The sequence below is a fragment of the Brienomyrus brachyistius genome, unplaced genomic scaffold, assembly GCF_023856365.1.
Source record: "Brienomyrus brachyistius isolate T26 unplaced genomic scaffold, BBRACH_0.4 scaffold43, whole genome shotgun sequence".
In the NCBI taxonomy this organism is placed as follows: Eukaryota; Metazoa; Chordata; class Actinopteri; order Osteoglossiformes; family Mormyridae; genus Brienomyrus; species Brienomyrus brachyistius.
The window spans coordinates 955,516-1,027,604 of record NW_026042318.1 but is presented as its reverse complement, the minus strand read 5'-3'; the positions used below and the strand labels follow the sequence as shown (position 1 = coordinate 1,027,604).

Here is a 72,089-nt window from a genome sequence, read left to right as displayed (position 1 = left end):
CCGCCTGCCCGCCGGGACTTGACTTCTGGCAGCGTGCCCGCCGGGACTTGACTTGGGGCCGCCTGCCCGCCGGGACTTGACTTGGGGCCGCCTGCCCGCCGGGACGCGACTTGGGGCCGCCTGCCCGCCGGGACGCGACTTGGGGCCGCCTGCCCGCCGGGACGCGACTTGGGGCCGCCTGCCCGCCGGGACGCGACTTGGGGCCGCCTGCCCGCCGGGACGCGACTTGGGGCCGCCTGCCCGCCGGGACGCGACTTGGGGCCGCCTGCCCGCCGGGACGCGACTTCTGGCAGCGTGCCCGCCGGGACTTGACTTGGGGCCGCCTGTCTGCCGGGACTTGACTTCTGGCAGCGTGCCCGCCGGGTGGAGCCGCTTGCCCGCTGGGACTTGACTTGGGGCCGCCTGCCCGCCGGGACTTGACTTGGGGCCGCCTGCCCGCCGGGACTTGACTTGGGGCCGCCTGCCCGCCGGGACTTGACTTGGGGCCGCCTGCCCGCCGGGTGGAGCCGCTTGCCCGGCGGGACTTGACTTGGGGCCGCCTGCCCGGCGGGACTTGACTTCTGGCAGCCTGCCCGCCGGGACTTGACTTGAGGCCGCCTGCCCGCCGGGACTTGACTTGAGGCCGCCTGCCAGCCGGGACTTGACTTGAGGCCGCCTGCCCGCCGGGACTTGACTTGAGGCCGCCTGCCCGCCGGGACTTGACTTCTGGCAGCGTGCCCGCCGGGACTTGACTTGGGGCCGCCTGCCCGCCGGGACTTGACTTGGGGCCGCCTGCCCGCCGGGACTTGACTTGGGGCCGCCTGCCCGCCGGGACTTGACTTCTGGCAGCGTGCCCGCCGGGTGGAGCCGCTTGCCCGCCGGGACTTGACTTGGGGCCGCCTGCCCGCGGGGACTTGAATTGGGGCCGCCTGCCCGCCGGGACTTGACTTGGGGCCGCCTGCCCGCCGGGACTTGACTTCTGGCAGCGTGCCCGCCGGGACTTGACTTCTGGCAGCGTGCCCGCCGGGACTTGACTTCTGGCAGCGTGCCCGCTGGGTGGAGCCGCCTGCCCGCCGGGACTTGACTTGAGGCCTCCTGCCCGCCGGGACTTGACTTGAGGCCGCCTGCCCGCCGGGACTTGACTTGAGGCCGCCTGCCCGCCGGGACTTGACTTGAGGCCGCCTGCCCGCCGGGACTTGACTTGAGGCCGCCTGCCAGCCGGGACTTGACTTGAGGCCGCCTGCCCGCCGGGACTTGACTTGAGGCCGCCTGCCCGCCGGGACTTGACTTCTGGCAGCGTGCCCGCCGGGACTTGACTTCTGGCAGCGTGCCCGCTGGGTGGAGCCGCCTGCCCGCCGGGACTTGACTTCTGGCAGCGTGCCCGCCGGGACTTGACTTGGGGCCGCGTGCCCGCCGGGACGCGACTTGGGGCCGCCTGCCCGCCGGGACGCGACTTGGGGCCGCCTGCCCGCCGGGACGCGACTTGGGGCCGCCTGCCCGCCGGGACGCGACTTGGGGCCGCCTGCCCGCCGGGACGCGACTTGGGGCCGCCTGCCCGCCGGGACGCGACTTGGGGCCGCCTGCCCGCCGGGACGCGACTTGGGGCCGCCTGCCCGCCGGGACGCGACTTGGGGCCGCCTGCCCGCCGGGACGCGACTTCTGGCAGCGTGCCCGCCGGGACTTGACTTGGGGCCGCCTGTCTGCCGGGACATGACTTCTGGCAGCGTGCCCGCCGGGTGGAGCCGCTTGCCCGCTGGGACTTGACTTGGGGCCGCCTGCCCGCCGGGACTTGACTTGGGGCCGCCTGCCCGCCGGGACTTGACTTGGGGCCGCCTGCCCGCCGGGACTTGACTTGGGGCCGCCTGCCCGCCGGGTGGAGCCGCTTGCCCGGCGGGACTTGACTTGGGGCCGCCTGCCCGGCGGGACTTGACTTCTGGCAGCCTGCCCGCCGGGACTTGACTTGAGGCCGCCTGCCCGCCGGGACTTGACTTGAGGCCGCCTGCCAGCCGGGACTTGACTTGAGGCCGCCTGCCCGCCGGGACTTGACTTGAGGCCGCCTGCCCGCCGGGACTTGACTTCTGGCAGCGTGCCCGCCGGGACTTGACTTGGGGCCGCCTGCCCGCCGGGACTTGACTTGGGGCCGCCTGCCCGCCGGGACTTGACTTGGGGCCGCCTGCCCGCCGGGACTTGACTTCTGGCAGCGTGCCCGCCGGGTGGAGCCGCTTGCCCGCCGGGACTTGACTTGGGGCCGCCTGCCCGCGGGGACTTGAATTGGGGCCGCCTGCCCGCCGGGACTTGACTTGGGGCCGCCTGCCCGCCGGGACTTGACTTCTGGCAGCGTGCCCGCCGGGACTTGACTTCTGGCAGCGTGCCCGCCGGGACTTGACTTCTGGCAGCGTGCCCGCCGGGACTTGACTTCTGGCAGCGTGCCCGCTGGGTGGAGCCGCCTGCCCGCCGGGACTTGACTTGAGGCCTCCTGCCCGCCGGGACTTGACTTGAGGCCGCCTGCCCGCCGGGACTTGACTTGAGGCCGCCTGCCCGCCGGGACTTGACTTGAGGCCGCCTGCCAGCCGGGACTTGACTTGAGGCCGCCTGCCCGCCGGGACTTGACTTGAGGCCGCCTGCCCGCCGGGACTTGACTTCTGGCAGCGTGCCCGCCGGGACTTGACTTCTGGCAGCGTGCCCGCTGGGTGGAGCCGCCTGCCCGCCGGGACTTGACTTGAGGGCTCCTGCCCGCCGGGACTTGACTTGAGGCCGCCTGCCCGCCGGGACTTGACTTGAGGCCGCCTGCCCGCCGGGACTTGACTTGAGGCCGCCTGCCAGCCGGGACTTGACTTGAGGCCGCCTGCCCGCCGGGACTTGACTTGAGGCCGCCTGCCCGCCGGGACTTGACTTGGGGCCGCCTGCCCGCCGGGACTTGACTTGGGGCCGCCTGCCCGCCGGGACTTGACTTCTGGCAGCGTGCCCGCCGGGTGGAGCCGCTTGCCCGCCGGGACTTGACTTGAGGCCGCCTGCCCGCCGGGACTTGACTTTTGGCAGCGTGCCCGCCGGGACTAGACTTGGGGCCGCCTGCCCGCCGGGACTTGACTTGGGGCCGCCTGCCCGCCGGGACTTGACTTGGGGCCGCCTGCCCGCCGGGACTTGACTTCTGGCAGCGTGCCCGCCGGGTGGAGCCGCTTGCCCGCCGGGACTTGACTTGGGGCCGCCTGCCCGCCGGGACTTGACTTCTGGCAGCGTGCCCGCCGGGACGCGACTTGGGGCCGCCTGCCCGCCGGGACGCGACTTGGGGCCGCCTGCCCGCCGGGACGCGACTTGGGGCCGCCTGCCCGCCGGGACGCGACTTGGGGCCGCCTGCCCGCCGGGACGCGACTTCTGGCAGCGTGCCCGCCGGGACGCGACTTCTGGCAGCGTGCCCGCCGGGACGCGACTTCTGGCAGCGTGCCCGCCGGGACGCGACTTCTGGCAGCGTGCCCGCTGGGTGGAGCCGCCTGCCCGCCGGGACTTGACTTGAGGCCGCCTGCCCGCCGGGACTTGACTTGAGGCCGCCTGCCCGCCGGGACTTGACTTGAGGCCGCCTGCCCGCCGGGACTTGACTTCTGGCAGCGTGCCCGCCGGGACTTGACTTGGGGCCGCCTGCCCGCCGGGACTTGACTTGGGGCCGCGTGCCCGCCGGGACTTGACTTCTGGCAGCGTGCCCGCCGGGACGCGACTTGGGGCCGCCTGCCCGCCGGGACGCGACTTGGGGCCGCCTGCCCGCCGGGACGCGACTTGGGGCCGCCTGTCCGCCGGGACGCGACTTGGGGCCGCCTGCCCGCCGGGACGCGACTTTGGGCCGCCTGCCCGCCGGGACGCGACTTGGGGCTGCCTGCGAAGTAGAAGTCAGGGTTAGTAATTGGGCTTTTTCCACTAAGCCGAACTTACTGCAAACACCACACTATGTTACATATGTCTGCATTATGTTTGCCATTTAATATCCATAAACTTTTGCAGTTAGTGACAATGACTCATTCACTACCAAAGAGTACAGAGATTGAGTAGAGTGAGGGACTTGGGGAGTATTACAGAAGAATAAAAGCTCAATCACTAAGAACTAACCAAGACCAGCCTTAACTCTCTAAGCACTTTGGAGACTGATATAAATGGTAAATATGTGATGCGAGTACCAGGTACTCATTGAATACTCAGTCATGCAGAAATATAGTATAAAGTTATAATTATGGGGACACGGGGCCGTCTCCTTCAGATGACAATGCCCCAAACTCTTTCATACTTAAAGAATGCTTACAGTTATTACTTTGTAAGGACGCACAAAACTCCAGTTCAGCAAACGTATACAATATATACCGCAGCAACTACTATTTGGTCATTTATCAAGTAACTGACTAAATTGTAAATGTAACTCACAGTGTAAAAACGTGGAATGCAGTCATAAGCGCATGGGCCTCTTGCGTGGTGGAGGTGAGCTGGAGCCACTGTTGTCGTCGGGCTTGGCCTTACGCTTCCTCTGACTGGTGCCAGCGGGCCTGTGAGGAGGCCTCTCCTCCCGCCTCACATTCCATGTCCGCAGAGAACTGCGGACACGCACGCAGACATGCACGGACATGACCATGGTGTGATCATCAGCGTAGTCCGTGATGCTCCAAAATCCCTGAGGAAGGCTGAGCTCATCCAGCTTGCGCAGAAAGGTCTGGCCTTCAATCTCAACCTGCTGCCACGTGCTGTTAGGGCCCGCGGGGATCCAGAAGGTGGAGCTGGAGGATTCACCATGTTCTGGCTCAACCTCAGAAGCCACAGATAAGGGCTCATCTTCACCCCAGGCCAAGGGATGAGCCTCGAGGAGTCCATTAGCATCCTCAGTCGTGGATGCTGGAGCTGCAGGGGAAGCCTCCCTTGCAGAGCTGGGTGACGGCAGCCCCTGTCCGTAATGGGCATTCTCCTCAGCTGGTGACTCTCCATTCCCATGCTGGATACCAGTCTCTGCACCATGATGTACTACTTCCAGCCGTGCAGGTGCTATGCGCAACAGACTGGGATCCAACTGCTCCCCAGTGAGTCGCCAATAAAATGAAGGGACACTGAGGGCCAGAGACTGGAAGTTCTCCATTGTCAGTGAGCTGCTCTCGAAGTTCACGACCAGAATGGAGATGAACTTATCCTCCACAAACTCATGAACTGCGACAAAATGGAACACAGATATATATATATATATATATATATATATATATATATATATATATATATATATATATATATATATATATATATAAGAACATGGGCTCTGACAATAACGGGATAAACACTGTACTACAAAATAAGTTTAAAATGAGTCTACGGGCTTCCGATTGTCGGATAAATAAAATTGTGAGAATTACCCATAAAGCTAAAAAGACAACATCCATGAATACGCTTACTCTCACAAATATCCAAGTGAATTAATATTAAATGAAACACATTTATTCCTGCACTTTTGGCACTAATAGTCATCTTCCTTTTTATTTTCTTATTATTTAAACACGGTGAAGGGGAGTATACCGAACAGCATTTCCTATCGCATCGTTACATTTTCTCATATTAAAACTTCAGTGCATCCCTTTGCAGTACAAAATACATTGGTTTCTGTAGATAAAAGTTGAACTATTCAACCGGTCTGTGATTTTACCTCAAAACTCAAAGGTTTTACTTATCAGCTACTTATCAACTAACAAGTATTAGGCCAATGCAGACGTTCATTTGGTTTGTCACATACCGGTGGCTACAACTTTATTATCATTTAATTATTAATTACCTTCTGGATCCATGTTCTCCAGGTTCAATGAGCGATGGATTCGAAATGTCATCGCGTAACACTCCTTTACTTCAATTAGCTCTGCCATTTCGCCAAGTGCAAGTATTTGAGCATCCAGAAAGTTTAACGTTTTTGTTTTGTTTTATTTCAAACTGCCTTCGTTGGCCGGAAACCGTAAATATTCTAAACTCTGCGCTAAGCCACATTCGGACGGCGTTAGTTTTATAGATTCTGATGGGATAAGGAACGTGCGTAATTTCTCCAAATTACCACACAGTAGACAGTTCATGCCGACAGGATCTTATTGTCTACAAAGTAAGTTCAATGCAAGCATAACCTGCACAAGCAAGACGAAGCATGGCGACTGGGAAAAAATTGTTGCACAATTACTTCAAAATGAGTGTAGCAGGGGGATATTTTGGTGTTTATTTTGTCACTTCCATTCTCCTGCTGGTTAATTAGTTAGGCATTTGTCTGTTTTCCTGTTCTTCTCTCACGGATGTATATATATGTGTGTGTATATATATATGTGTGTACTACACTCGCGTTTGAAAGTAGCGAAGGCTGTTTTGATTGACCCTTATTCTTGACCAGCGTTCCGCGGTGTAGTGTGTTTGCTGACGGAGAGGGGGCGTAGATTACTGAAGCGGCGTCCACCGAACGCTGGCTACAGAAATCGCAACAGGTATGTTTACCTATGTAGGTTAAACTATTCCGTACTGACGCAACCAAAAACTAGTGAGCAAGTGATGTTATGTTTAGAGGTATGTGCCCATTGTTCACGGGGGGGAAGGTGAGGACTTTACATTGTCTTTTCTTTTTTTCCCGTGTTTCTTTAGTGTTTTGTGTCGTGCGCTAGCTGCTCTCTATAGTATATGTCTGCGTGATGTTTGCGGTTTGAAATTTTATAGTATCGTTGCATTTGTTTGGCCCTCCAGCCTGTGGGCTGTATGTTATAAGCACTAGGGTTGTTGTGAGCGACGGGTTGGGGGGTTTTCCTTTTTGTTTGTCTCTCTCCCCTCCCTCTCACTTAGCTAGTTGCGGTTGTGCTAAGCCTGTTTAACCGCAGGGTGTCTTCAACGCTAAATTCCCTGAATGGTGAGTTTGATGTGCGGTGAAGCTTGAGGCCAGTTTCTTTTTAATATTCACTATTGTGGTTATTATCGTATGAGGTTGCAGCGCATGGGGTTTTATTTATTTTAATTTTTTTTGCGTGGTGCGGTCTGAGCGCCTGCATTCGTTCACGTGCGGTATTGTTTCATCTTAGCGGTTGAACTGGCTTGGACCTGGTAGCTTGGCAAGTCCCTTGTATGTTTGTTTTGCTTAATGCATTTGATTTGCTGAATGACTAACCTGTCTGATCTTCTTTTAAATGTGTTTTATGAAGATTTGTAGTTTTATAAAATAAAACCTGTGTAATTCAATTTTAAGGGCCTAATTCCCCCTTGTTGTGATATACCACATTTAATTGTAGTTTAAGGGGTGGTGTGGCCGGCTGTACAAGAGGGTGCTACATTAGTAACACAAAATTGGACCTAATATGCTTTAGTTTGACATGGGATCAAAATTTAGAGTAAACTAATACATGTAATAGCGGGCATGCAAAAGATCAATGGCAGAACGGAGGCTCTGAACCCAGTCTAGATTAAAACGGAATTAACCATCTCACTCAATATAATATTGGGATGAGTTATTCTCTTCAGAGGCCTCCATGGAATAGTGCATCCGTCTCCTCACTCATGTTTAGACAGACGTATCATAAGGCACCAGGGCAACAACAGTCAGAACAACAGCATCAATTTCACAGCTAGTTTTAAATATTGCTTTAACTCGGAGTGATTACAGGAAATAAGTGAACTGCGTAATATTAATGAAATTATTAAAATGTGCAGAGTAATAGACATATATATCAGTCAGATATTGTGCTTTTTTAAAGAGCAGAAGGGATACATTAAATCACAATTATATTGCCCATACTGTATATATTTTAAAATTTTTCCCCTCAATGTTATAAATATTTGGCCCCCTGATATATAATCAGTGTAAGCACATGAACACGTTGGCTGGTTATCTTATTCATTCAGCATCAGCCCAACAAGTAGAGAATTCAGCACCACGGACAGTGACATGTGTTACTGTGACATTAGATCCCTTAATTGGCTATAAATATTTTTCAAGAAATAATTAAATGGTTCTTTTGTAGAAATTTCCAACCAGAGACTGGGTTCCTATATGAAGAGAATTTTATTTTTATTCAGACAAAGAAACTACAGAAAACTAGCTCTGCATGTGATCTCCCCTTTACTCTTTAAGCACTGTAACGTACTGTAAAGTGAAAAACAAGTTTTAAAACTAGCTGTGATAACTAGCTGTGATAACTAGCCTAATAAATATGACAATAAATCTTGAACCAGTTAGAATGACCTTTATTCAGCTGTTTTAGGTGAACCCCATGATGTCCTGTAATAAAGCTGTTCAAAGTAAAGGTTGTGATGAGATATTCCTCTTGTTTCTCCTTCTTATGCGTAAAAACATTCAGGAAGGAATCTGAATATCTGATTGATTACTTTTGCTATTGTTAATTTTTACAGTCTTCATAACTACATCAGCAACATCGTTTAATTTCACTGTTTGTACGTAGGAGCTGCACAGTGGTTAGGCCTGTTGCATGACACATCTGGGAGGAAGGTTCAAGTCACATTTGTCGATCTTGCATGTTCTCCAGGTGTCATGGGGTTTCTTCCGGTTTCCCCACACAGTCTAAAAATATTCCAAGGTTAACTGGAGTTGCCAAATTGCCCATGTCTGAGTGGTGTGTGTGCCCTGTAACAGGTTGGCACCCGGTCCTGGGTTATTCCCTGTTTTGTGCCCATATCATCCAGGATAGGCTCCAGATGCCCTGTGACCCTGCAAAGGAAGGTGGCCAGAGCTTTGTGGAAGTTACAGGATCCCTGTGGATCTTTGAAAAGTATCAAAAAGTCTGTCCCCCCCCCCCCTTTTTTTTTTTAACCAGCGCACGTCACTGCCTATAGCACAGGGGGCAGTGTGTACCCGATAGGCCTATATGCACGCCATAGAAATAGAAGAAATAGTGCTGCATGTGCGTAGCTGGTGTGTAGCAGGGTGACTGGTTTCCCTTAAAATGGTAGAATGGGTAAATGCAAATGATGAGAAGTACTGTGGCTGGTTGAAAAAGACGACTAATGTCTACAAAGCGCGATACAACCTTTGTAAAAAAGGTTAGGGTTAGGGTTAGCATATTTTAAAGATTTTATTGCTGCTTCATGGCTTTTCTTGCAAAAAAATAGTTCATTGAGGAAATAGAATGTTTAAGTGTTGTGTAGCAACATGTACAGCTGGTCCTGCATCACTCTGTCGGGGCTTATTCCACGAGAATGACCGCCTCACTGAACAATATCCCTTACATACGATTGTTTCATTAGCAAGTCTTCTGTACTAGTGTATGCTTATGTCCTTGCACTCCTTATGTTGCGTGAACTTAATATATGAAAACTATTTGACTGCAATATCTCAGTATAGTGCTATAAATATCTAACTGTTTTTACAAATTGTTTTTCTCCAGTAATTTCAGGAGTGTACAAAGGAGCTCAATGTAAAACATTTGCTCTCCTTGTCGGTGGATGGACCTGCGGTCATTTGGATGTTCGTAGAACTCTTGCAAAAAGACCATGGTGAGCAATTTGCTGGGACCCAGTTGGTAATTGTAGGAAGCTGTGGCCTACATACCCTTCACAACTCATTCAAGACTGGTTTTGAAGTGTGGATGGTGGAGAAAGTTCTCAAAGCCCTACATTTTATTTTCCACTCTGCACCAGCCAGAAGAGAGGACTTCACAGCTGCAACATCATCCTCAAGATTCCTTCTACCTTTCTGTGGGCAACGGTGGCTCGAACATTTGCCAGCTGTCGAACGAGCATTGGAAGTCTGGCCCTCTGTTGTGAAATATGTGGACCTTGTGAAGTCAGAAAAGGTGAAAAACCCAGGGACATCTTCTTTTGACTGCATTTCTGAAGCCCAAATGGATCCCCTTCTTCTGGCCAAACTACATCTGGTAGCTACACAAAGATTCTGGAAATTTGACAAACCATCTTTTTGTCAGAGACAGTCAGGAGCCAAAGGCAGTGGAAGTGACCTTGGTGTCCTTCAGATTAAAAAAAACTTGTTTTTTGAACCAGATTGTGCTCTTGAAAATCTGCAAAAAGGCCTTGGATAAATGCCCTCTGAAGTACTCGATTGTACATGAGATGACGTGCTTGGACCCAAACAAAATGCACACCAGCCAGATAACTGCCAGCAGAAAAGGAGAAATCTCATGCAGAAGTTTGCGCAGGAGAATCGGTTGGCAGGCAGGATATCTGCTGGTAAATCATAGGAATTAGAATTGGATAGTTCAGAATATTATTGTTAAATTATGCTTTTCTTTTTTCACATCTAACTGAATAGTGTTAACACGTAGATTTTAGCAGTATTTAGAAGACCGACTCTTGGTGTTTGAAAAGAAGCATCAGCCCAGTTAACATATTTTCTTTGAGCCTAGAGATATCTCAAGATTAAATTAAAATGATTGCACATTTATGGTATCATAGGAAAATTGGGTTATAAATCACTTTCCTATTCTACATGTGATTCTGTGTATTGACATTGTTGATCTGCATCTAATCTACTGTAATTACAGGTGATGCAATATCCCAGCAGTCTGATAATCACCTGCACAATGAGGCAAAAGGCTTGGATTTTATATCCTTCATTCCTTCAGCACCATCCAAAGTTGATGTCTTTTTCCATCAAAAAGTTAGTGGGCCTTATCCTGACCTCTGGATGTTCTGCAAGAACTTGCTGCTACTGTCCTATGGGCAAGCCGAAGTGGAACGAGGGTTTTCCACAAATAGAGGTGGAGACCTGCAACTTATCAGAGGAAACTGTTGTTGCACAGAGGCTTATATGCGACCATGTCAGAGTGTGTGGGGGAGCAACCAAAGCGCCTCTGACCAAAGGTGAAAGATGAGCAAAAAGCAAAAAAGAAAACTTGAGGAACTCAAGAGGAAGAGAGTCTCACTGGAAAGTGTATGTGAGAGTTTACAAAAGGATGCTGAGCACATGGCAGAGGAAGCAGAGAGTGCAGCTGGAACCAAAAGGGCAACATTACTTACCAAGTCCAATACTCTGAGGCGACGAGCGAAGGAGGAGAAAGAGCAGTTGGTGGTCTTAAAGGCAGATACTGAAGAGTGGGCTACTGCACTGCGACTCCTAACACATCAAGAGTGAATCGGTGGAAACAAAAATATTTTGGTTCTTTGCACTTTTGGAGTATTTTACTTTCTGTGCTTGTTTGTACATTGTTCACAGCCACAATATTTTATAATTACAAGGTAGTTTTATGTTAGAGCTCTTGCTCCAATAAATATGTACCTTGTAATCAAGTAAATTCTAGGCTATTCAGTTTTTTTTTGCCGTCGTGATGGTCGTGGGTTGTGAAAAAAGCGTTCTTCTTAGGGGTACCGCTTGGGCCAGCCGGGCGTATGTCGTGGCTTCAGTGAGTACTTATGTTTGTCATGCTGCCTGTGTACTTTATAGCGGCACAACATATTTCTGCAAATTGCATGCGTCAAATTGTCCGTCTCTCTTAAAAAATATGAAGTGTCACCAGAATTTTAAACGGGGAATCAATCTCAATGAAAAATATTCGTCAAGCTTTGTTGGTAACGTTTCTAAATAATAAAGACATACTAATAATTATATATTAATAAATCGGATGAACGATGCATCCCAAATTGTATCCGCTGCGCACTTCTTAATCAGGGCAATCGCATCGTGGACGTTTCTGCAGACGCCCAAAAAGACTTACTTAAGAAAACTGTTGCATGATAATTTGTACCATTTTCAAGGGTGGGGGGGCGTGCAGTAGATGCCCCCTTTATTTTTGTGCTTCTGCCGTTCAAACCGAGCAGCACTGAGTTTGTCACGACAGCTGACGCAAAATCTCCTGCTTAGCTGCTTCAGACAGAACTATCTTCAAATCACCACTAGGGGGTGTCAATGCTGCAGCTTCGTTCTATGGTTGATCTTTTTCAAAGACAGTTTTTTTTCTCTCTCTCCACATAATCAACTTAACTGATTAGCGTTCTTTCATAGTAATGGTTTTTAATCCGTGTTAATCTTCTGAACAATGACTAGTAAAGGTTCTATGAGGTTGTCCTACTTACTATGGATTTTAAGTTTTTTTATCAAGGTGTTAAAACGTACCACAGTTGCCAGTCCTGTGTTTTATGTCTAGCAATTTGTACAGTTTCTTCAGTATAAACACATGCCATCATCTGTGAGAATCTCCTCCAGAACTCTGCATTTCCTCAAGATCTTTTTGTAATATTGCATCATGGCACTGCTCAGAACAACACAGATGGTGCATAACAACACAAGGGATGATATGTGGTCAGTGGTGGATAAAGTGCAGAAACAGCTGTACAGTGCAGCTGCCGTGGAAATGACTGTTACAGGGGATGCAAAAGCTGCAGGTTTGAATTGTTTGGCGAATGAAGCTGTTCATGAATCTGCTAGTCAGTGTTTGTGGATGGTGGTCAGAGTCCTGGATTATAGACTGAACCTTGTTACTGTGGCAGTTAAAGTACAGCTGGTCAATGGAGGGCAGTTCAGTGCGAATGATGTTCTTAACAGACTTCACAATGTACTGCCTTCCTGTCATGTGGCTCCACCATACCATAGTACTACTGTAAGAACTATGGATGTAACGATACATTCAACTCACCATTTGATACGATTCACGATTCTGAGTTCACGATACGATTTTCTCATTTTTTGCAGAATGAGCTGCAGACAAATATATTCAAAAATATTCTTATATTTATCTTTCTGAACTGTTGACACTGTTGTGAACAGTGCAACTGAATTTGAATAAAATACTGTTGAAAAAATCCCAAATCAAAATAAGTAAATAAAAAAAATAAAAAATCAAATAAATAAGCTAAGGTTTGCATGGCAGCTTTTTAGCGTGCTTTGCCCTTTTAATAATCTTCACTCAGCTCACGGTGGTGCCAGTGGACCTGTTTGTGTATGTTATCAGTCTTTTACAATGTTTGCATGCAGTTTATGTCTTGTCTGTGCTTTTCTCACTGTTTCCTCCTCGTTTGTGATCACCGGAAAGCTAATATGCTGCCGGAGCCCCCGGCGAAAACGGGGAGAGCATGCGAACTCCACACAGAAAGGGCCCTGGACCGAAGCCAGGACCGAAGCCAGCACTAACCACTGTGCCGTCCTCCGTTTCAAATTCATTCGCCATCTCGCGCTTGGTCAAAACCAAAAACAGACGTACGATGTCGACGTGATACGCAGTGACATCTGACGTCAAACTCACATTGTGAAATCAAATGTAATATTACACCAGTTTTTCTGTGAAAGTACTGTGAAGTACTCCTACAATTCATTTTCTACATCAGCCGGTTTAAATCTTCATGCATTTGCACCGATTTTTAACTGATTCATCGTTACATGCCAGGGCCAGCAGCTCTGCATGGCTCGACCCTCATAAACATTCTCCACACATGCTGTTCAGGCAGTGGCCACAGAAATTCCCCCAGTGAACTTTATGCTTTCTGTCGGAGAGTATTCTGTTTTCTGGCCTTAAACCCTGCATACTACTTTGCAGACTTTGATCCTCTTAACAACAATTGGCATTTCTGGTGGCCGAATATCCATCCATCCATCATCCAACTGCATGCTTAAAAGCTGTGAATAACAGTTGCAATTTTAAGAATTATTACTATCTAGAATTTCAGCCTAGTTACTCAGCTAAATCACTATTTAAACCTAAAATTATTTCTATATGTGTGATAGAATCAAAAAATATTTTGTTTTACATATAAATCTTCACAAGATGTATTACACATGGTATTCCCCAGACACCGCCACCCCAACAGATGCTTTGTTTGTTCAGACAATAGCTCAGAAAGTGGTTGATCGATCTTTTGCAGCTTTTACCAAGGTTTGTACAAGCCAAAATTAAATTTTGAAACGGATCCCTGCCACACCCTGCCCTCCTGAACCTCCCGTTTCCTCCCTAGTGTGGTATAACGTGCCATGCCTGTTCCGCGTTTGTTTTACCTCTCCTTCCTGCCCTTGTGTTACTCATTTCAGGTGCCTCTAGTTTGCTCCCTGCTTAGCCTTGTATAAATGTGCTTCTCAGTCCTGCCATTAATGTTGCTGCTGCTGTTTGCCTGTGTGTTCTTCCCTGCTTATGATTCCCCCGTGATCCAGTTGTATTCATATAGATAATGTCACTCTACTGCCTCAGTCCAGTATTATCTCTGACCATCATCTTATTGCGTTCAATATTTCCCTTGCTCAAAATATTAGCCCCCGACTCGCTTCTATATGCCGAACGTACAATCACGTCAAATACAGCGAGTAACTTTATCGATAATCTCCCTGAGCTATCGTTTTCAACCAAACTAATGTCGAATCATGCTAAACTTGATAGCATTACGGATTATTTAGCATCTATGCTTAATTCCACTAGAGAAAATTGCTCTGTTAAAAATAAAAAAAAAAACAGAGTAAATAAAACTGCTCCTTGGTATAATGATCACTTGCGTACTTTAAAACTGGAGACACGGAAATTAGAACTGTAGGGAGCCGCCCACTGGCCCAATGGCGGAATCCAATGGCGCAGCCGAAGGCTGTGAATGCGTGTTGGTCCTTCCAAGCGCTCCTAGGAATTACTTACCCTTTTTAATATGCAAAATATTCTTTTAGACACATATCTGACTCCATTTTATTAAAGACCTTATTTCAGTATATTGTAGTCATGACATTTATGTTGTTCGGATTACTTCGAGACTTTAGATTACCAACTCTAGTTTACCCCTGACGAAGGAGTCCGCCAGATTCGCCTCGGCCGACAGGGCGACCCGTGGGCTTGTTCCACAGGGTTTGTCTTAAAGGTACGGAAATTGCCACCATTTAAGACAATGTCAGCCTCTGATTATTTGGGTCCCTCGACCTATATAATTTCCCAAAGGCTCAGTGTCTGCCAATTACTGAGCATGTGGGTGCCTCGGAGATTAAGCCGATGTTTACCCAAACCTCACGTACGTCCACCTCAGAGGCTCAGCCGGGGGCAGCCCATATAATAACGTGTGTCAACCTCAGCGGCTGTGAAGGCGCACCTTCTGTTGCGGTAGTTTGTACAAGGTTTACTTTTGGTTTGTCTCAGGGACTCCGCCGATGCCGCCCATTGTCTTACCATGTGAGCGTCTCAGGGACTATGCCCGGTGCCTAGGAACATAGTGTGTACGCCCCTCAGAGGGTAGACCTGTACCTTTCATCAGCATGTGTTGACCTCAGAGGTTACGTCGGCCCGTAACTGAGCGTGTGCGAACTCCAGAGGTGTAGTTTTGGTATCCACCTAACTTAACTTGGGCAGTCAAGTTTGGGACCCGGATAAATAAATGGGATTTAACCCAGAGGCTGCAAGATAGTATTTACCACCATAGTCCTAATAAGGATAGAAGTCCAATCTGGAAAGTTTATGAAGAAGTTAGCAAATCAGACAGTCATAAAGTAATCGAAACAACATTTATTAAACATACTACAATATACAATTATTGACATGTGGACACATACTTGTAAATACATTTGGACAAATACAATATTAAACAATCACATTCCTCAGCTGAGAGTGAACAAAGTTCTGTGGAAAGTATCTGACTACAGATGGACTTTCGCCCAGTTCTCTGCGGGAGCTCTGATTACAGAGTGACTCCCCGACTACTTCTGAAGCCCTTCCTTAAGTATCCAGACCAGGTGATGGCATGTCTCTGAAGACTGACCAATTTCGGTCAATGGTTAATTTTAGGGGCATTGCTGACCTTGGTTCTCAAGTCCCCAGCCAATCAGATCACTTTAGGGGGTGGTCGTAATTCCCTTGTTCTACCATGTGAGAGGCTCTCTCAGTTTGGTGGGTTGAGCCGAAGTTTCTGTATTTCTCTTAGGAAAAGCTATACTGCCTTAAATCTGAGAGTATAATACTCCTCGTCTCATGCCTATTCAAACGAGACCAAACATGCGTGTATTTGTCCCTAACATCTATGTGTGCTGAGTTATCCTGTTTATAGTGGAAAAGGTGTCTGTGTCTGGAGGCTGACAGCTGTTGTTGCTGTGGATTGATTGTGGAACTCTGGTCACTCCGGGGGTGAAAGGTCTTGCTTTTTCTGTGTTGCTCCAGTTATTCCTATCCAGTCTCTCAGGAGCCGGCAGGCCTTTGCCTTCCTTAAAAGGGGTGGTTTGACGAGTTGAGTCCAGTCTTGCCTGGGCCAGCGGAGCTCTGAAATAGACTGATGCAGGCTGATCAGAGTTGGGGCCTGCAGGACCTATAAGTTTTATGTCCTTACAGAACGTAAGTGGCATCATACTAAACTAGTGGTGTTCGAACTAGCATGGAAAGAGGCTATGGGTAGCTACAAAAAGGCTCTTAGTGCCGCCAAATCATCTAGTATCTATCAGAACTAATTGAAATAAACAAAAATAATCCTAGATTCCTATTTACTATGGTGTCCAAGCTGACTAATAACCACTGACCACTGGTTATTTTCCAGTGACGACTTTATGAAATTTTTTGACCAAAAATATGCTCAATTAGACAGAACATTTTGAATATTCCAATAGCTACATTCTCTGGCCTTGACACGGCATGTGCTAATGCTGCAATCACCCTATTTGAAGCATTTACCAGGGTTAACCAGTCAGAACTGATGTACTTAATTTTATCTTCAAATTCATCTACTTGTATGCTAGACCCTGTTCCATCAAAATTATTCAGAGATGCTCCCAGCATTGATTGAACCGCTACTAGCAATAGTTAAACTAAAACATATGATCATATTACCCCAATTTTATTTTCACTGCACTGGCTGCCAGTTAGATTTCGTGTTGACTACAAAACACTGCTCTTAACCTATAAAGCTGTAAATGGTCTTGCACCACAGTATGTGGGTGACCTCATTTGCGTTCCGAATCATACACTTAGATGACGAGATGGAGGTATTCTATCCATACCCAGAATAAAGAACATTACCTTTGGGGGAAGAGCATTTGCTCATAAAGCACCACAGCTATGGAATAAACTTCCTATTAGTGTTCGGAACTCAGACACAATCTCTGCTTTTAAGTCAAGGCTTAAGAAGTACCTCTTTAGCCAGTCTTTTGGATAGTTAAATCTTCTTTTCTAAGGTGAATGGGAAATCTGGAGGTTCATAGTTATTTGAGATTGAAGGGGAAAGGGGGGATTGGTGCTGTCGTCCTGCCACTCTCGCCGATCACTTAAGCTGTGGATAGGAGGTGGCTTGACGCCAAAACCCCTGTAAACCCTCATGCCTGTGCTTCCTTCCAGGTCTCTCTTTTAGCCAGGCTGTCATAGTTGCTTTAGTCCTGCCGGTTAGGTGTAGGGCAATAACTCTTCTCTATTTTCTCTTTTTCGAGCTGATACCGAGCCGACTACACCGTGTGAACCCGCACCTGGACTCCTGGATATAACTACATGAAACCAACTGGGACTTTATAACTATATGAACTCTAATGAATGTCAATGTAAATGCAGTTTCATGCTCCCTGGTCGCCCAGAGGAGGATGGGGTCCCCTTCTGAGTCTAGGTTCCACTCAAGGTTTCTTCCTGCTAGAGGGAGTTTCCTTGCCACTGTCGCCTCAGGCTTGCTTGGTGGGGTTCTGGCTGGTTAAATGTAAAGTGCTTTGTGACAATGCATGTTGTTAAAAGCGCTATATAAATAAAATTGAATTGAATTGAAGTGCTTCCTCAGATTCATTTTAAAATGTTCTCCAGCTAATTTCCACTACGGCCACAAGTTCTAGTTGGAACAATTGGCCTTTTTAATTACTTCCCCACACTGACGAGAGTGGAACATGAAAGCATCAACATACGCACCGAGGTCATTCTCATAATCAGCTAACTTAATTTCAGTGGAACCCATAAAATATCTGTACTTTATATTTCTGCTCCCTCCATGGATAGCCTTACATTTATCTACTTTAAATTTCGTCTGCCATGTATCAGCCCAGTTGCTAATTAAATCCCATTGTAGTCTCTCCGCTGATAGATCAGTATCTGCTACATCACTCACCTTGGTATCATCAGCAAATTTAACCATTTTACTGTATGTACTGATGTCAATATCATTGGCGCAAATTAGGAAGAATAGTGGTCCTAAAATTGAACCCTATGGTATCCCACAATGAACGCAGGTCCACTGTGACATTATGCCTCTAATAACTACCCACTGCTTCCTGTCTGTAAACCAGTTTTCAATCCAGGCTGATACAGTTTGTAAAAACCCTGTAGCTTTGAGCTTAAGGACTTCTGGAAATCTAATAATTCAATGAATCTACATGGTGCTGAGTTATTTGTGTTCTCTACTGTGAACACCCGTGTAAAATAATCATTAAATTCATTTACTATATCAATTTCATTTTCAATTATAAAGCCCTTACTATCCTGTAAATTAGTGATTTCAGCTTTTAGACTCTTTTGGAGATAAAACATTGGGAGAAACTTTTAATGTCATTCTTAGCTTCCAATTCAATCTTCCTCTCTACATTCCTCTTATTGAGTCTAATGTTATTTTTTAACTCAACCTGTAGACTCCTGCTTTATTTTGCCCTTCTCCTCCGGACTTTATTCTTAATTTCCTTAGTAAACCACCTTGGTTGTAGTTTCCTAGATTTAGTGTTGCTGGAAACAGGTATGAAGTCCTCTTGCACTTGCAACAATGTCCTTTTAAAAAATCCCCATGCCTCTTCAACCGTTTTGCTATTTAACTTGTTTACAGTTTCTAATTTCAGTCTCATACCATTAAAGTTTGCCTTCCTCACAATATATTTTTTTCTTTTGGATTTTGCTCTTCCGACACGAAAATTAGCCTGAAATTTAACCATGTTATGCTCATTACTGTCCAGTGGTTCTAAAACCTCTAATTTTCCAATCCTAACCTGGTTATTAGAGAAAAGAAGATCAAGAATGGCTTCTCCCCTGGTAGGGGTATTAAACTGAGTAAAAAAACAATCCTGTACCACTCCCACCATCTCGAGTTCATTTACAGAAGAGCCAGAGACTGTGTCCCACTGTATCCCTGGTAAATTAAAATCACCCATAGCCACCACATCATTTTTATTACCCATAATCCTGATGTCGTCATATAACATTCTGCTTTCCTCTGCAGCTACATTAGGTGTCTATAACAAACACTGACAATTAGGCCATTTGAGTCTTTAGCATCTATTTTAGCATCTGTCATTTCCGTACTGGGCATCTTCCCAGTGGGCTGAGGGCTACGGGGACCTTCAGAATTCATTATGCCCCCCCCCGCTCCCCATTATGTACTGGGGATCCCAAAGTGGAGGGGTGGGTTTGAGTCCCATCTAGGATGACTCCTTCTCTTTATCATATTGATTGTTGCGATGAACCAAGGCAGTAGAAAGTGTAACAGGAAGCTTCATCACCATACCAGGTCTGAGGCTTAGAACGGCCATGTCCTCTGCTGGGTCTCACTTTGTCTATGGCCAACAGCTTTTAGCTGCTTGTCATGCATACATTAGGCATCGCTTGAGGAAGGTGCTGCACCTCACGGGGGCTTTATAACCTAGGGTCTCTGAAAAGAAGCACTAAGTACCATTATGTGTGTCCAGAGCCCCTTTGCTGTTTAAAGTTTGGCGCAGAGGAAGTGAGCTGGGCCGATAACCCAGAGTTCGATGGATTGAAACCATTCTCTGCTATGTTGTTTGTCTTTTCTTATGCCAAGTTTAACTAAGTTGTTTAAGTGCTTCACACCAAATTGCTGATCTTTCCTTCATTAAGGCTCTTATCCCCTAGTGTTCAGAGGTTTTCAAAGGGGGGTGTTTTCCCCCCCTTTCCTCAGCTCTTCTTTGAAACTCTGCTTCTAAGGTCAGCATCCCAGACACCTTTTCACTGATGTTGATGACACTGATAGAGATGGTGAAACATGGCACCAAGATAGAAGAATGAGTGAAGTACCATGTACTCTAAAGTGTGTTATGATACCCTTTGCTATTTAAAGTAGAAACACTGAGGAAAGACTCAGCTGGTCATTGTTCTACTACCTGCAAGCCGATCATTAGTGCATCTCCAGCCAACCCCCTCTGCTGTTTTACAAAATTCACAGCTAATCAGTTCAAAAATTTGTGAGACTTTTTCATTTTCTGTTGGCATTTAAACCCCTGACCACTAGATGGCAGTGTTGTCTTCTATCTTCAGCCATCTGACTCATCCACTCCAACGTAAACAGAGTCAAAAACCAAAATGGCAGTGCATGCAGAAACAGCGGCCCGGAGCTTTTCAATGCTACGCTGTTGTTGTGTAATATCTAACAATGTGCTAGTGATGGGAATTCCGGCTCTTTTAAGAGATCCGGCTCTTCTTGCTAGGCTCACTTAAAAGAGTCGGCTCTTTCGACTCCCAAGTGACTCTTCAGATTTTCTTTGGTGCTTAAATGAATTTATTACCAGAAATAATGTAAAATTATTAGTGAAATGAATTACTATGGTTGGAAATCACACGCAATTATTTTAGACAATTCCTCATCAATTGTGTTCTGTTTGCAGAAACTGTCTCATAGAGCTCTAGGTTGTAGGTCTAGGTGGTTGTGGTGCTGTACTGGATGACGGTGTAGACATTGACAAACTGCAGTAGACAAACTGTCACTTTCCTTAGTAGCAGGTTCACTTGCTTGTCTTTTTTCTTCCCACTGCACTGATGGATGTACAGTTCTCATGTGCCAATGCAGGTTATTTGTAGAACCTGTTCGATATGAGATTTTAACCTTGCAAGCTCTACACTCTGCCTTTGTATTATCAATGCAATTGAAATGTATCCAAATTTTACTTTCCGTTTCCTACAGTCACTCATTTTGTCGCGCACATCTCCTTCCTTCCTGTTTCTCTCTCAGTGCGTGTGATTGCTGTATTTGTCTATGGGTGCGTTCGACTTCACACAGCCATTTGCAGTGCTTGCTTAAAGCAGTGCATTGTGGTCCCGACGCAATGCATCATGGTTAGATTTTTTTGTCCGACTTCAGCCGGCGCTGCAAAATGTTACCATCCGTGACCATGTCACATGGTACAAAAACCTCACGAGAGCAAGACGACTTAAGACTTAAATCCCAAGTCGAACGCACCCTGTAGCACCGCCCCTCCCCCTCCTGCTCAGTGCAGACACACATCGTGTAGTTGACCAATCCGTGCGGGTGGAAAAAATAGAGAAAGAAAAAAAGCGGCTCTGACTCCGGCTCACAGGCAGGAGCCGGCTCCGATCGTTCACTTCGAAGAACTGGCTCCGAGAGCCGTTTTGTTCACAACCGACTCATCACTACAATGTGCTACTGGTTTCTTTGCTTCCAGCACCAGAATTTTTTCTTCATTTTTATTCTTTTTTATTTTTGGTGTATGTATCTTTAGCCTTTAAATTTATTTTTTCTGTATTTATGCTCTATAAGTGTTAGTCTATAGTTTTATGCTTACTATGGCGTCTACAGGCTTGCTCCAAATGACATCTCATTGTATTTTCAGTGACAATAAAAGCATCTCACTTTATCCAAGGTTGGAGGTAGGGTAAGGGCGCACCGCTAAAGTTTAGCTTTAGCAAACCTAGCAAAGAGTGCTTCGTTACAGGATGCAAGACGGCCAGGCCCACGGGCAGCCTGGCCCACTCATTTCTGATTGGTCAGAAATTACACTGTCTCTCAGATCTGATTCGTTGACTATTTGCTCTATGTATTTCTCCATGAAAATTAGCAACACTTGAGTCGCTCGGTCTGGCCGTGGCAGGGACCATGACCTGGCCGTATTGCAATCTGCAATGAGGCATCGTTGAACTCTGACGCATCTGGCGCGAGACTCAGGCTGTCAGATCATATGCAGGGGACACATAACTGGTATGAGAAATGTCTTGTAGCAGCGCAAATGCGTATTTATGTTATGTGCATTCGCGCTGTTATGACAAAGAATCACTGTGCATTCTAGCCTTCATGTCCAGAACGAAGTACAAATTAGCCACATAAATGTTAACATGCACGGTAATTTTTTTGTCGTTACGTGAATGCACATAAAACAAATACGCATTTGCGCTGCTAACAAGGAATTGCCGCACGTGTACGGGGAATGCGCCATGCGCCCCTGACCGTATGTATAGTAGGCCTATATTGTACAATGAATTATATATTTAAGTCGGGCAATACAGGTAGCGACTCCAATGACAGGACTGGGGAAACATACTTTGATGTGGAGTTAAATACATAGAACTAATGAAAACTAGTGGAAACTGCTAATAACATCGGGATTTCACACAAGGTTAATGAGGGAGCGTGGCACACCGGAGGAGCGGACAAGCGGGGCATGATAATTGTAAGATAGTCCAACAATTCAAGGTGGTCTGTCACTCAGTACCGGAAGGCGGAACACAGTTCTGCATGCAAAGGTCGGCTTCAGTGGACCTGCAGCAGCATACCTGTAAGTTTACATAACTGCAAGCTGCCTGTAAACCCTGCTGACTTGTTTGTACAAGAGTCTATGACAGGTTACTGGTGATTTAATATGACATTACTAGGAATACAATGCATTGTATATGAAATAAAGTTACGTCAAAAAAGCAGACATACTGGAGCAAAACTAAATATACTAAAAATGTTTGTTTATGAAGGGTGTTTGAAAAATGTCATTTGATATTATTCACCAAATTTGATGTCGTTAGTGTAATTTATGTTTAACTTTAATTGTAAATTGTGACAAAACCAGACATGTGGTGGCAAATTGGAAGCCATATTCTGAAACTACAGAAAAAACTGTAGAACATGCACTTGTTTTTTGTTAAATCACCTAACAAAACATTGTAAAATGTCGCCCAGTGTATTATATGTCTATGTTATATCTTTATTTAGGCCATATGTGCTCTTGATGTGTTATTTCTCAGTGAGCTGGAGGGATTTGACAAATACATCCTTTTAGAAATGTGTGAGGAAGTAAGTTCTTTTCTTTTTGAAAAGTAGTGTATCTGTAAGGTTTGTGGCACAACAGAGAAATTAAATATTTTATTTGACTCCTTAAGGTCAAGACTCTGGTCTCCAGCTCACAGCTCTCTGTTACATTTCCATGGCCATTTTGTCCGATAGTATTATTGGATTTTTCTGTGCTATATTTGTATGTGTAGTTATTGTCTGCTGTATAAATCATTATAAATAAGTTTCTTTTCCTTGTGATGTCTCTGCTTAATAGTATTAAATAGGAGTAAAAGAAACCGCAGTTTCCTCAGTAATGTATTTCATGGTATTTTCCCAACAAAACCCATGTTTGCATTCAAGTTTCTGTCACAGTTTGTACATAATATTTGCAACAACCATTATAAAAATTTTGCAGAATTTGTACTACAAGCCTCTCCAGTCCCAAATCCAAATTCATATATGATATCTTTGTATATGTGTGTATCAACATTCCTACAAAACCATGAGTTACATAATATATCCAAATGTAGGGAATTTCAGTGTGAGTCCTGACGTCCTATGCGTACTGCTGTACTTGCCCTACACAAGGTGAGTTTATATTAGTCACAGAAACATCTTAGCCAGTCATTACTGTGTAGTCGTCACATGTTGAACCCCTTGTTTTTGGTCTGTGAGGGTATAAAATGTCTCTCCTTTGTTACCTACAGTGAGGCTGACATTTGGTTAACTGAAATATACATTAATATAAATTTAAAAGGAAGACATTTTTATCCAAATCCACATTAATATGATGGGGGGAAAAATGTTCTGGTCATATAGGTGTAATGAACTTGTAATGAATGTTGCAAGGCTGTACTTCAGCTTCCCACATACAAGTGCGTAACTGATTATACATTATAAGAGGTATGAATAAAAAGACATACATGAAGACTGTAATCTCAAGTGATCAACAGTAAACCTTCCTTAATGATATAACGGCATTTAACACCTCTGTAAGATAAAGACAAAGTTTCAGACAAGGCTGGAGAAAGTCAGGCAAAATCTTTCACTTTTACCTTTTTATTTAGATCATTCATCCTAAAGCTCTTGACTTGATAGGTTATTCAGATTATTTTCTACAGATTAGTATGAAGTCTCTCCTGTATTTAATTTGGTACATCAGAGTGAAGAAGGATAAACCCTTGTGTTTAATGTATAGAAGTGGCAATGGTTTGTTAGATTGCGTATGTGATGTATGTGTAACTGAAGGCAAGCAGAAGTGCAGCTTTCTGATTGGTGCATGCATGTATATCTCTGATTGGTGGATTACACTTCTAATCAAACATAAGTCTTAAAAAGCGTCATTGACACAGCTGTGTAATTGATAAGGTAGGGTTACTGGGTTACTGACACAGGGGCAGTTTCTGCCGAGTGTGTGTTAGGCTTTGCTAAATCTAACATGACAAGCGGAACATTCTGTCCTTCTCTTTTTCACTGTTTTCACTCTTCCAATTAACACTCTTTCCCTCTCTCACTCTGTCGCAGTGACTGCTGGGGGTGGATGGGGCGTGTGAGAGTGTGCGGTAGCCACTTGTGGCTAGTGCGAAAGCTCTGTGTGAACTTCACAGCAAATTTGCCAGTGTTAAATTAACACTGCATACTGTTTTTATAATTCTCACCTAATCAGCGTTACATTTAACACTTTGTAGAGTGCAATGCGTGTTGTTGTATAGTGTTACATTTTATTAGCTCTTATAGTGTTCATTTGACACTATAGAGTGTTAGATCACTGAAACTCCACCTCTTCCCAGAATCCAAGCCCATATAAGTGACACACAGGTGCATAATGGGTGGCTTATGTCTGGGGCAGCTAAGTACTGTGTTTGATTAACCCACCGTCATGAAAAAGAGCAAAAAAGCAATAAGTTCTCTTGGTATGTAAACTTTAAATAATGTTAACTTTGATTTTTCTGAAGATCAGCACACTGTGTTTTGGTAAGCTGAATACATGCTTCTTCTTGATTCTTGCCTTACATGTGCTATGAAGTTGGGATTGGGTTAGAGAATTAATGTTTTAAAAATGTAATTATTAATTTCCTTTTTAAGCATGTATTAAACAATTTCCTTGCACTGGTATAAGAGTAAACTAATTAAGCTTTCTTGCAATCATCTGCAGTATGCAAGTGAATAAAATGTATGGTACCGTTCTTGGGGAAAACCAGGGAGAATCCACTGTGAAAGCACTCTGCAAATTCTCTAAATGTGTTCCTAATGATAAGGCCAAGACTGGTAATCAAATTAGTCTCTCAGCAGGAGTGTTAGTGTAAAAGTAATGCTTATTAACACAGATTATAAAGCTTGTTAGAATGCATGACATAATTATTAGCAGGGCTCAGAGAAGGTGAGGGCTCCCCTAGTGGCTACAGGAGTGCATTTTCCCTAAAGCAGATATAATGGGTGGTGGCCTTGTTGCTTTTAGACCACAACTTTGGATAGAAGAACAAATCAAATTATTTTGCTCATTTAATATTCAGATTGTTTATTGGGCTTAAATTTTAGAACACACCATGTTTTAGGATGGTATGTCATGGATATTAGTCTCTACCACATTTTAATGTTACAAATCTAGACCTTTTCCTATGCTTGAATTGATGTGTGCCAGGTGGTCTGAATAGTATAGTACTTATGATACTATAGGTGTGTGATCCCAGAGGAATTTATGTGGATTCTGTTCAATGTGGCAAGTACATACAATACTGACATTTTTCCTGGGAGATGGTTTTACTTAGATTTATCATCCATTAGTATTTGCCTTATCATGGCATTTCTATCTAGCTCAAGAAAACTTCTTCAGAGAGCATCAATCGCTCACTAACCTACCAAAGCAGACCCCAGGAAAAATAATTCTAATAACTGCCCTACAAGCTTTACTAATATTTCTTATACTTGCTTTATTGAACACCATCATGGTGGATAAAAAAAAAAATACAAATCTGTTGAAGGGCTGTACCATACCATGGTATGCAAATAAACATCCAGCATCATTACAGGGAAGTGGGTGGTACCAGGAGCTGCATAGCAAAGGTGTCGCAACTCTTGTAACATGTTTCCACATATAAAGCCCATCAACCAAGGTCAGAATGGGTGACCAAAATCGGCTTAGATCAACAAATACACCACACCTACAATTGAAAGATACAAGTACAAACTTTTTTCTGACAAAAGACTAACGTAAAAACCATACGCAATAAAAAGCAAGGTGCCGCTTAACTAATTAACACATGGGTCTTTGGTTTTCAAAAACAATCAGCACTGAGCTATAAAGACTTTGATGCACAATAAGAAAAGGCTGAGGGGGCCTTTTTGGTCAGAGTCTTTCTCATGATGGTTGGTAAATAAGGACAGTTCTTATGATCCTCATATGAGTTCTTGTGTGCACATTAAAATGGGGCAGATAGGGGCCACCTATTATGCACCTGTGTGCCACCTATATGGGCTTAGAATCTGGGAAGAGGTGGAGTTGCAGTGATCTAACAGTCTATGGTGTCAACTGAACACTATAACAGCTAATACAATTTAACAATATACAACAACACTGGTTTGGTGAGAATTATATAAACACCATGCAGTGTTAATTTAACACTGGCAAATTTGCTGTATATGTGTGTATTGTCATGATCTAAGCCGGACGGAACGGCGATCGTGCGGGCAGGCAAACAAGAAACAGGCTGGAAGCCGCAAATCAGGGCAAACGAGGGGTTTAATGGAAACGAAGGCACAGACATTCACTAACATCAGGTAACATAGGACGCTAACTTACATCAATGACGGACTAGGGGAACAGGTCAGACCAGGACTTAAAACACACAGAGACTAATCAAAGTAACAGACAAAGCTGGAAGCACACGTGGGTAATCAGGGGGCGTGGCACACATGAGGAGCGGACGGGCCGGGCATGACATGTATGATCAGCAGGGTTTAAATATGAGTACAGTCGAATCTATTTCAATACATCTATATTGTACAGCACAATACGTTATACAGCACTATACACTATATACAATATCTATATAGTATCTAAGTAGTATTGCATTTGTAAAATCCAACTAGAAAACCCTTTGTCTCATGCTGTCTTGCCATGCTTCCCTGAAGATAATACTTGTCAAACTGGAACGAGTGTCTTCTGTTCAAGTAATTTAGCTGTATATAGCTTGATAAAAAATGGCAGGACCACAATTCCTGTCAATTAGCATAGCACCGCGCTAACAGACCGTCGCTGCTCTGGGTAAAATTGTTCTGAAACGTGTAGGAATTATTAGCTCAGGTAAATTTTAATATCTCCACCAATATGTTTTGAAATTAATTAACTTTAATTATTATTGAATGCTGATTATTAACCCATTGTTATGCCGAATGGTCGGCTCCTCCACACTCAATTTGCGAATCCCCGTGAGTCTGTTAGTGTGCCACTTAAATGGGATTTACTAATTACCAGTATCGCTTAGTAACCTGGGTTAGAAGGCTTGTCCAGAGAGCTGCATCACCAGGCAATGTAAACAATCGGTAGCGAAGCTCCCCTGATGGTCGTGGAGAGAGAGTCTCGCGATATTTCAGGCGAGTTTGAGGTTTCAGAGCTTAGTAGCCAGATCGCACATAGACAGGGACTATTGTGAGCATTCAATGAACGGAGGCAGAAGTTGTGTAAAAGACATGCATTTATTCCTAGCTAACACTACAACTAACATAAGACAGACATTACACTTAACACAAACAACAAACACGAAATAACGGAATAGAAACAAACAGTGTAATTATGGAAATGCAATGACCAGATTTAAATGAGTAACCTTAAAAGGGAAATACTGTTCTGCAAAGCAAGCACAGTTTGTGTGAACACGACCCTAACGTCATATAGCAGGTTAAAAATAGCTTAGGTTGTTAGAATAAAAGGAAGTTGGTTTACTTGTTTGCAGAGTGGGGGGGGGGGTCTTGGCAGTTGGTTGCAGAGACTGATGAGCTGACGGGTGATGGCACTCAGGGAGCCGCGGCGTTTGCAGCAGTTGTTGGAGTGGAGCCCCTTTGATCTCTGCAGATTTGCATTATTGTTTGATACATTCAATTAATGACAAGTAAATTACATTGTTTCAACCACTATGTGTAAATCAACAACACAATTATAAACTTAATTGTTAATTACTGATTAGGTAATGCATTTTGCATAACATCTATATTTCATTATAGACAGATAGGTTAACAGATCGCCATCTACAGTTTCTAAGTTCACCCGTCCCCCTGGATACGGGACTGGCATTGGTCGTCCTGTCAATATTTCATGTGGTGCCAATCCTGTCTGCTGGTGTGGGCGGCCTCTCATTGCCCCCAACACAATCGGCAGGGCTGTCACCCAATCTAGTCCCGTGTCACTACACAGTTTTGCCAATTTTAATTTCAGAGTCTGGTTTGCTCTTTCAACAATCCCTCCACTCTGCGGGTGATAAGCGCAGTAGTGTCGAAGGTCGGTTTGGAACCACTCAGAGAGCTTGTGGACCACCTGATTAGAGAAATGTGTACCATTGACAGTGGTAATGCGGGCTGGAACACCCCATCGTGGGGTTATCTCTTTTAACAGATTTTTCGCAACTATCTGGGCCGTTGCTTGCTTGGCCGGGAAGGCTTCCACCCATCTGGAAAAGAGATCAACAACCACCAGACAATAACGATAACCTCTACAGGGTGTTAGTTCTATGAAATCCATCTGCAAATGTTGGAAAGGACCCTCAGCTGGAGGAGTTGTGGCAGTTGGTGGCTTCAATGCACGACCCATGTTGTGAGTCATACATGTGGAACACCTGGAAACGAAAGTTTGAGCATAAGCCGTGAATGAAGGGGCGGCCCAGTGTCTCTGGACCAACTGAACCATTGCATCGCGTGAGGCATGGTCCAATCCATGGGCCACCTTTGCCAGTCCTGGAAAGGCAGACTTTGGGAGGAAAGGAAGGTTAGTTGTTTGTTCCCTCCAGTCCCCATCACTCCCCAACACTCCAGCTTTCCGTTTCCAGTGTCCTTTTTCCTCCGGCGTTGCCTCTGTCTGCAGGAGAGAAAGGTCAGCAGGATTAGTAGTAATGCACATCATCAACTTCAGTTCATATGCTAACTTTTTCTATTCCATCCTATCTTACCCATTCTAATCCTACCACATGCTATTCTATCTTACAATTGGCATTCCTATCCTACCTTATCCTATTCTATCATTTCTTAGCCGTTCCTATCCTACCTTATCCTATCTTACACATTCTTATCCGACCACATCCTATTCCATCTTACCTTAACCATTCCTGTCCTACCTTACCCTATTCTATCATATCTTACCCGTTCCTTTCCTACCTCATCCTATTCCATCCTATCTTACCCATTCTAATCCTACCACATCCTATTCTATCTTAAAATTGGCATTCCTATCATACCTTATCCTATTCTATTATATCTTAGCCGTTCCTATCCTATCTTATCCTATCCTACACATTCTTATCCTACAACATCCAATCCTAATTTACCTTAACCATTCCTATCCTAACTTATCCTATTCTATCTTACCTTAGCCATTCCTATCCTATCTTGGCCTATTCTATCATACCTTAGCCATTTTTATCCTACCTTATCTTATTCTATCTCATATTAGCCGTTCCTATACTACCTTATCCTATCATATCTTTGCCATTTTCATCCTACCACATCCTATTCTATCTTAGCTTACCCGTTGCTATCGTACCTAATGCTATCTTAGCCGTTCCTATCTAATCCGATTATATCATACCTTAGCCGTTCCTAACCTACCTTATCCTATCTTACACATTCTTATCCTACCACATCCTATTCTATCTTGCCCTAGTCATTCCAATCCTACCTTATACTATTCTATCTTAAATTACTCTTTCCTAACCAGCATATTCTATCATATCTTAGCCGTTCCTATGCTACCTTATCCTATTCTATCTTACCTTTAGCCATTGCTATCCTACCTTATTCTATTCTATCATATCTTAGCCGTTCCTATCCTACCTTATCCTATCTTACCCATTCTAATCCTACCACATCCTATTCTATCTTACAATTGGCATTCCTATCCTACCTTATCCTATTCTATTATATCTTAGCCGTTCCTATCCTATCTTATCCTATCCTACACATTCTTATCCTACCACATCCTATCCTATCTTACCTTAACCATTCATATCCAACATTATCCTATTCTATCTTACCTTAGCCATTCCTATCCTATCTTGGACTATTCTATCATACCTTAGCCATTTTTATCCTACCTTATCTTATTCTATCTTATATTAGCCGTTCCTATACTACCTTATCCTATCATATCTTTGCCATTTTCATCCTACCAAATCCTATTCTATCTTAGCATACCCGTTGCTATCCTACCAAATGCTATCTTAGCCGTTCCTATCTTATACGATTCTATCATACCTCAGCTGTTCCTATCGTACCTTATCCTATTCTATCTTACATTACTCTTTCCTAACCAGCTTATTCTATCATATCTTAGCCGTTCCTATGCTACCTTATCCTATTCTATCTTACCGTAGCCATTCCTATGCTACCTTCTCCTATTCTATCTTACCTTTATCCATTCCTATCCTACCTTATCCTATCCTATAATATCTTAGCCGTTCATATGCTACCACATCCTATTCTATCATACCTTAGCCATTCCTATCCTACCTTATCATATTCTGTCTTATATTAGCCGTTCCAAACCAGCTTATTCCATCATATCTTAACCGTTCCTATACTACCTTATCCTATTTTATCAAATCTTAGCCATTCTTATCCTACCACATCCTACTCTATCTTACCTTACCCGTTACTATCCTACCTAATGCTATCTTAGCCGTTCCTATCTTATCCAATTATATCATACCTTAGCCGTTCCTAACCTGCCTTATCCTATCTTACACATTCTTATCCTACCACATCCTATTCTATCTTGCCCTAGTCATTCCAATCCTACCTTATACTATTCAATCTCATATTACTCTTTCCTAACCAGCTTATTCTATCATATCTTAGCCGTTCCAATGCTACCATATCCTATTCTATCTTACCTTTAGCCATTTCTATCCTACGTTATTCTATTCTATCATAACTTAGCCGTTCATATGCTAACTTTTTCTATTCCATCCTATCTTACCCATTCTAATCGTACCACATCCTATTCTATCCCACAATTGGCATTCCTATCCTACCTTATCCTATTCTATCATATCTTAGCCGTTCCTATCCTACCTTATCCTATCTTAACCATTCTAATCCTACCACATCCTATTCTATCTTACAATTGGCATTTCTATCCTACCTTATCCTATTCTATTATATCTTAGCCGTTCCTATCCTATCTTATCCTATCCTACACATTCTTATCCTACAACATCCTATCCTATCTTACCTTAACCATTCCTATCCTACCTTATCCTATTCTATCTTACCTTAGCCATTCCTATGCTACCTTCTCCTATTCTATCTTACTTTTATCCATTCCTATCCTACCTTATCCTATCCTATAATATCTTAGCCGTTCATATGCTACCACATCCTATTCTATCTTGCCCTAGTCATTCCAATCCTAACTTATACTATTCTATCTCATATTACTCTTTCCTAACCAGCTTATTCTATCATATCTTAGCCGTTCCTATGCTACCTTATCCTATTCTATCTTACCTTTAGCCATTGCTATCCTACCTTATTCTATTCTATCAAATCTTAGCCGTTCATATGCTACCTTATTCTATTCCATCCTACCTTACCCATTCTAATCCTACCACATGCTATTCTATCTTACAATTGGCATTCCTATCCTGCCTTATCCTATTCTATCATATCTTAGCCGTTCCTATCCTACCTTATCCTATCTTACACATTCTTATCCTACCACATCCTATTCTATCTTACCTTAACCATTCCTATCCTACCTTACCCTATTCTATCATATCTTACCCGTTCTTTTCCTACCTCATCCTATTCCATCCTATCTTACCCATTCTAATCCTACCACATCCTATTCTATCGTACAATTGGCATTCCTATCATACCTTATCCTATTCTATTATATCTTAGCCGTTCCTATCCTATCTTATCCTATCCTACACATTCTTATCCTACAACATCCTATCGTATCTTACCTTAACCATTCCTATCCTACCTTATCCTATTCTATCTTACCTTAGCCATTCCTATCCTATCTTGGCCTATTCTATCATACCTTAGCCATTTTTATCCTATCTTATCCTATTCTATCTTATATTAGCCGTTCCTATACTACCTTATCCTATCATATCTTGGACATTTTCATCCTACCATATCCTATTCAATCTTAGCTTACCCGTTACTATCCTACCTAATGCTGTCTTAGCCGTTCCTATCTTATACGATTCTATCATACCGCAGCTGTTCCTATCGTACCTTATCCTATTCTATCTTATATTACTCTTTCCTAACCAGCTTATTCTATCATATCTTAGCCGTTCCTATGCTACCTTATCCTATTCTATCTTACCTTAGCCATTCCTATGCTACCTTCTCCTATTCTATCTTACCTTTATCCATTCCGATCCTACCATATCCTATCCTTTAATATCTTAGCCGTTCATATGCTACCACATCCTATTGTATCATACCTTAGCCATTCTAATCCTACCACATCCTATTCTATCTTACAATTGGCATTCCTATCCTACCTTATCCTATTCTATTATATCTTAGCCGTTCCTATCCTACCTTATCCTATCTTACGCATTCTTATCCTACAACATCCTATCCTATCTTACCTTAACCATTCCTATCCAACCTTATCTTATTCTGTCTTATATTAGCCGTTCCAAACCAGCTTATTCCCTCATATCTTAGCCGTTCCTATTCTACCTTATCCTATTTTATCATATCTTAGCCATTCTTATCCTACCACATCCTACTCTATCTTACAATTGGCATTCCTATCCTACCTTATCCTATTCTATTATATCTTAGCCGTTCCTATCCTATCTTATCCTATCCTACACATTCTTATCCTACCACATCCTATCCTATCTTACCTTAACCATTCATATCCAACATTATCCTATTCTATCTTACCTTAGCCATTCCTATCCTATCTTGGACTATTCTATCATACCTTAGCCATTTTTATCCTACCTTATCTTATTCTATCTTATATTAGCCGTTCCTATACTACCTTATCCTATCATATCTTTGCCATTTTCATCCTACCAAATCCTATTCTATCTTAGCATACCCGTTGCTATCCTACCAAATGCTATCTTAGCCGTTCCTATCTTATACGATTCTATCATACCTCAGCTGTTCCAATCCTACGTTATATTATTTTATCTCATATTAGTCTTTCCTAACCAGCTTATTCTATAATATCTTAGCCGTTCCTATGCTACCTTATCCTGTTCTATCTTACCTTAGACATCCCTATGCTACCTTCTCCTATTCTATCTTACCTTTATCCATTCCTATCCTACCTTATCCTATCCTATAATATCTTAGCCGTTCATATGCTACCACATCCTATTCTATCATACCTTAGCCATTCCTATCCTACCTTATCATATTCTGTCTTATATTAGCCGTTCCAAACCAGCTTATTCCATCATATCTTAACCGTTCCTATACTACCTTATCCTATTTTATCAAATCTTAGCCATTCTTATCCTACCACATCCTACTCTATCTTACCTTACCCGTTACTATCCTACCTAATGCTATCTTAGCCGTTCCTATCTTATCCAATTATATCATACCTTAGCCGTTCCTAACCTGCCTTATCCTATCTTACACATTCTTATCCTACCACATCCTATTCTATCTTGCCCTAGTCATTCCAATCCTACCTTATACTATTCAATCTCATATTACTCTTTCCTAACCAGCTTATTCTATCATATCTTAGCCGTTCCAATGCTACCATATCCTATTCTATCTTACCTTTAGCCATTTCTATCCTACGTTATTCTATTCTATCATAACTTAGCCGTTCATATGCTAACTTTTTCTATTCCATCCTATCTTACCCATTCTAATCGTACCACATCCTATTCTATCCCACAATTGGCATTCCTATCCTACCTTATCCTATTCTATCATATCTTAGCCGTTCCTATCCTACCTTATCCTATCTTAACCATTCTAATCCTACCACATCCTATTCTATCTTACAATTGGCATTTCTATCCTACCTTATCCTATTCTATTATATCTTAGCCGTTCCTATCCTATCTTATCCTATCCTACACATTCTTATCCTACAACATCCTACCCTATCTTACCTTAACCATTCCTATCCTACCTTATCCTATTCTATCTTACCTTAGCCATTCCTATGCTACCTTCTCCTATTCTATCTTACTTTTATCCATTCCTATCCTACCTTATCCAATCCTATAATATCTTAGCCGTTCATATGCTACCACATCCTATTCTATCTTGCCCTAGTCATTCCAATCCTAACTTATACTATTCTATCTCATATTACTCTTTCCTAACCAGCTTATTCTATCATATCTTAGCCGTTCCTATGCTACCTTATCCTATTCTATCTTACCTTTAGCCATTGCTATCCTACCTTATTCTATTCTATCAAATCTTAGCCGTTCATATGCTACCTTATTCTATTCCATCCTACCTTACCCATTCTAATCCTACCACATGCTATTCTATCTTACAATTGGCATTCCTATCCTGCCTTATCCTATTCTATCATATCTTAGCCGTTCCTATCCTACCTTATCCTATCTTACACATTCTTATCCTACCACATCCTATTCTATCTTACCTTAACCATTCCTATCCTACCTTACCCTATTCTATCATATCTTACCCGTTCTTTTCCTACCTCATCCTATTCCATCCTATCTTACCCATTCTAATCCTACCACATCCTATTCTATCGTACAATTGGCATTCCTATCATACCTTATCCTATTCTATTATATCTTAGCCGTTCCTATCCTACCTTATCCTATCTTATGCATTCTTATCCTACAACATCCTATCCTATCTTACCTTAACCATTCCTATCCTACCTTATCCTATTCTATCTTACCTTAGCCATTCCTATCCTATCTTGGCCTATTCTATCATACCTTAGCCATTTTTATCCTATCTTATCCTATTCTATCTTATATTAGCCGTTCCTATACTACCTTATCCTATCATATCTTGGACATTTTCATCCTACCATATCCTATTCAATCTTAGCTTACCCGTTACTATCCTACCTAATGCTGTCTTAGCCGTTCCTATCTTATACGATTCTATCATACCGCAGCTGTTCCTATCGTACCTTATCCTATTCTATCTTATATTACTCTTTCCTAACCAGCTTATTCTATCATATCTTAGCCGTTCCTATGCTACCTTATCCTATTCTATCTTACCTTAGCCATTCCTATGCTACCTTCTCCTATTCTATCTTACCTTTATCCATTCCGATCCTACCATATCCTATCCTTTAATATCTTAGCCGTTCATATGCTACCACATCCTATTGTATCATACCTTAGCCATTCTAATCCTACCACATCCTATTCTATCTTACAATTGGCATTCCTATCCTACCTTATCCTATTCTATTATATCTTAGCCGTTCCTATCCTACCTTATCCTATCTTACGCATTCTTATCCTACAACATCCTATCCTATCTTACCTTAACCATTCCTATCCAACCTTATCTTATTCTGTCTTATATTAGCCGTTCCAAACCAGCTTATTCCCTCATATCTTAGCCGTTCCTATTCTACCTTATCCTATTTTATCATATCTTAGCCATTCTTATCCTACCACATCCTACTCTATCTTACAATTGGCATTCCTATCCTACCTTATCCTATTCTATTATATCTTAGCCGTTCCTATCCTACCTTATCCTATCTTATGCATTCTTATCCTACAACATCCTATCCTATCTTACCTTAACCATTCCTATCCTACCTTATCCTATTCTATCTTACCTTAGCCATTCCTATCCTATCTTGGCCTATTCTATCATACCTTTGCCATTTTTATCCTACCTTATCTTATTCTATCTCATATTAGCCGTTCCTATACTACCTTATCCTATCATGTCTTTGCCATTTTCATCCTAGCAAATCCTATTCTATCTTAGCTTACCCGTTGCTATCGTACCTAATGCTATCTTAGCCGTTCCTATCTAATCCGATTATATCATACCTTAGCCGTTCCTAACCTACCTTATCTTATCTTACACATTCTTATCCTACCACATCCTATTCTATCTTGCCCTAGTCATTCCAATCCTACCTTATACTATTCTATCTTAAATTACTCTTTCCTAACCAGCATATTCTATCATATCTTAGCCGTTCCTATGCTACCTTATCCTATTCTATCTTACCTTTAAGCAGTGCTATCCTACCTTATTCTATTCTATCATATCTTAGCCGTTCATATGCTCCCTTATTCCATTCCATCCTACCTTACACATTCTAATCCTACCACATGCTATTCTATCTTACAATTGGCATTCCTATCCTACCTTATCCTATTCTATCATATCCTATCCGTTCCTATCCTACCTTATCCTATCTTACACATTCTTATCCTACCACATCCTATTCTATCTTACCTTAACCATTCCTATCCTACCTTACCCTATTCTATCATATCTTACCCGTTCCTTTCCTACCTCATCCTATTCCATCCTATCTCACCCATTCTAATCCTACCACATCCTATTCAATCTTACAATTGGCATTCCTATCATACCTTATCCTATTCTATTATATCTTAGCCGTTCCTATCCTATCTTATCCTATCCTACACATTCTTATCCTACCACATCCTATCCTATCTTACCTTAACCATTCCTATCCTACCTTATCCTATTCTATCTTACCTTAGCCATTCCTATCCTATCTTGGCCTATTCTATCATACCTTAGCCATTTTTATCCTACCTTATCTTATTCTATCTTATATTAGCCATTCCTATACTACCTTATCCTATCATATCTTTGCCATTTTCATCCTACCACATCCTATTCTATCTTAGCTTACCCGTTGCTATCCTACCTAATGCTATCTTAGCCGTTCCTATCTTATACGATTCTATCATACCTCAGTTGTTCCTATCGTACCTTATCCTATTCTATCTTATATTACTCTTTCCTAACCAGCTTATTCTATCATATCTTAGCCGTTCCTATGCTACCTTATCCTATTCTATCTTACCTTAGCCATTCCTATGCTACCTTCTCCTATTCTATCTTACCTTTATCCATTCCGATCCTACCATATCCTATCCTTTAATATCTTAGCCGTTCATATGCTACCACATCCTATTCTATCATACCTTAGCCATTCTAATCCTACCTATCCTATTCTATCTTACAATTGGCATTCCTATCCTACCTTATCCTATTCTATTATATCTTAGCCGTTCCTATCCTACCTTATCCTATCTTACACATTCTTATCCTACAACATCCTACTCTATCTTACCTTACCCGTTGCTATCGTACCTAATGCTATCTTAGCCGTTCCTATCTTATCCGATTATATCATACCTTAGCCGTTCCTAACCTACCTTATCCTATCTTACACATTCTTATCCTACCACATCCTATTCTATCTTGCCCTAGTCATTCCAATCCTACCTTATACTATTCTATCTCATATTACTCTTTCCTAACCAGCTTATTCTATCATATCTTAGCCGTTCCTATGCTACCTTATCCTATTCTATCTTACCTTTAGCCATTGCTATCCTACCTTATTCTATTCTATCATATCTTAGCCGTTCATATGCTACCTTATTCTATTCCATCCTATCATACCCATTCTTATCCGACCACATCCTATTCCATCTTAAAATTGGCATTCCTATCATACCTTATCCTATTCTATTATATCTTAGCCGTTCCTATCCTATCTTATCCTATCCTACACATTCTTATCCTACAACATCCTATCCTATCTTACCATAACCATTCCTATCCTACCTTATCCTATTCTATTATATCTTAGCCGTTCCTATCCTATCTTATCCTATCCTACACATTCTTATCCTACCACATCCTATCCTATCTTACCTTAACCATTCCTATACTACCTTATCCTATTCTATCTTACCTTAGCCATTCCTATCCTATCTTGGCCTATTCTATCATACCTTAGCCATTTTTATCCTACCTTATCTTATTCTATCTTATATTAGCCATTCCTATACTACCTTATCCTATCATATCTTTGCCATTTTCATCCTACCACATTCTATTCTATCTTAGCTTACCCGTTGCTATCCTACCTAATTCTATCTTAGCCGTTCCTATCTTATACGATTCTATCGTACCTCAGCTGTTCCTATCGTACCTTATCCTATTCTATCTTATATTACTCTTTCCTAACCAGCTTATTCTATCATATCTTAACCGTTCCTATGCTACCTTATCCTGTTCTATCTTACCTTAGCCATCCCTATGCTACCTTCTCCTATTCTATCTTACCTTTATCCATTCCGATCCTACCATATCCTATCCTTTAATATCTTAGCCGTTCATATGCTACCACATCCTATTCTATCATACCTTAGCCATTCTAATCCTACCACATCCTATTCTATCTTACAATTGGCATTCCTATCCTACCTTATCCTATTCTATCATATCCTAGCCGTTCCTATCCTACCTTATCCTATCTTACACATTCTTATCCTACCACATCCTATTCTATCTTACCTTAACCATTCCTATCCTACCTTACCCAATTCTATCATATCTTACCCGTTCCTTTCCTACCTCATCCTATTCCATCCTATCTCACCCATTCTAATCCTACCACATCCTATTCAATCTTACAATTGGCATTCCTATCATACCTTATCCTATTCTATTATATCTTAGCCGTTCCTATCCTATCTTATCCTATCCTACACATTCTTATCCTACCACATCCTATCCTATCTTACCTTAACCATTCCTATCCTACCTTATCCTATTCTATCTTACCTTAGCCATTCCTATCCTATCTTGGCCTATTCTATCATACCTTAGCCATTTTTATCCTACCTTATCTTATTCTATCTTATATTAGCCATTCCTATACTACCTTATCCTATCATATCTTTGCCATTTTCATCCTACCACATCCTATTCTATCTTAGCTTACCCGTTGCTATCCTACCTAATGCTATCTTAGCCGTTCCTATCTTATACGATTCTATCATACCTCAGCTGTTCCTATCGTACCTTATCCTATTCTATCTTATATTACTCTTTCCTAACCAGCTTATTCTATCATATCTTAGCCGTTCCTATGCTACCTTATCCTATTCTATCTTACCTTAGCCATTCCTATGCTACCTTCTCCTATTCTATCTTACCTTTATCCATTCCGATCCTACCATATCCTATCCTTTAATATCTTAGCCGTTCATATGCTACCACATCCTATTCTATCATACCTTAGCCATTCTAATCCTACCTATCCTATTCTATCTTACAATTGGCATTCCTATCCTACCTTATCCTATTCTATTATATCTTAGCCGTTCCTATCCTACCTTATCCTATCTTACACATTCTTATCCTACAACATCCTACTCTATCTTACCTTACCCGTTGCTATCGTACCTAATGCTATCTTAGCCGTTCCTATCTTATCCGATTATATCATACCTTAGCCGTTCCTAACCTACCTTATCCTATCTTACACATTCTTATCCTACCACATCCTATTCTATCTTGCCCTAGTCATTCCAATCCTACCTTATACTATTCTATCTCATATTACTCTTTCCTAACCAGCTTATTCTATCATATCTTAGCCGTTCCTATGCTACCTTATCCTATTCTATCTTACCTTTAGCCATTGCTATCCTACCTTATTCTATTCTATCATATCTTAGCCGTTCATATGCTACCTTATTCTATTCCATCCTATCATACCCATTCTTATCCGACCACATCCTATTCCATCTTAAAATTGGCATTCCTATCATACCTTATCCTATTCTATTATATCTTAGCCGTTCCTATCCTATCTTATCCTATCCTACACATTCTTATCCTACAACATCCTATCCTATCTTACCTTAACCATTCCTATCCTACCTTATCCTATTCTATTATATCTTAGCCGTTCCTATCCTATCTTATCCTATCCTACACATTCTTATCCTACCACATCCTATCCTATCTTACCTTAACCATTCCTATACTACCTTATCCTATTCTATCTTACCTTAGCCATTCCTATCCTATCTTGGCCTATTCTATCATACCTTAGCCATTTTTATCCTACCTTATCTTATTCTATCTTATATTAGCCATTCCTATACTACCTTATCCTATCATATCTTTGCCATTTTCATCCTACCACATTCTATTCTATCTTAGCTTACCCGTTGCTATCCTACCTAATTCTATCTTAGCCGTTCCTATCTTATACGATTCTATCGTACCTCAGCTGTTCCTATCGTACCTTATCCTATTCTATCTTATATTACTCTTTCCTAACCAGCTTATTCTATCATATCTTAACCGTTCCTATGCTACCTTATCCTGTTCTATCTTACCTTAGCCATCCCTATGCTACCTTCTCCTATTCTATCTTACCTTTATCCATTCCGATCCTACCATATCCTATCCTTTAATATCTTAGCCGTTCATATGCTACCACATCCTATTCTATCATACCTTAGCCATTCTAATCCTACCACATCCTATTCTATCTTACAATTGGCATTCCTATCCTACCTTATCCTATTCTATCATATCCTAGCCGTTCCTATCCTACCTTATCCTATCTTACACATTCTTATCCTACCACATCCTATTCTATCTTACCTTAACCATTCCTATCCTACCTTACCCAATTCTATCATATCTTACCCGTTCCTTTCCTACCTCATCCTATTCCATCCTATCTCACCCATTCTAATCCTACCACATCCTATTCAATCTTACAATTGGCATTCCTATCATACCTTATCCTATTCTATTATATCTTAGCCGTTCCTATCCTATCTTATCCTATCCTACACATTCTTATCCTACCACATCCTATCCTATCTTACCTTAACCATTCCTATCCTACCTTATCCTATTCTATCTTACCTTAGCCATTCCTATCCTATCTTGGCCTATTCTATCATACCTTAGCCATTTTTATCCTACCTTATCTTATTCTATCTTATATTAGCCATTCCTATACTACCTTATCCTATCATATCTTTGCCATTTTCATCCTACCACATCCTATTCTATCTTAGCTTACCCGTTGCTATCCTACCTAATGCTATCTTAGCCGTTCCTATCTTATACGATTCTATCATACCTCAGCTGTTCCTATCGTACCTTATCCTATTCTATCTTATATTACTCTTTCCTAACCAGCTTATTCTATCATATCTTAGCCGTTCCTATGCTACCTTATCCTATTCTATCTTACCTTAGCCATTCCTATGCTACCTTCTCCTATTCTATCTTACCTTTATCCATTCCGATCCTACCATATCCTATCCTTTAATATCTTAGCCGTTCATATGCTACCACATCCTATTCTATCATACCTTAGCCATTCTAATCCTACCTATCCTATTCTATCTTACAATTGGCATTCCTATCCTACCTTATCCTATTCTATTATATCTTAGCCGTTCCTATCCTACCTTATCCTATCTTACACATTCTTATCCTACAACATCCTACTCTATCTTACCTTACCCGTTGCTATCGTACCTAATGCTATCTTAGCCGTTCCTATCTTATCCGATTATATCATACCTTAGCCGTTCCTAACCTACCTTATCCTATCTTACACATTCTTATCCTACCACATCCTATTCTATCTTGCCCTAGTCATTCCAATCCTACCTTATACTATTCTATCTCATATTACTCTTTCCTAACCAGCTTATTCTATCATATCTTAGCCGTTCCTATGCTACCTTATCCTATTCTATCTTACCTTTAGCCATTGCTATCCTACCTTATTCTATTCTATCATATCTTAGCCGTTCATATGCTACCTTATTCTATTCCATCCTATCATACCCATTCTTATCCGACCACATCCTATTCCATCTTAAAATTGGCATTCCTATCATACCTTATCCTATTCTATTATATCTTAGCCGTTCCTATCCTATCTTATCCTATCCTACACATTCTTATCCTACAACATCCTATCCTATCTTACCTTAACCATTCCTATCCTACCTTATCCTATTCTATTATATCTTAGCCGTTCCTATCCTATCTTATCCTATCCTACACATTCTTATCCTACCACATCCTATCCTATCTTACCTTAACCATTCCTATACTACCTTATCCTATTCTATCTTACCTTAGCCATTCCTATCCTATCTTGGCCTATTCTATCATACCTTAGCCATTTTTATCCTACCTTATCTTATTCTATCTTATATTAGCCATTCCTATACTACCTTATCCTATCATATCTTTGCCATTTTCATCCTACCACATTCTATTCTATCTTAGCTTACCCGTTGCTATCCTACCTAATTCTATCTTAGCCGTTCCTATCTTATACGATTCTATCGTACCTCAGCTGTTCCTATCGTACCTTATCCTATTCTATCTTATATTACTCTTTCCTAACCAGCTTATTCTATCATATCTTAGCCGTTCCTATGCTACCTTATCCTGTTCTATCTTACCTTAGCCATCCCTATGCTACCTTCTCCTATTCTATCTTACCTTTATCCATTCCGATCCTACCATATCCTATCCTTTAATATCTTAGCCGTTCATATGCTACCACATCCTATTCTATCATACCTTAGCCATTCTAATCCTACCACATCCTATTCTATCTTACAATTGGCATTCCTATCCTACCTTATCCTATTCTATTATATCTTAGCCGTTCCTATCCTACCTTATCCTATCTTACACATTCTTATCCTACAATATCCTACTCTATCTTACCTTACCCGTTGCTATCGTACCTAATGCTATCTTAGCCATTCCTATCTTGTCCGATTATATCATACCTTAGCCGTTCCTAACCTACCTTATCCTATCTTACACATTCTTATCCTACCACATCCTATTCTATCTTGCCCTAGTCATTCCAATCCTACCTTATACTATTCTATCTCATATTACTCTTTCCTAACCAGCTTATTCTATCATATCTTAGCCGTTCCTATGCTACCTTATCCTATTCTATCTTACCTTTAGCCATTGCTATCCTACCTTATTCTATTCTATCATATCTTAGCCGTTCATATGCTACCTTATTCTATTCCATCCTATCATACCCATTCTTATCCGACCACATCATATTCCATCTTAAAATTGGCATTCCTATCATACCTTATCCTATTCTATTATATCTTAGCCGTTCCTATCCTATCTTATCCTATCCTACACATTCTTATCCTACCACATCCTATCCTATCTTACCTTAACCATTCCTATACTACCTTATCCTATTCTATCTTACCTTAGCCATTCCTATCCTATCTTGGCCTATTCTATCATACCTTAGCCATTTTTATCCTACCTTATCTTATTCTATCTTATATTAGCCATTCCTATACTACCTTATCCTATCATATCTTTGCCATTTTCATCCTACCACATTCTATTCTATCTTAGCTTACCCGTTGCTATCCTACCTAATTCTATCTTAGCCGTTCCTATCTTATACGATTCTATCGTACCTCAGCTGTTCCTATCGTACCTTATCCTATTCTATCTTATATTACTCTTTCCTAACCAGCTTATTCTATCATATCTTAGCCGTTCCTATGCTACCTTATCCTGTTCTATCTTACCTTAGCCATCCCTATGCTACCTTCTCCTATTCTATCTTACCTTTATCCATTCCGATCCTACCATATCCTATCCTTTAATATCTTAGCCGTTCATATGCTACCACATCCTATTCTATCATACCTTAGCCATTCTAATCCTACCACATCCTATTCTATCTTACAATTGGCATTCCTATCCTACCTTATCCTATTCTATCATATCCTAGCCGTTCCTATCCTACCTTATCCTATCTTACACATTCTTATCCTACAATATCCTACTCTATCTTACCTTACCCGTTGCTATCGTACCTAATGCTATCTTAGCCGTTCCTATCTTATCCGATTATATCATACCTTAGCCGTTCCTAACCTACCTTATCCTATCTTACACATTCTTATCCTACCACATCCTATTCTATCTTGCCCTAGTCATTCCAATCCTACCTTATACTATTCTATCTCATATTACTCTTTCCTAACCAGCTTATTCTATCATATCTTAGCCGTTCCTATGCTACCTTATCCTATTCTATCTTACCTTTAGCCATTGCTATCCTACCTTATTCTATTCTATCATATCTTAGCCGTTCATATGCTACCTTATTCTATTCCATCCTATCATACCCATTCTTATCCGACCACATCATATTCCATCTTAAAATTGGCATTCCTATCCTACCTTATCCTATTCTATTATATCTTAGCCGTTCCTATCCTATCTTATCCTATCCTACACATTCTTATCCTACCACATCCTATCCTATCTTACCTTAACCATTCCTATACTACCTTATCCTATTCTATCTTACCTTAGCCATTCCTATCCTATCTTGGCCTATTCTATCATACCTTAGCCATTTTTATCCTACCTTATCTTATTCTATCTTATATTAGCCATTCCTATACTACCTTATCCTATCATATCTTTGCCATTTTCATCCTACCACATCCTATTCTATCTTAGCTTACCCGTTGCTATCCTACCTAATTCTATCTTAGCCGTTCCTATCTTATACGATTCTATCGTACCTCAGCTGTTCCTATCGTACCTTATCCTATTCTATCTTATATTACTCTTTCCTAACCAGCTTATTCTATCATATCTTAGCCGTTCCTATGCTACCTTATCCTGTTCTATCTTACCTTAGCCATCCCTATGCTACCTTCTCCTATTCTATCTTACCTTTATCCATTCCGATCCTACCATATCCTATCCTTTAATATCTTAGCCGTTCATATGCTACCACATCCTATTCTATCATACCTTAGCCATTCTAATCCTACCACATCCTATTCTATCTTACAATTGGCATTCCTATCCTACCTTATCCTATTCTATCATATCCTAGCCGTTCCTATCCTACCTTATCCTATCTTACACATTCTTATCCTACAATATCCTACTCTATCTTACCTTACCCGTTGCTATCGTACCTAATGCTATCTTAGCCGTTCCTATCTTATCCGATTATATCATACCTTAGCCGTTCCTAACCTACCTTATCCTATCTTACACATTCTTATCCTACCACATCCTATTCTATCTTGCCCTAGTCATTCCAATCCTACCTTATACTATTCTATCTCATATTACTCTTTCCTAACCAGCTTATTCTATCATATCTTAGCCGTTCCTATGCTACCTTATCCTATTCTATCTTACCTTTAGCCATTGCTATCCTACCTTATTCTATTCTATCATATCTTAGCCGTTCATATGCTACCTTATTCTATTCCATCCTATCATACCCATTCTTATCCGACCACATCATATTCCATCTTAAAATTGGCATTCCTATCCTACCTTATCCTATTCTATTATATCTTAGCCGTTCCTATCCTATCTTATCCTATCCTACACATTCTTATCCTACCACATCCTATCCTATCTTACCTTAACCATTCCTATACTACCTTATCCTATTCTATCTTACCTTAGCCATTCCTATCCTATCTTGGCCTATTCTATCATACCTTAGCCATTTTTATCCTACCTTATCTTATTCTATCTTATATTAGCCATTCCTATACTACCTTATCCTATCATATCTTTGCCATTTTCATCCTACCACATCCTATTCTATCTTAGCTTACCCGTTGCTATCCTACCAAATTCTATCTTAGCCGTTCCTATCTTATACGATTCTATCGTACCTCAGCTGTTCCTATTGTACCTTATCCTATTCTATCTTATATTACTCTTTCCTAACAAGCTTATTCTATCATATCTTAGCCGTTCCTATGCTACCTTATCCTATTCTATCTTACCTTAGCCATTCCTATGCTACCTTCTCCTATTCTATCTTACATTAGCCATTCCTATCCTATCTTGGCCTATTCTATCATACCTTAGCCATTTTCATCCTACCTTATCTTATTCAATCTTATATTAGCCGTTCCTATACCACCTTATCCTATCATATCTTTGCCATTTTCATCCTACCACTTCCTATTCTATCTTAGCTTACCCGTTGCTATCCTACCTAATGCTATCTTAGCCGTTCCTATCTTATACGATTCTATCATACCTCAGCTGTTCCTATCGTACCTTATCCTATTCTGTCTTATATTACTCTTTCCAAACCAGCTTATTCCCTCATATCTTAGTCGTTCCTATACTACCTTATCCTATTTTATCATATCTTAGCCATTCTTATCCTACCACATCCTACTCTATCTTACCTTACCCGTTGCTGTCCTACCAAATGCTATCTTAGCCGTTCCTATCTAATCCCATTATATCATACCTTAGCCATTCCTAACCTACCTTATCCTATCTTACACATTCTTATCCTACCACATCATATTCTATCTTGACCTAGTCATTCCAATCCTACGTTATACTATTCTATCTCATATTACTTTTTCCTAACCAGCTTATTCTATCATATCTTAGCCGTTCCTATGCTACCTTATCCTATTCTATCTTACCTTTAGCCATTGCTATCCTACCTTATTCTATTCTATCATATCTTAGCCGTTCATATGCTACCTTATTCTATTCCATCCTATCTTACCCATTCTAATCCTACCACATCATATCCTATCTTACCTTAACCATTCCTATCCTACCTTATCCTATCCTATCTTATATTACTCTTTCCTAACCAGCTTATTGTATCATATCTTAGCCGTTCCTATGCTACCTTATCCTATTCTATCTTACGTTTATCCATTCCTATCGTACCTTATCCTATCCTGAAATATCTTAGCCGTTCATATGCTACCACATCCTATTCTATCATACCTTAGCCATTCCTATCCTACCTTATCTTATTCTGTCTTATATTAGCCGTTCCAAACCAGCTTATTCCCTCATATCTTAGCCGTTCCTATACTACCTTATCCTATTTTATCATATCTTAGCCACTTATCCTACCACATCCTACTCTATCTTACCTTACCTGTTGCTATCGTACCTAATGCTATCTTAGCCATTCCTATCTTGTCCGATTATATCATACCTTAGCCGTTCCTAACCTACCTTATCCTATCTTACACGTTCTTATCCTACCACATCCTATTCTATCTTGCCCTAGTCATTCCAATCCTACCTTATACTATTCTATCTCATATTACTCTTTCCTAACCAGCTTATTCTATCATATCTTAGCCGTTCCTATGCTACCTTATCCTATTCTATCTTACCTATAGCCATTGCTATCCTACCTTATTCTATTCTATCATATCTTAGCGTTTCTATCATACCTCAGCTGTTCCTATCGTACCTTGTCCTATTCTATCTTATATTACTCTTTCCTAACCAGCTTATTCTATCATATCTTAGCCGTTCCTATGCTACCTTCTCCTATTCTATCTTACGTTTATCCATTCCTATCCTACCTTGTCCTATCCTGTAATATCTTAGCCGTTCATATGCTACCACATCCTATTCTATCATACCTTAGCCATTCCTATCCTACCTTATCTTATTCTGTCTTATATTAGCCATTCCAAACCAGCTTATTCCCTCATATCTTAGCCGTTCCTATACTACCTTATCCTATATTATCATATCTTAGCCATTCTTATCCTACCTCATGCTATTCTATCTTACAATTGGCATTCCTATCGTACCTTATCCTATCCTGAAATATCTTAGCCGTTCATATGCTACCTTATCCAATTCTATCTTACCTTTAGCCATTGCTATCCTACCTTATTCTATTCTATCATATCTTACCCATTCCTTTCCTACCTTATCCAATTCCATTCTATCTTACCCATTCTAATCCTACCACATGCTATTCTATCTTACAATTGGCATTCCTATCCTACCTTATCCTATTTTTTTATATCTTAGCCGTTCCTATCCTATCTTATCCAATCCTACACATTCTTATCCTACCACATCCTATCCTATCTTACCTTAACCATTCCTATCCTACCTTATCCTATCCTATCTTGGCCTATTCTATTATACCTTAGCCATTTTTATCCTACCTTATCTTATTCTATCTTATATTAGACGTTCCTATACTACCTTATCCTATCATATCTTTGCCATTTTCAACCTACCACATCCTATTCTATCTTAGCTTACCCATTGCCATCCTACCTAATGCTATCTTAGCCCTTCCTATCTTATCCGATTATATCATACCTTAGCCGTTCCTAACCTACCTTATCCTATCTTACACATTCTTATCCTACCACATCCTATTCTATCTTGCCCTAGTCATTCCAATCCTACCTTATACTATTCTATCTCATATTACTCTTTCCTAACCAGCTTATTCTATCATATCTTAGCCGTTCCTATGCTACCTTATCCTATTCTATCTTACCTATAGCCATTGCTATCCTACCTTATTCTATTCTATCATATCTTAGCGTTTCTATCATACCTCAGCTGTTCCTATCGTACCTTGTCCTATTCTATCTCATATTACTCTTTCCTAACCAGCTTATTCTATCATATCTTAGCCGTTCCTATGCTACCTTCTCCTATTCTATCTTACGTTTATCCATTCCTATCCTACCTTGTCCTATCCTGTAATATCTTAGCCGTTCATATGCTACCACATCCTATTCTATCATACCTTAGCCATTCCTATCCTACCTTATCTTATTCTGTCTTATATTAGCCATTCCAAACCAGCTTATTCCCTCATATCTTAGCCGTTCCTATACTACCTTATCCTATATTATCATATCTTAGCCATTCTTATCCTACCACATGCTATTCTATCTTACAATTGGCATTCCTATCGTACCTTATCCTATCCTGAAATATCTTAGCCGTTCATATGCTACCTTATCCAATTCTATCTTACCTTTAGCCATTGCTATCCTACCTTATTCTATTCTATCATATCTTACCCATTCCTTTCCTACCTTATCCAATTCCATTCTATCTTACCCATTCTAATCCTACCACATGCTATTCTATCTTACAATTGGCATTCCTATCCTACCTTATCCTATTTTTTTATATCTTAGCCGTTCCTATCCTATCTTATCCAATCCTACACATTCTTATCCTACCACATCCTATCCTATCTTACCTTAACCATTCCTATCCTACCTTATCTTATTCTATCTTATATTAGCCGTTCCTATACTACCTTATCCTATCATATCTTTGCCATTTTCAACCTACCACATCCTATTCTATCTTAGCTTACCCATTGCCATCCTACCTAATGCTATCTTAGCCCTTCCTATCTTATACAATTCTATCATACCTCAGCTGTTCCAATCGTACTTTATCCTATTCTATCTTATATTACTCTTTCCTAACCAGCTTATTCTATCATATCTTAGCCGTTCCTATGCTACCTTATCCTATTCTATTTTACCTTAGCCATTCCTATGCTACCTTCTCCTATTCTATCTTACGTTTATCCATTCCTATCCTACCTTGTCCTATCCTGTAATATCTTAGCCGTTCATATGCTACCACATCCTATTCTATCATACCTTAGCCATTCCTATCCTACCTTATCTTATTCTGTCTTATATTAGTCATTCCAAACCAGCTTATTCCCTCATATCTTAGCCGTTCCTATACTACCTTATCCTATATTATCATATCTTAGCCATTCTTATCCTACTACATCCTATTCTATCTTAGCTTACCCGTTGCTATCCTACCAAATGCTATCTTAGCCGTTCCTATCTTATACGATTCTATCATACCTCAGCTGTTCCTATCGTACCTTATCCTATTCTATCTTATATTACTCTTTCCTAACCAGCTTATTCCATCATATCTTAGCCGTTCCTATGCTACCTTATCCTATTCTATCTTACCTTAGCATTCCTATGCTACCTTCTCCTATTCTATCTTACCTTTATCCATTCCTATCCTACCTTATCCTATCCTATAATATCTTAGTCATTCCTATTCTACCTTATACTATTCCATCCTATCTTACCCATTCCTATCCTACCACATCGTATTCTATTATATCTTAGGCATTTATATCCTACCTTGTCCTATTCTATCATATCTTAGCCATTCTTAACCTACCACATCCTATTCTATCTTACCATAGCCATTCCTATCCTACACTATCCTATTCTATTATATCTTAGGTATTCCTATCCTGCCTTGTCTTATTCTATCATATCTTACCAATTCTTATCCTACCACATCATATTCTATCTTACCTTAGCCATTCCTATCCTACCTTATCCTATTCTAACTTATATTATCCATTCCAACCCAACTTATTGTATCACATCTTAGACGTTCCTATCCTACCTTATCCTATTCAATCATATCTTAGCCATTACTATCCTACCGTATCCTATTCTATCCTGTTTTAGCCGTATCTTTCCTACCTTATCCTATTCTATCCTATCTTAGCCGTTCCTATCTTACCTTATCCTATTCTGTCATATCTTAGCCATTCTTATCCCACCACATCCTACTCTGTCTTACCTTAGCCGTTCCTATCCTAACTTATTGTATTCTGTCTTATGTTAGCCGTTCCTGAGGGTGTTTTTTAAATTTTTATATGACATAAAGTCACAGACTTATTTAAATGGTTTGGCAAAATTTCTGTCAGATCCCGCTGCTGGGATCAGCAACTCCAGAGGGTTAAGATGTATGATTACTGTTACCCTCAGGATGACCACAGGCACAGCTACAAAACACATAAATAACAGAGAGTCGTATCCCAGGCTTGGCAATGTTTATTGACACAAAACCTTTAAGGAAATAAAAAAGTAACAGAAATACACAGGCAAAACAGTAATGGCAACTCTTAAAGACATATGCACACAATTAATACCATAGCCATGATACACATGAATTTAGAATAATTATATACACAATGTATATACATGAATCCTACCTGGATTTCAGTATAAACCCAGACACACACCCCTTCCACCTGGCAACAAGTCTAAAAGAAATCGGTTGTTATTACAAACAAAACACACGTCGCCACTGCCGCCACGTGTTAAAAAAATGCCAAAGGAAGACCAGACCACGCCCCCTACCACCGGCTTCCCACGGCTTTTATCCTCACTGATGCCAGCCAGTATAATTTCAAGAGCAGAAACAGCTGAGCAATGTCAGAAACTTTATTACGGAGGCTACCATGGTAACCGCGTAAACAACCTACCTACCTAACCCTGCACAATACAGAGTGCTTGGACTTACGGAACGCTGCCGTAGTAACCCTACAAACCAGTCGCTCGTATACCGCAGCCCAACACGTGACCTGTGAGTGACATAGTCCACGTCACTCACCGGTTACACTCTTATGTTAGCCATTCCTATCCTATCTCATCCTATTCTGTCTTCACCAAACCTATCCTAAAATAAAATAGGATAACACAGGTTGAGATAAGATAAAACAAGAGCTTTGCAATATGTAACCATTCTTTCTAGGCTCGGGAGGAGGATGATTGCTATTTATTTCCTTATCTTATTTATTTTGACCTGTAACCTTTTATGTAATTAATAGTATAACAATAAACTATCTCCTCTCAAAGGATCAGACTGGTTCCATCTCTGTATAATCATTTCTAAACCGCTTTCCATTCTAGTCTGGGTTTCCGTATCCACCAAAAAGAAAGAATAAAATATATACGTATTATTACAGACCTCTCAAATAAAACAATACCAGGGCAAACCAAATAGTTATAACAAATAATATCAAACAAATACTTTCACCCCACAAAAGATAACCTTGCTCATGAGCAGGCAAAACTTAGTCAAAGAAATATTTAAAAGAACAACATTGCTATATTGTCAGTCATTTCAGTCCAGTCAGTCCGCACCGCGGTGAAGTTGGTTTTATGTTCGATATTCGCTACATTTACTGACATCTAAACTGCAATATCTTCGGGATCATAACGGTAATAATTTTCAGATTACGCTCCACTTGACTGCACTAGTGGTGTTGTGGTGATTGGCATTGCACTTTCAAGACAGTCTCTAAGTTTTCGGGCAGTTCTGGGTGAGCAGAAGGATATTCGATCCCGTCTCGATTTATATTTTTAATTCATATTGCTGGAGAATGTGGAGCTAAGTAAAAGTGTGAAATATTCTTCTAGTTTAACTTCACATGTGGAGCCTAATCTGAAAAGAATTACCGTCATGATCCCGAAGATATTGCAGTTTAGATGACAGTAACTGTAGCGAAAATCGAACATAAAACCAACTTTACCGCGATCAGTCAGCAAAGCTTTCCTCCGACTGTTCTTTTTCTTTTCTTATCTGAAATTTAACGGAGGGCGCTCGGCTCCGGTGCAGATCCTGGCAAGGTGCGTGTGACCGTACTCCTCTCTGAGTAAACGTCCACTGATGTCGAACAGGATTTCAGCAATCATAAAAAAACCAACCGGCACGTCGCAGATTGCATAATCATTAAACCATACATATAGTTTTATCAATTATGTCATAACCACAATATCCTCGATATAATTTGGTTTCAGGGCTTCACACACTATCACACAGTATTAACCTGGGCTACGAACATATAAAAGGAAAATATGGGAAGGGAATATGGCGCAGTAGAAAAATAAAACATATCCCTTTTCCCCGTTTACACATAACGAAATCACATTGCAGCAACATTTACATATCGATGACACATTATAACATCCAAGGTTTACATAATCTCAATCGGCAAACTAAAGCATTGCTTTTTTTCCCTTTCTTTTTATATTCCGCCATAGCACAAAGTACATTTTCCCTTAATTCAGTCCCGTAACACTCACCGAAAGAGTAGAACACGGCTTGTCCGTCTCATCCGTCTTCTTGATCACATCGTTAGCCAGTGCTGACGTTCTCCACCTTCTCGCTGCTGTTCTTTTCTACGGCCTCATTTTTTTCTAAATGGGTGTCAGATTTCTTAGCTGTTATTTTGACTTTAGCGGTAATTTTAATTTTAATCTTAAGTACTCTCATTTCTTTGCTCTCCATTTTTAAGATATTAAATCTCTTCAAACTACAGCCACTCGCCAAGATGCTCGAAAGACGTTTGAGAAGATAAGTACATGTGATTCAAAAGTAATCAAGCTGTTGTCATGGACGCCCATTCCAACCATAACAGACAATGCGATTCTATGCAGCTCATCGGCGACTTTCGGCCGCGTTCGGCTTCGACTGACCGGTCGTAGGTTCGATTCGGCCATAAGCAGGTTGCCAACTCTGACGCATCTGGCGCGAGACTCGCCCTTTCAGACTGAAACGCTCACAGCAATAATTCTTATGGACCTAAAATTGGCTACACCAAAAGCGTTGGGGCAGTTTGCAAACCCTACATATTATTTACAAGGTAATAAAACTATTATATACATGTAAGTACGTGTGTAGTAGTCTTGTCTTGAAATGAAAATCTCATGCCAACTGCCATGCCCCGCTCGTCGGCTCCTCGTGTGTGCCACGCCCCCGGATTACCCACGTGTTCTTTCCCGATTTGTACCCAGCTGTGTCTGATTATTTTCAATCAGTCCTGTGTATTTCAGTCCGTGTCTTACCTGAGTCCTTCGTCCGTCATTGATGTCAGTAGCCGTCCTATGTTTCCTGTCCCGGATCTTCCTAATTAAACTCCCGTTTACCCTGCTTACGCCTGCTCGCCTGCTCTTTGCTCGCTCGCCTGCCAGCGCGTTCGCCCACTTCCGGAGCGTCCCGTGACACCAACCAGCTGACCAAAGTCGGTGCTATATTATGTATGCAAGAATTATCACATGCAGGGCGCACATAACTGGTATGCAAGTACTCATTCGCTGTCTAAAGCTATACGCGCTGCAATGTTTTGTAGCAGCGCAAATGCGTATTTATTTTATGTGCATTCGCGCTGTTATGACAAGAAATCACTGTGCATTCTAGCCTTCATGCCGCGAACGAAGTACAAATTAGCCCCATTAATGTTAAAATGCACGGTAATTTTTTGCCATAACAGCGTAAATGCGCATAAAATACATGCGAATTTGCGCTGCTACAGCAAGGAATTGCCGCGCGTGCACGGAGAATGCATACTTGCGTACCATACAGTTATGTGCGGTCCTGACCATATGTATAGTAGGCATATCTTCTACAATAAATTATATATTTAAGTCGTATTGTTTGGCGTTTTTAAATCTTTTAATCATAATTTTCTTCGTTCTTTCCTGCCGACAGTTGGGGCAGAGACTGTCATACACTCATGTACTAATGTTACTAATGTAACATTCACAGCCAGACGCGGCGCAACAGTGAAACATTTATAAATGTGAGAAAAGGTTTTCTGTGTGTCCATTAATTCCTACATAGAGTTTTAATCCCGTTTACATGAAAAGCTGTAGTTATATTGCCCCCAGAATTCCAAATTTCTATTTGCAGCAAACTGATAAACCGAATAAGCCCAGGACATTGGAAAATACTTGAACAACATGGTAAAGTGGGTTTCAGCATTTTCTATTGTTACATTTGTATTAGAATTGTAACAAATGTCTTTGTTAGTATTGCATTGTATTTTGCGGGATGTTCCTCAACAGATTGGTTCTGTGGACTGTGGTGTGTTCATGTTGATTGTTGTCACAGATCAAGGAAGTAGGAAGCCGGAGAATCGGGAAACAAGGGATTTATTGGGGAAACCAGCTAGGAACACGGGGCAATACAGGTAGCGACTTCAATGACTGGACTGGGGAAACATACTTTGATACGGAATTAAATACATAGGACTGATAGATGTGTGATAGATGATCACCTAGTCTATATATGCTTGATAAATGACACTCAGTTTTTCATCAGCTGCTTTCAGTCTCCATGGATAGACTAAATGTAAAATGGAAGTTTTTAGAACTGCTTCATGAAGAACAGCGTGAGCAGTATGAGGGCACTCAGCTGATTGTGGTTGGGAGCTGTGGCCTTCAAACCCTATATAATGCCAGCAAATGTGGTCTCTCCATATGGCAGATAGAGGAAGTTTGAAAGCCATTTGTATTCTCTTCCATAGTGTGCCAGCAAGGAGAGAGGACTTCACTGCTTTTACTATCCATCCATCCATCCATCCATCCATCCATCATCTTCCGCTTAATCTGGGGTCCCTCCCGAATGACTGAGCTCCTCACCCTATCTCTAAGGGAGAGCCTAGCCACCCTGCGGAGGAAACTCATTTCGGCCGCTTGCACCCGCGATCTCGTTCTTTCGGTCACTACCCATAGCTCATGACCATAGGTGAGGGTAGGAACGTAGATCGACTGGTAAATCGAGAGCTTTGCCTTTTGGCTCAGCTCTCTCTTCACCATGACAGACCGATGCAGCGCCCGCATGACTGCTGACGCCGCATCGATCAACCTGTTGATCTCCCGTTCCATCGTTCCCCCACTCTTGAACAAGATCCCGAGATACTTAAACTCCTCCACTTTTTTTTAAACTCCACTCCTGCTTTTACTAAATCTGCAAAATTTCCACTTGCATCCTGTAGCCACCAATGGCTTGAAAACTTACCAGTAGCAGAGAGAGCCCTGGAGGTGTGGCCGTCTCTGACCAGGTACCTGGATGCAGTCAGAATAAGGAAGCTACCAAATCCAGGAACTGCATTGTGTGACACCCTTGAAGCTGCTCAGACAGACCCCCTCATCTTCGCAAAGCTACATTTCTACATAGCCATCACCAGGACCTTCACTCCTTTCTTGACAAGAAATCAAACTAATGAACCAGTGATTCCATTCTTAGCCACAGACTTGGCTGAGTTGATGAAGGTAATATCCTAGCATTGGACAGGTTGATGTTGCAAATTTATTTCAGTGTGTGTACATTTCTCCCTGAACATAACCTGTCTTCAGGTTAGTGTTTTACCTTTTATCTAATCATGATTAATATGAATGATTTATTAATTATATACAGATACTCACACCCACACATCCTTCCATCCATCCATTTTCCAAACCGCTTATCCTACTGGGTCGCGGGGGTCCGGAGCCTATCCTGGAAGCAATGGGCATGAGGCAGGGAACAACCCAGGATGGGGGGCCAGCCCATCGCAGGGCATACTCACACACCAGTCACTCATATACGCACACCTACGGGCAATTTAGCAAGTCCAATTAGCCTCAGCATGTTTTTGGACTGTGGCAGGAAACCGGAGTACCCGGAGGAAACCCCACGACGACATGGGAAGAACATCCAAACTCCACACACATGTGACCCAGGCGGAGACTCGAACCCGGGTCCCAGAGGTGTGAGGCAACAGTGCTAACCACTGCACCACCATGCCGCCCCAGGGTGCACCTTGACATGAGAAATTACAATGGGAAGCAAATGGTAGAGGAGCTGGACAGTAGTGGTTACATCACCAATGACAAGTCCCCTCCCACCAGGATCAGCAGCGACCGTATGCTGAGACACCGGGGCACTAAAGGGCTTTGAGTCCCAGGGAGCAGACATAAATACTCATCTACTGTAAGCTGCTTTGGATCAAAGCATCAGATAAATGTAAAAGCATTAATAAGATATTCCTACAGAGCAATTTCTAATAGACATGGCAGTGCCCTAACCTCTCATGTAATAAACCCCTTGGCATCATCTGCTGCCTCATTCAGCCTAATCCAATAGTCCAGAGGATCCTTCCTAGCATCTGACTTGGTTGAACAAAAATCTGCTGGAGGCATCCCAGAATGCACAGTCAAATAAGAATACTGCTTCAGGATACTAAGGACTGCATCCACATCTCCAGTGGCAGTGACAGTATCATTACTATGCAGCCATGCTCTGACCACATCTCTGGCACATCCCATCAGTCTGCTTGTGCCTGCAGTAGGAATGGGTGAACCTAAGCATTCAGAGGTTTCCCCAGCAGGTAGACTATTTGGCATCTTAGAGAGGACACTGAGGTAGAGATTGGTATACAACTTCACAATATTATTCTTAATCTGCCAGATTTGGATTATCCCCTCTATCAGAAATCTTGCAGGCAGAGCCTACTTGCAGCAGAGCTGAGAGGTAGGGCTACATGTTAAACAAAGACTAGAGGTATGTATCAGACCAGCTCTCTCTAGCCTTCTGCTTGCTAATATTCGATCTCTCGAAAATAATATGGATGAACTTGGGACTAGGATTAAGAATTAAAAACTGCTGTGCGCTGATTTTCACTGAAACATAGCTGTAGGACAATATTGTAGAATCAGCTGTCCGGCTACAGATTCACTCCATTCATCACAAGGACTGCACAGTAGTATCTGGCAAACTCAGTAGGGGGGGGATCTGCATTTACATCAACAACCAGTGGTACTCAGACTGTCACTTTTCAAGTGATGTAAACACTGTTCAATTGATGTGGAGCACCGAATGCTGAAATGCAGACAATTTTATTGGCCTAAGAAGTTTAACGCTGCTTTCATTCTGCCTGTTTACATTCCTCCACATGCAAACTGCACGGCAGCATTGGGCACATTGAATGAGGCTATAAGCGCACAAGAAAACAAACATAATGATACAGTGTTTACAGTAACTGGTGATTTTAATCATTGTAACTTAGGGACTGTGATACCAGCATACCAACAACACCTTACATTTCCTACATGGGAAAAAAACATACATGTATAGCAATGTGAAGGAGGCGTACAAGGTTGTACCTGGTCCCCACTTTGGACATCTCCATTCCTCTACCCAGCATACAGACAGCTCCTCAAACAAGCCAGAACTGTGATGTGATTTTATGTGGCCTACCACTTCATGGCTGATTTGCTGTTGTTCCCAATTTTTCCACTTTGGTAAAATACAACTAACAGTTCAGTGTGGAATATTTAGTAGCTAGGAAATCTCACAGATGGACTTATTGCACAGGTGGCATCCTATCGCAGTACCATCCTTGAATTCACTGACCTGACTGAATTCACTGTGTGTGTGTGTATATATATATATATATATATATATATATATATATATATGTATATAAGTCACGATCTGGGGCGAGCAGAGCAGCGGTGATCGTGTGGGCAGGCGTGTAAAGACTAGGCGAGACAGGCAAAATCGGGCAAACTACGGGTTTAATTAGGGAACTGGGACCATAGAACAACACGAAACCACACCATAACCACAAGAGATCCACAATGACGGACAAGGGGAACAGGTAAGACCAGGACTTAAATAGGACGTGACTAATCAAAATAAGCAGACCCAGATGGAGACGATCAGGGAAGCACACGTGGGTAATCAGGGGGTGTGGCACAGGAGGAGCCGACGAGCCGGGTCATGACATATATATATAGGGCGGCATGGTGGTGCAGTGGTTAGCACTGTTGCCTCGCACCTCTAGGACCCAGGTTCGAGTCTCTGCCTGGGTCACATGTGTGCGGAGTTTGCATGTTCTCCCCATGTCGTCGTGGGGTTTTCTCCAGGTACTCTGGTGTGTGTATATATATATATACATAGTAAAATTGAGTTTTTTACACTTTTGCAGTTTTATTTCATAATTGAACTTTATAAGAAATTAAGTACCATTCAATAATAATAAAAACTAAGTAAATATTAATAATTGATGTGTTATTGATCCCTGTGGGTGAATTGCTTTACACCTCTACCACTCTGTAGGTCAGAGCAAGCTGGTTGTGAAGGGTAGTTAGCTGTTGTAACACCCAAAGAACTGGGACTTACGGGCCTAGTACTAACAGAACTTCATTTGTTGCAGTTTTGTATGACAAATGGATATGTTTTGTGTCCTGTGGAGAAATCATAAATACCCATTTTAGCAGGTGTGATTTTGCGTTGAACAGGTAACGTTACGTTGAGACCGCCCTGGAACCTGGAACCAGGAACTAGGGGCCTCATTTATAAAGACTGTATGTGAGCAAAATAACCATGAAACATTTGCACAAACATTTATAGAAAAATTTTCGGATGCATAAATGTAGAATATAAAGAAAAGATACCGTGAAATAGTTTGCACATTTTGAAATGGTGCAGTGCAACTGTAGGAACATTTTGGACAAAACATTAAAGAACAACATGCGGTCTGATAAAAATGAGCATCTTATTCATTTGTTAATACTGCTGCAGCGTTCTCTGCATTCTCACCACTGCTCCACATCATACTTCACTCTGCCACATATCACTTTACTACCCCATGTTGAATGTTGCATTGTATGAGCATCATTTTATCCTGTGGATTATGGAGTTATCTTTTAACTAGTTAAGTTGTGAAACTGTACCATAACCACTGTTGCTCTTATTTTAACTGATGAAAAATATATTAATTTGAAATCTCTCCTATGTCGCATCCTTTCATGATGTGATTATTGCATTCGTGCCGAGCAATGTTACGATATACAATGCAATCCTCACCCCCAGCCGGGGAAAATTCAGTCCCCCCCCATCCGACGCCGCAGACTTCATCAAACTGTAGCAGAGCAGGTAATAGTCATTCGTAAATGATTAGATTCATAAACAATTAGCCTTATTTCCTTAGAAACAGATTAGATCTGAACCCAAAACTACCCGGTACCCTCAGCATCTTAATCTTCAACCTGCTCTTCACTCTCTGCCCCTTTTTGAATGATTTGAGGTCAGAACGCCAGGGGGCGCTAGGCAGCCACTTAGGCGTCTTCTCCCAGCCTATACTAACTTCGGTTTTTGTTCTTTGAAACTAAAGAAAACTGGAAAATAGTAAAATGCTTTTTTCAGCTTTTGCCATCTGGCCTGGTCATTTAGAAAAGGGCACAACCTTATTAAAAGACACACTTTATTTTTGTGAAAACAATTTGATGAACACAAAAATATGGACACGATTACAGGGCTGGATTAAAACATGAACAAGAGTGGCTTCTGTACTGGAACTAGCGTTGCGGTGGGGTGTGGAATGTGCTGTTCTGCCTTTGAGTTAATGTCCAGCAGCGCTTTGGATTCCTGCAGACACCCAGTCCATGGTGAGGAAGCACATACTCATCACCATAACTTCTTTTTCTGCAGAGTAGCTCTCCTCACACTCAAGTTCAAAACCAAAAAAGTCCATCCCATCACCAGGTATGGCTGACTTTGTGTGCCCATTGGCAGTTTCTTCTGCTACAGGAGCAACTGTGTCACACTCTGCTATCAGAAGCTCCTTCAGTTCCTGTTTCCTATACTCATCCCTTAACCATCGGAGTTCGAATTCTGGACAACTGACAGCAGCAAGAAGTGCACATATGCAAAACGAGTCTGGATAGCCTGAAGAGAACAAAAAATGTATTGTAGCTGTACAATTAGACATGTTTATTTTGTTATTTTACTATTTAGGCTACAGTGCAGGCTATTTACTATAGTCCAATAATCTGCCTTTTATGGGATGAACAATATACAGTATAATAAGCATTGTTGTGATCTACTCAAACTAGTATTTTGATTTTGAATTAGCTTCCATTGTTGCATATTCTCTATCCAGGTAGGCAGCAAATGTTTTTCTACGCGGTAGGCAAACGTGTAGAATAGGTAATTTATAAATTATGTGACAAAAGGAAGGAGAATCCACAGTGGAAATAAGTAGCATTCTGTCCACAATGTACCCAGCCACAAGTTTGTTTAGGTCTTCTCCACTTATAGTTGGTGTTTGACAGGAGAAATCCAGCCTGCTGCTTGGCAGGAGTGGGACATGTACTGGCATTGGGCTCATCAGTCGCTTCACCTGGTATTTTCTCCACTAATTTCACTGCGCAGTGCTGCCCTTTCAGATGTTGAATTTTTTGAGGTTGACAATGATTACTTACCCCCACATAACGTACAACTCACAAAAATGTTCTTGCCTTTAGCCGAGATGAATTCCAGCTACTGAACACGTACTTTTCACTCGCCATGTTCACTTTGTTTTTGTTTGAGCTGGTTTCGCATGCATGTAGGTCTCCTGTAAATGACGTCGCATGTGCGACTGTCAAACAGACATCTGCCTGCCACTGTCAGGTTACTGTCAATTATTATTTCTGTTTTTACAATATAGATGTTAAAGCACTTGATTTTATTGGTAACGCAGCGGTAACGTAAAGTTACTTGAAAGTGTAACTGTAATGCAGTTATTAATTTTAAAATTATAATGCATTAAGTTACTACGTTACTAAAAAAGAATCAAATTACAGTAACGCCTTACTAAGTTACGCATTACTGCCCAGCAGTGGTTTGCATATAGTTTAATGTTTATGTGCATGGTTGTCATTACAAACCTACAAGGCACCTTTGGCTATTTGGTTGTTCAGGTCTATGACAGCTGTACCTCATTCTTTGTATAAAAAATGTCTGATGCTCATCCAAGTATGAATTAACTTTCATGTATATGAAATGAGACATTTCATATATGTATATGAGACAATAAAAGGCAAATGTAACCATTATGTAAATATTTCAGATATTTTACTGAAAGGTATATCACAGGATACAAAAAACAAACAGCACAGTTTATGTGACAAAATACGAAACATCATATGAAAGCTCACAGAGAAATGTCCGGTCAGGTGGCAGTCCAGGCTTTTGAGTTGAGTACAGACTTTCACTGTTGTTGGAGAAAGCGTCAGGCTTTCCACTCCAACTCTGCACACAGGACCAAACTACAGTACAGTATATGTTGGAGAAAGCGTCAGGCTTTCCACTCCAACTCTGCACACAGGACCAAACTACAGTACAGTATATGTTGGAGAAAGCGTCAGGCTTTCCACTCCAACTCTGCACACACCATTAATTACGAGACAACACACTTAAAGTTTTACTTGCGCAAGGGTAACCACACTCTCTGCATGCTAGGCTACAAAGGAATGTGTTACAAAGGGTGGTTCCCCTTGGCACCTTTTTTTATAGTCAATGGGGGGCAGGGGTCTTGGAGTGAGAACAAAGAAAGGACTGTAAGAGTAAGAAGAAGTTCTGGTTTTCCTCAGGTGGACAACTATTTAAACACGTGCTCAGGATACGTGTAAACTAATATAATCTAAAGTATGAAGATAAAGGAAAACAAAATAACGTATATACATATTTACACTCATTGCTGATTATACAGAAATGATAACAAATAATTAATAACAGTTTCTTCAACCTAACAATCCCTCCTGTTTATCATGACAGTATAATCAAAAGCATCAGTATTGATGCTTAATCAGTATCAGTGTATGAGACTAAAACTAGAAACTGTGAACTGGATGGAGTTAAATAACAAAACTGTTGAAGAGGCCTGGGAATTTTTTAAAAGCACATTATTGCAAGTGCAAGAGGACTTCATACCTGTTTCCAGCAAGAATAAATCTAGGAAATTGCAACCTAGGTGGTTTACTAGGGAAATAAAGCATAAAGTAAGGAGGAAAAGGGCTTTGTTCCAGCAATGGAAAATAACTGACAATGACAGAATTAAGCAGGAATATCTAAGTCTACAGGCTGAGTTAAAAAATGATATTAGACGAGCTAAAAGAAATGTCGAAAGAATGGTTGCATTGGAAGCTAAGGATGACGTTAAAAGTTTCTTCCAGTATTTTAACTCTAAAAGAGCTCTAAAACCTGAAATTACTAATCTGCAGGATAGTAAGGGTCTTATAATAGTAAACGACATTGATATAGTAAATGAGTTCAATGATAGTTTTGCACGGGTATTCACTGTTGAGGACCTTAGTAATTTACCAGTTATTACCTATCCAGCATTGTCTATAGCTAATATATATATAACTGAAGCAGATGTTTTGCAAAGCCTAGCTAAGCTCAAAATAAATAAATCACAGGGTCCTGATGGCATCTTACCTATAGTGTTAAAAGAGATGAGGGATATTATTTGCCGACCCTTAACTTTACTGTTTCAAAAATCCTTATCTGAAGGTGTGGTACCTTCTGATTGGAAGCACGCCTTCATAACGCCTATTTTTAAAAAAGGGGATAGAAGTAATTTGTCTAACTATAGGCCAATCAGTCTAACTTGTATAACTGGTAAAGTTATGGAGGCTATAATCAAAGAGAAAATGGTAGATTACCTGGACTCTAATAACATTTTGCGGGATAGCCAGCATGGATTTAGGAGAGGTAGATCCTGTTTAACAAATCTGTTGGAGTTTTTTGAGGAAGCTACTCAGGAAGTTGATGATAAGAAGGCCTATGATGTCATCTACTTAGATTTCCAAAAGGCTTTTGATGTTGTCCCCCACAAGAGGCTCCTACTTAAACTCAAAGCGACAGGTATTTTAGGTACCGCAGCGACCTGGATTGATAACTGGTTAACAGATAGGAAACAGCGAGTAGTTATAAGAGGCACAATGTCACAGTGGGCTTGTGTTCATAGTGGGGTACCGCAGGGTTCGATTTTAGGACCACTGTTGTTCCTAATTTACATAAATGATATGGATACCAATATATACAGTAAACTGGTGAAATTTGCAGATGACACCAAGGTGGGTGGTGTAGCAGATACTGAATTAGTGGCTCAGCAGCTACAGCGGGATCTTGATTTAATTAGTGACTGGGCCGATACCTGGCAGATGAAATTTAAGGTCGATAAATGTAAGGTACTCCATCTAGGGAGCAGAAATATAAAGTACAGGTATTTCATGGGTGTCACTGAAATAAAGGTAGCTGATCATGAGAAAGACCTTGGTGTGTATGTTGATGCTTCCATGTCCCATTCTCGCCAGTGTGGGGAAGCAATAAAAAAGGCCAATAGGATGTTGGGGTATATCTCCAGGTGTGTGGAGTTTAAGTCAAGGGAGGTAATGCTAAGATTATACAATTCCTTGGTGAGACCTCACCTAGAATATTGAGTGCAGGTTTGGTCACCATATCTTAAAAAGGACATTGTGGCCTTAGAAAAGGTGCAGCGTAGGGCCACAAAAATGATTCCTGGTCTTAGAGGAATGTCATACGAGGAACGGTTACTTGAGCTAAATCTGTTCAGTCTCAAGCAAAGGAGACTGAGGGGGGACATGATCCAGGTATATAAGATTCTAACAGGTTTGGATGCTGTTCAACCAAATAGTTACTTCAGCATTAGTTTAAATACACGAACTCGTGGCCATAGGTGGAAATTAGCGGGAGAACATTTCAAGCTGGATTTAAGGAAGCACTTCTTTACACAGCGTGTAGTCAGAGTATGGAATAGCCTTCCTGATAATGTAGTGCAAGCTGAATCCTTGGGTTCCTTTAAATCAGAGCTAGATAAGATTTTAACGACTCTGAGCTATTAGTTTAGTTCTCCCCAAGCGAGCTTGATGGGCCGAATGGCCTCCTCTCGTTTGTATAGTTCTTATGTTCTTATGTTCTTATGTTCTTAAGTTGCAAAAGCACTTTCAGCACAATCGTCATTCAGATCACATCATCATCATTATTAAGAGGGCTAGACAAGTTTAAAAAGTCCAACCGTTCTTCTGCAGCGAATAGCAGAAAAACAGAACTAAAAGTTTGTTGTATCATGGAATGGAGGCAGGGTATAATACAAATGAAACAACAACATACAAATGATAATGTAACAAGAATGGGGAGTGAGAATTTTAGCAGTAACTGCCACCAGGACCCAGTGAGAAACCAGTCCAACCATGAGGGACCGGCATGGGGATCCAGGGACATATGTGTACAGACATAACAGTTAGTTAAATTGTCTTTCTTTGCTATATCATAAACATAACGATACCAGTAGTTTTGTAGGAAAGGATGGGTCTCATTTGTGGAGATAGGCCTCAGGTGGGAGCCGTCATGTGTCCATCTAGGTGGATGAAACACCTGCTCTGGTGAGTGCAGAAGCAGACCAACAATTCCCATAAAGAGAATTACACCGAGAGTCACCTTACCGCATCCCCACCCAATCAGAGCCATTCTAAATGGAGTGCAGATCAGCTGTTTTCTTCACCGGTTTGAGACGTCAGTATCCTATAGATTACTGCGCCTTTGTAGCGGACTTCCACTGCTACTCCGAAGGTACAGAGGTCTCTGATACGGGCTTGATGGGCTTACAGTGACTCTTATGTATCCAGGAAGGTCGCTCTGCTATTTTCACCGCTGTTGGTGTTGTGAGGAGGACTTGATAAGGTCCGTCACACCGAGGCGTGCTCCAATCCTTTCACAACAGGACCTTGACCAGGATCCAATCTCCTGGCTGCAGATTATCCTGTTGAACAGAAACAGAATTTACCGGCAGACTACTGGGGTTATGTTTTTGTTGTGATGTTAGTAGTTTACGCATCCAATCGGCTAACGTATTTTCTCTGTCTGCTTTTCCTATATCACTCATTTCGGTTGCTAAGGGAAACGGTCTACCATACACTATTTCAAATGGTGTCAATCCTGCAGGAGTGGGAGTTATTCTCATCCATAATTTTACTAGAGACAAACATTCTGGCCACGGCCTTTTTGTCTCTTCCACTGTCTTTCTGAGCCTTGTTTTAATGGTGCCATTAGTTCTTTCTACCAAGCCTGCGCTCTGGGGGTGATAAGCACAATGATTTTTTATCGTAAACCCTAGTGCTTGTGAGCAGAGGGACATGGTCTGATTTACAAAATGAGTCCCATTGTCCGATCTTATAATATAAGGTATGCCATAGGTAGGGAAATAATGGCCTACCAAACATTTTGCAACGGTCATTGCATCACAGTGTTTTACAGGGTATATTTCTACCCACTTAGAAAAGGTGTCTATAATGACTAGACAACACTTCTTCCCTTGTGACCAAGATAATTCAATGAAATCCATATGTACAATTTGAAATGGATACTCAGCTGCGGGAAACTGGCCACGTTTTGGCCTTATGTTGCCTTGTGCATTGTGTTTACAGCAAATTAAGCACGCTCGACAAAATTGTTTTGCATAATCAGAAAAATATATAGTATAAAAGTATTGTTGAATAATATGTACCATCCCTCCTGTTGAGACATGGGTGTTTCCATGGCTCACTAAGGCAGCTGTCTTGTATACATTTTTTGGTAGGATGGGCTTGTCATTCATATAATAAGTTTTCCCTTGTTGTATTGCTTCTCTCTTAATCCAGCTCTGTATTTCTGTTTTAGGTGCATGAGTCTGTGCATCACATAGTACATCACTATCTATCAACAAGACATCTGTAACATTTAAGGTAGGTTGTTTTTGTGCAGCATAATCAGGTAACCATTCCCTGCAATAATTGCAAAGTCCTAAGAAGGACATCATTTGCTGTTTAGTCTTTGGCTTTGGTGCCTCTTGTATTGCCTGTTTTCTAGTTTCTAATAACGATCGACCTTGTTGGGAGAGTTTATGTCCAAGATATATAACTTCCTCTCTGCAATACTGTAATTTTTGTTTTGATGCTTTATGTCCTGTATCATACAAATGCTGTAACACTAACAGTGTGGCTTCCTTGCAATGCTGTTTTGTATCTGAAGCAATTAATATATCATCTACATATAATAGCACTTGACTATGGGACGGTACTTTACAGGAACTCATTGAATACCGTAGTGCCATTGTATATACATGTGGACTTTCTGAAAACCCTTGAGAGAGTCTAGTGTATGTGTATTTATGTCCTTTATAAGTGAAACCAAATAAATGTTGTGAATCAGGATGTAGTGGTACTGAGAAAAAAGCATTACTCAGATCCACTACTGAAAAATACTTCTTGTCCGGGGACAAGGAATTTAACAAAAGGTGTGGATTAGGCACATCTGGTGCAGCATGTTGTACTATTTCATTTACTGGTCTTAAATCCTGCACCATGCGCCATTTCCCTGTATGTCCCTTCTGGACGGGGAAGATAGGAGTATTGCAAGTGGCCTCAGGAGCCTCTCGCAATATTCCTGATGCCAACATATCCTGCACTACAGGGGCTATACCTTTCTCTGCCTCAGGTTTTAACGGGTATTGTCTAACTACCGGGCGGTGTTCTGATTTCACAATTACTTTGTAAGGTGGGAACCCCTTTACCAGTTCTACATCAGTGGGGGAGGACGACCACAACCCTTCCGGGAGGCGATCTAGATCTGGACATGATCCCTCCTCCAGGGTTGGAAAAATTTGTCAGGTTGGGTCCTGCAAGTGTGTGGTGAGAGTGGTTTGAACTCTCCATCCCAAAGGAAACCACCACACATTGTGTTTTTTGTCATAGCTCCAACAGGAGCCAGGTACGGGTTGGTAGTCATTGTGACTGTGCATGGAATCTCGTAAGAACATCTCTACGTCCCTCCACTGCATCTGAGGTGGTTTTGATAGAGATACGTGTGGTGTTCCCCCTCTGAACACAGCCTGTTGTTTATTAGATAAGATGACTGAGGCAGCAGAAAAGCCAGTAGTGGAGTTAACATATATATGTTGTAAGGTGATACAAGTGTCTTGGAGGGCATGAAACGTTTTGTCATAGGCATAATCTGGTCCTGGGGTGCCTTTGTACCACATAGTGACGTGCAGTTCGGATATTTATGGAGGACGAGGAAAAGGTGACCCTTGGAGGGCTAGTGGTTAACACTGTTCTACAGGCTCCAGTATCAAATAGGCACTCATATATTTTCCCATTTATAATAAGCCTTCGTTTTGGTAGTTCTTCAAGTTGTTTTAGTGCTAGCAGTTGGCAAACTGCTTGCAAATCTATCTCTTCTGTCTCATCCTGCGTCCTCAAACACTGCGTCTGATTTCTGTTTTTGTGCTGTATGGGCGTGTTGGGCATATTCTAGGGCTTGCTGTACTGAACCAGTATTCTGATGTACCCAATGTTTATCTATGTATCTCTTCAGTTCAGGTTTTCGCCCTGTGATGAACGCACGTTTTAACTGTTGCTTGTCACGGGACGAGGTGAGCGATCGCGAGCAGAGCGGCGATCGTGCGGGAAAGGAGCAGGCAGGCAACAGTATACGGGAAAACGGGGGTTTATTCTGGCTTCGGGGAGCCGGGAACACTGGACGCAGACTGACTTCAACTGACATTAATGACAGACAAAGCAAACTGGGGAGACCAGGACTTAAATACACAGAACAAGGCAGCAGGAAACAAGACACGACTGGGCAGGATCAGGAAATCACACGTGGGTAATTAGGGGGCGTGGCACACACGAGGAGCGGACGAGCCGGGCATGACAGAACCCCCCCCCAAAGGCGCACTACACCGGGCGCGCCAAGGAAGGGGGCGACGGACGGGACGAGACCAGGGAACCAAAACCTGAAAAACAAGAACAGAATCAACGCTGGACAGGGAACAGGACTGAGGTACAAAACACAGCGAGGGACAAGACGAAGGACAAAACCTGACAGAGGGTCGGGAAAGCGGAGAGACAGACCAGAAAGGGAGACACAGAGGGAACAGGCGGGACAAAAGGACCGGGAGTGAACGGAGGGAAGCCAGAGGGAGAAGGAAGAACACAAGGAGCAGAGACGGGAGGAACAAAGGAACGAGGAATGGAGAAAGGAGGAAAGACAGGAGGAGGAGCAAACAAAGGAGGGACCAGGGCAGGAGAGAAGGGAGAGAAGGCGGGGGAACAAAGGGGAGCCCGTGGGAGCCCCAGCGGGCGACGGGCGGCAGCCGGAGGGGCCGCAGGCGGCCGGGAGGCCGGAGCCGGAGGGGACCGAGAAGGGGCAGAGGAGACAGGGCGAGGGACCCGCGGAGGGGCCAGGGAGGGAGCAGGAGGGAGCACCAGGGAAGGGGACGAGGGAGCTGGAAGGGGCCAGGGCGAAGGCACGGAGGAGGGGGGAGCCGCAGCAGGCGGCGATGTCCGGGGGAGGGCCGGAGGTAGGGGCCCCGCAGGCGACCGAGGAGCCGCCGTCGGGGAACCCCCAGGCGACCGACCAGGACCCGGAGAGGGGAGCGAGGCAGGGCGACGAGGCACCGGAGAGGGACCCGCAGGCGACAGCCGAGCCCCAGCGCAGGCGAGGCAGGGCGAGCCAGGGGGCAGGGCGGGCGGGACCCCAGCCCTGCGTCTGTGTCCCCTCCCTTTACGGGACACAGACATGACCCCAGGTTGGGGTCGAGTTCGCCGGGGCGAGGGAGAAACTGTCACTGGGGGCGCCTCGGGAGCTGCTGCAGCGCGGTCAGGAACTGGAGCGCTGACAGGAGCTGCAGGTGGCTGCAGTGGGGGCGCCTGCCCGGGAGCTGCAGCAGGTGGCTGCAGTGGGGGCGCCTGCCCGGGAGCTGCAGCAGGTGGCTGCAGTGGGGGCGCCTGCCCGGGAGCTGCAGCAGGTGGCTGCAGTGGGGGCGCCTCTGCAGGGACAGGAGAGCGGTCAGGAACAGGAGCGCGGTCAGGAACAGGAGCTGGCTGCAGTGGGGGCGCCGGCCCGGGAGCTGCAGGTGGCTGCAGTGGGGGCGCCGGCCTGGGAGCTGCAGGTGGCTGCAGTGGGGGCGCCGGGACAGGAACACGGTCAGGAGCTGGAACACGGTCAGGAACAGGAGCTGGCTGCAGAGGGGGCGCCTGCCCGGGAGCTGCAGCAGGCGGCTGCAGAGGGGGCGCCTGCCCGGGAGCTGCAGCAGGCGGCTGCAGAGGGGGCGCCTGCCCGGGAGCTGCAGCAGGCGGCTGCAGAGGGGGCGCCTCTGCAGGAACTGGAGCGCGGTCAGGAACAGGAGGTGGTTGCAGCGGGGGCGCCGGCCCGGGAGCTGCAGCGCGGTCAGGAACAGGAGGTGGCTGCAGTGGGGGCGCCGGCCCGGGAGCTGCAGGTTGCTGCAGTGGGGGCGCCTGCCCGGGAGCTGCAGGTTGCTGCAGTGGGGGCGCCTGCCCGGGAGCTGCAGCAGGCGGCTGCAGAGGGGGCGCCTCTGCAGGAACTGGAGCGCGGTCAGGAACAGGAGGTGGTTGCAGCGGGGGCGCCGGCCCGGGAGCTGCAGCGCGGTCAGGAACAGGAGGTGGCTGCAGTGGGGGCGCCGGCCCGGGAGCTGCAGGTTGCTGCAGTGGGGGCGCCTGCCCGGGAGCTGCAGGTTGCTGCAGTGGGGGCGCCTGCCCGGGAGCTGCAGCAGGCGAAGGCGGCAGCGCAGGCGGCGGCGGCTGCGAGGGCGGCTGCGCAAGCGGCGGCGGCTGCACGGGAGCGGGGTCCGCCGGCAATGGCGGCTGCACGGGAGCGGGGTCCGCCGGCAATGGCGGCTGCACGGGAGCGGGGTCCGCCGGCAATGGCGGCTGCACGGGAGCGGGGTCCGCCGGCAATGGCGGCTGCACGGGAGCGGGGTCCGCCGGCAATGGCGGCTGCACGGGAGCGGGGTCCGTCGGCAATGGCGGCTGCTCCGGCTCGGGGACTGACGCCTTTTGGAGCAGGATCAGCTGCCTAAGGTCCCCTGCTAACCCCTCGAGTTTTTCTGGACCAGAGGCGGCTGTAAACGCGTCGAAACCTTTCGTTAAACGCGTGATAAGTTCCTCCATCTTCCGGTCTCCCGGGGGTGTCGGCCTCTCCAACACCCTTATAAAGAGACCCTGGAGGGTGAAAAACTGGTCCACCAGGGTAGCCTTTCTCCCTGGGAGAGGCGCGGTGAACGCCTCCGGGGAGGCTGCCGCTGGTAGCGAGGTAGGTAAGTCCGGCGCGGGTGAGGTTAGCGTGGCCCGAGTAGGGAAGCGGGGCACACGCGGGATGGCGTCTCTCCCGGTCCGGATCCCTCCCCAGTTGTCCAGTCTTTCCAGCCGGTAGTTGCACCGCTCGAGGGGCGGTAGGAGGACGGAGTCTTTCGGCTCCAAATCTGCGAGAAGGAGGACCTGTTCCTCCTCGTCCTCAGGCGGGAGCCATAGCCTGGATAGCGTGCAGGCTCCCAGAGTGATGTCCGTCTCCTCTGGGATCCGTTTCGTCCGCTTGCTCTTCTTTTTGAGGTCTGTCATTCTGTCACGGGACGAGGTGAGCGATCGCGAGCAGAGCGGCGATCGTGCGGGAAAGGAGCAGGCAGGCAACAGTATACGGGAAAACGGGGGTTTATTCTGGCTTCGGGGAGCCGGGAACACTGGACGCAGACTGACTTCAACTGACATTAATGACAGACAAAGCAAACTGGGGAGACCAGGACTTAAATACACAGAACAAGGCAGCAGGAAACAAGACACGACTGGGCAGGATCAGGAAATCACACGTGGGTAATTAGGGGGCGTGGCACACACGAGGAGCGGACGAGCCGGGCATGACATTGCTGATAAACTCCTCCATTTTCCTCATTATGAGGAATTCCTGAATTCCCTCTAAACACCACTCGCATCCTATCCATAAAATCCTCTGGCTCTTCTCCATCTTTTTGCTTGCATTGTGCAATTCTGCCATAATCTGCTCGTCTCGCGAACACTGTCTCTATCCTTCCATGTAATTGCTGCATACTCTGTTGTAGAGCTTGTGAATTATGTGCAAGTGGTTGATTGTCTGGTCCATGACCAGTAAAGTCTCCTGCTACTCTTCCCCACTTATGGTTGAACAGCTGTCTTAAACATTGGAACATTTCTCTACCATTCAGGTGGAAACTGCTCTGTAGTTCCAATATTGCTGTCCAAAATTCTCGTACCCCTTCATCAACAGGAGGTATTCCCTTTAATGCTGCCGTTCTATCTTCAGCTGTCCATGGTCTATAGACTAACATTGTTTCAGGTCCTCCATCTGGCTCTCTATTAGGGTTTGCCACCTCCACTAGGGGGCATTGTAATTCTATTTCTTCCTCTTCACTATCAATGCCTTCATTTCGCGGATGCCATCGAATCTTAGCAGTAGCTAGATCGCGCACCGGGTATAACGTAGGATCTCTACTCCTAGTTATAATGGGGGAAGAAGGAGGAGCTGATGGCTTCTTTGGTATTGTGCCCATAGCTGATGGTTGTTTTATTTCCCTTCTATCTACGGGTTGCACAGGGGCAGGCAATAGTGGTGGTGTTGGTGGTCTATTTTCTCTACTTTTTGTTTTGGCTACCGTCTCATCATCTAAAGTGACTAGAGCAGCTGCAGTTAATTTATCCTTTCTATCATCCTTTTTATGCTTTCTACATAAATCTCTTAACTTACTTTGTTCCAACCAATTATCTGAATACTTATATTCTTTCTTACTTTTCTCCAATGTTCCTTTCTTCAAGGTTTGTAACATTTCTCATTTCTAGTTCTAGTGTGCAGTTTCCCTTCAAATCCATGTTTTTTTTCTCCACCTCCAATTACTTATTTGTCCTGAACCTGGTTTATATCCTTCCAAAAACTTCTCATCTCCCTCAAGTTCA

At 42.8% G+C, this 72,089-nt stretch overlaps 1 long non-coding RNA gene across 27 annotated transcripts; it reads right to left on the bottom strand.

Annotated features, from left to right (window-relative positions):
- Nucleotides 1-27,491: 27,491 nt before the first annotated feature.
- LOC125722839 (uncharacterized) lies at nucleotides 27,492-53,713 on the bottom strand. 27 transcript variants are annotated; one of them, XR_007386637.1, is made up of 9 exons: nucleotides 53,562-53,713; nucleotides 49,147-52,913; nucleotides 47,422-48,062; nucleotides 45,868-46,765; nucleotides 41,185-42,492; nucleotides 38,476-40,309; nucleotides 37,416-37,720; nucleotides 34,217-36,061; nucleotides 28,378-32,402 (listed from the first exon to the last, which is right to left on the bottom strand). It is a non-coding gene; the product is annotated as an uncharacterized LOC125722839 (long non-coding RNA). The 27 variants fall into 27 exon arrangements; XR_007386633.1 differs by lacking the exon at nucleotides 53,562-53,713 and having other exon boundaries at nucleotides 49,147-53,069; XR_007386656.1 differs by lacking the exons at nucleotides 41,185-42,492; nucleotides 53,562-53,713 and having other exon boundaries at nucleotides 38,476-39,939; nucleotides 49,147-53,069.
- Nucleotides 53,714-72,089: the final 18,376 nt, after the last annotated feature.